Source organism: Dromiciops gliroides, chromosome 4, assembly GCF_019393635.1.
Source record: "Dromiciops gliroides isolate mDroGli1 chromosome 4, mDroGli1.pri, whole genome shotgun sequence".
NCBI classification, from domain to species: domain Eukaryota; kingdom Metazoa; phylum Chordata; class Mammalia; order Microbiotheria; family Microbiotheriidae; genus Dromiciops; species Dromiciops gliroides.
The window spans coordinates 168,694,405-168,766,254 of record NC_057864.1 but is presented as its reverse complement, the minus strand read 5'-3'; the positions used below and the strand labels follow the sequence as shown (position 1 = coordinate 168,766,254).

The window sequence follows — 71,850 nt, the reverse complement described above, 5'->3', positions numbered from 1 at the left end:
TAACAGTAAGAAGGACCTGAGGCCTAGAGCACCCCATGCCTCTGGACTAGAAACTGATTACAATAATAAGATGCTAAAAAATAAAATAAAACAAAACAAAAATAAAAATGAGTAAGCAAATGAAAAAGAACTCAACCATAGACAGCTCCTATAGGGATAGAGAAGATCTGGCTTCATAATCAGATAAAGATAATGAAGTAAAAATAAGCCACTCTGAACCCAAAGAGAAGTCTCAAATGGTCACAAGCCCAAAAAGAGTTCTTGGAAGAACTTTAAAGGACTTTTAAAAATCAAATAAGAGAGATGGAGGAAGAATTAGGGGGAAAAAGAGCAATCAAGAAAATTATGAAAAGAGTCAACCAATTGGAAAAGAGTTCCAAGAATTACAGGAAGAAAATAACTTCCTGAAAAGTAGAATTGGTCAAGGGGAAACTAATGACATCATAAGACACCAAGAAATAATAAAACAAAATCAAAATAATGAAAAAAATTGAAGAGAATATGGAACATCTCATTAGAAAAACAGCTAATCTGGAGAACAGATTGAGGAGAGTGTCAACCAGACAGAATTGCTTCTAACCTATGAATGACCAGAGCTGAACAGAGTAGGCCAGACACAGGTGAGTCAGGAATTATAAGTTTTATTTTCAAAGTCAGGAAACAGACTTCAAGCAAGGAGGATCTATAGATACATGTGCCCAGGACCTGCCCCTAATGGGTGGACCTGAGGCAGTGTGGTGAGATCTCAATACTTATACTACTGGCAGCCCAGTGAGCCCTGACAAGGAGGGAGCAGCAAACATGTGATAAGTTTGATTCATTGCAGGACTTTCTGGGTTTGTCCTATGTTTGTCCAGCTCAGAGAACACCTGGTGAATTATGTGATTTGCCAGAGGGTGAGATGAACCAGAGGGTGATTGCAAAGGATTGTTGTCCTGTCAAGCTCAGGGCACACCTTGATTGCTGAGCCTTAGCTCTGAAAATGGAGTTTCCTAATATTTTGCCAAGAGGCAATATAAGAATTGTTGGACTCCTTAAAATTATGATCAAAAAAGAATCTTCATACAATATTATAAGAAATTATTAAGGAAAATTGTCCTGAAGTTCTAAAATAAGAGAATAGAGTAGAAATAGAAAAAATCTATTTATCACCACCTGAAAGATCCCAGGATGAAAACATACAGGTACATTATAGCCAAGTTTCAAAGCTCCAAGTTGAGGAGGAAAATATTATAAACAAGAAAAAACAATTTAAATACTGTAGAGCTACAATCAGGATTGCACAAGACCCAAGCAGCTTCTACACGAAAAGACTATACATTTTAGAACATTATAGTTTGAAGAGCAAAAGAGCTGGGGTTTAGCTGTGTGACCCTGGGCAAGTCGCTTAACCCCCATAGCCCAGCAAAAAAAAAAAAAAGAGCTGGGGTTGCAACCAAAAATAACTTATCCAGCAAAGTTGAGTATAATCCTGAATGAAAAAAAAAATGGACATTTTCCAAACTAAAAACACTTTCAGGTATTTGTGACAAAAAACAAAACAAAAAACCCAGAACTTAATGGAAAGTTTGACATATAAGATCTAGGAGAAATATAAGGTAAACATTAAAAACCATTTATAAAGGACTCAATGTGGTTAAATTGTTTACTTCTTATATGTGAAAATGTTATGAGTATTTGTAAGACTATCAATTATTACTTGGGTAGTTTGAAAGAAAGTTTGGGGCTGAGCTGAGTATGATGGGGTGATTCTAAAAGACAAAGTTGGGTAGGAAAAGGTAAAAAGGAGCAATTATTTCATACAAATGAGGTATGAAATGATGCACTGATAGAGGAGGAAGCAGGTGGGAATGAAGGGATGGTAGTGCTAGAATCTTATTCTCATTCCCTCATTGAGGGAACAACATATATATCCAGATGGGTATAACAGTCTTCTAAATGTATAAAGTAATAAGAGGGCAAGATGACAGGATAAGAGAAGGACTTTTAGAAGAACATGTAGGGACAGCTAGGTGGCGCAGTGGAAAGAGCACCAGCCCTGGAGTCAGGAGTACCTACCTGAGTTCAAATCCAGCCTCAGACACTTAACACTTACTAGCTGTGTGACCCTGGGCAAGTCACTTAACCCCAATTGCCTCACCAAAAAAAAAAGAAGAAGAAGAACATGTAGATTAAGGTTTAGAAGGGTAGGAAGAGAGGTTAAGGGTAAAATCAGCAGGATTGGTAGAATAAGGAATTGGAGGGAGAGGAAAAGGAGGGATCCTTTAAAAAGGTGTGGATTGAGGAGGTATTGGTTAAAAGTAAACTAGAATGTGAGGAGGGATAGCTAAAAGAGAGGCTGAGGACAATAGTGAGGAAAATAGAATGGAGGGAAATGCACAAATAGTATTTATAACTTTAAATGTGAATGAAATTAATTCACCCTTAAAACAGAAACAGTAGAATGGATTAAAAATTCAGAATCCAGCAATATGTTGTTTACAAGAAACACATTTAAAAATGAGAGATATACACAGAATTAAAATAAGGGACTGCAATAGAATTTATTATGTTTCAGCTCTGAGGTTAAAAAAAAAGCAGAAGTGGCAATCATGATCTCAGACAAACTTAAAACTAAAATAGATTTAATTTAAAGAGATAAATAGGGAAACTACATTATGATAAAAGGTACCATAGATAATGAAAAACATCAATACTAAACCTATATGTACCAAATACTTTAGCATCTAAATTTTTTTTTGGGGGGGGGTTGTTTTTTTTTAGTGAGGCAATTGGGGTTAAGTGACTTGCCTAGGGTCACACAGCTAGTAAGTATTAAGTGTCTGAGGCGGGATTTGAACTCAGGTAGGTACTCCTGACTCCAGGGCCGGTGCTCTATCCACTGCGCCATCTAGCTGCCCCAGCATCTAAATTTTTAAAGTTAAATTAATTAAAGGTGAAAATAGACAGTGGTGCTATAATAGTGGGGTGGACTTTAATCTTCACCTCTCAGAACTAGATAAATCTAACAAAAATAAATTAAAAAGAAGTCAAGAAGTGAAGAAAATTTTAGGATAAGCTATATGTGATAGATATCTGGAGAGAATTATATGGGAATAGAAAGGAATACACCTTTTTTCTTCCTAACTGAAAGAGATCCCAGGACAAAACATACAGGTATATCATAGCCAAGTTTCAAAACTCCCAAGTTAAGAGAAACAACATGAACAAAAAGGAAATATATAAACAACAAGAAAAAAAAACAATTTCAATACTGCAGAGCTGCAATCAGAATTACAGAAAATCTAGCATCTGTGTAGTACCTTTGTAAGATTGACCCTCATATTTGGGCATAAAAAATTTATAGTTAAAAGCAGAAAAGCAGAAATATTAAATGTATCCTTTTCAGATCACAATGCAATAAATTATTTTTAATAAGGGGACTACAGAAACATAGAATAAAAAACTAATTGGAGACTAAGCAACCTAAAAAACTAAGCAACTAATCTTAAGAATGAAGTGAGTTAAAGAACAAATAATAGAAACAATTATTTCATAAAAGAGAATGACAATAATGAGACAAACATACCAAAACCTATGGAATAAAGCCAAAGTAGCAATCAGGGAATTTTATATGTCTAAATGTTTATATCACTAAAATAGAGACAAAATGGACAAATAAACTGGGTATGCAATTTAAAAAAATTTAAAAAAGAACAAACTAAAAATTCCCAAATAAACGCTAAATTGGAAATTCCTAAAAATTAAAGGTGAGATTAATAAAATTGAGTGTAAGAAAACTTGAATTAATAAATAAAACTAGAGATGGTTTTATGAAAAAAAACACAAATAAATTAGAAAAAAAAAATTGGTTAATATGATTTTTTTTAAAAAGAGAGAGGAAAACCAGAAGGGGTCTTGCGTTTATGAGGGTCAGCCAAATGATCATCCTTTTATGAATTATTCACTAGCCATAATTAATAAAATGATTAATTACCCAGAAATTATGTCTCTTGGACTTTTCATTTGTCCACATTATGGAATGCTTGTTTTATTTCTTAAGTTCAGGATTTTTAAAAAATAATAGCTAATGGTGAAAAAAAAAGAGAAAAAGAAAAAGGAAATTGTTACCAATTTTTTAAAAAACAAGTTCACAAATCCAGGTTAAGAACCTCTGGCCTATGGAGGCAGCTAGGTGGCCCAGTGAATAAAGCCACTGGCCCTGGATTCGGAGGACCTGAGTTCAAATGTGGCCTTGGACACGTGATACTAGCTGTGTGACTCTGGGCAAGTCACTTAACCTTCACTGCCCCACCAAAAAAAAAAACAAAAGTACTTGAAGACCTCTGGCCTAGAGAAGCCTGGGACAAGGTGAAGAGAATAGGTATTTGCTGTGATTTGTTGCCTATATCCATATTTGAAGGAAATGCTCAATTTCAGTTAAAGGTAAGTGAAAATAAAGATGTAACTTTTTTCCCATCCAAGTTTATGGACCCTCTGAAATCCATCCACTCACCCCTTGGGTGTCTGTGGACTTTAGGGGTAAGAAACCCTGCTCTAAATCTCTGATTTTTCAACGGTTATCTATCCAAGTGACAATACAGGGTACAGCACTGTATCTCACCCTGGGTAGTCAGTCACATATATCTATTAATTGCCTACTATGTTCTAGGCATTGTGCTAAGACCTAGAGGTACAAAGAAAGACAAAAGACAGTTCCTGTTTTCAAGGAGCTTACAGTCTAATGGTGGAGACAACACACAAACAACTATGTACAAGCTAGTTAGATACAAGATAAACAGGAGATAATCAACAGAGGGAAAGTACTAGAATTAAGGGGGATCAGGACAGTCTTCCTATAGAAGGTAGGATTTTAGCTGGAACTTGAAGCCAGGAAAGGGAGAAAATTACAGTCATGGGGGAACAGCAAAATGAAAATAATTCAGATTTTACAAAGCACGTCAAGGTTGACAAAACAATATCTTACAACAGTCCATGAGATTATATTAGTGGATATGTAAGTATTGTTATTCCCATTTTCTATGGAATGAGAACTATCTCCACCCCTGTGCTGTCTTCCCCTAATAGAGTTTTTAGAAAATATTTTCTGCCTGTTTCCAATAGATCCAGTGGGAACATTGGGGTAGGGGTGGGGACAGGTTCCAAAACTGACCTTATCATTGTGTGAATCCCTATCTCCATCAGATACTTCAGAGCTGATTTGAAGTAGAAGAACCTCATTAAGGCAGAATTGTTGACAATTTGGATCCAAGCTGGGGTGACTTACAATTTTCTAGCGATTTTTGCATAGCACTTTTTCTTTGAAAATATGGTGGTTGTATGTAATTGTTTCTCATTGGGTTAAACTATATACATTCTCACTGTCATCGTTGAGGTCTGGATAAGATCCAGACAGATCCTGCTGCCATTTATCTCAGTGTATACGTACACATATTCATGCTACAATTTTGTTTTTGAGGCATTTCAGTCATGTCTGACTCTTTTTTACCCCATTTGAAGTTTTCTTGGCAAAGATATTGGAGTGGTCTTCCATTTCCTTCTCCAACTCATTTTACAGATGAGGCAAACAGACAAAGTGACTTGCCCAAGGTCTCACAGCTAGTGTCTGAGACCAGATTTGAACTCATGAAGATGAGTCTTCCTGATTCCAAGCCCAGTGCTCTATCTACTGCATCACCTACCTACTATCATACATACACATATATGTATACAACATATATATATGCATATATAAGACATGTCACCAAAATCTCAATGTAGTTTGAAGCTATAATAGCAAAAACACACTAAGACTTTTGAGACACTGTGTACATGTGTGTGTGTGTGTATATATATATATAATATGTGTATATATTTGTGTGTGAGTATATACATATGTATGCATGCACAAATGTTTTAATTTCATTTTAGGAGTCTTGTCTATTTGGGGCTAGCTTATATTGAGACAAATAAAATACTTTTCAAAGTGATTTCACAGCACTGCTCAGCTTAGTTGACATCAAGATGATGTTTTATGGGACAGCTAGTAGTCACTTGACCCCAAATACCTCACTAAAAAAAAAACAAGAAAGAAAAGAATAAGATGATGTTTTTATGATTACATGACATTAGCCCACTCCTTGCAGAGAGTCTTCCTAGTGAGGCAAAATACCCCTAGATAGGTACAGGGCAGCCAGTTAGACAATGACACCCTGGACTTAGCACCTACCATAGAATAACTCCATATTCATGTGGCCTCCTTGCTTTTAATGTGACTGTTAACTATTCTCTGGTCTATGGTTACTCAAGAGATATTTCAGTCTACAGCTTACAAGCCAGTGAATCTCCCCAACCAAGTAAGAATAAAACACATGGTAAAGTAAAATACATTTACCTAAATAGAATACGAGATAAATAACAGGGAATGAAATCAAACAGCAAGAACTCTCACCACCCACTTCCACAATCTTCCACCTCCCCACACAAGACTCCCAGGAAGGGCTCCTTGACTAACCAGGCTATCTCTCCAACACAAACCTGGTCACTTCTGGTGAGGTGTTAGCATCACTGCTGCATGGGTTGCCCTGGGCTGCCCAGCATGACACTGCAGGCTCAAGGCTTGCCTAGTAGAAAAGTGGATTAGAATCTGTATTAGCAGAATTGAGTAGGCATAGGAAGTCAACATTCATGGAAACTCTAGACCATGACTTTCACTATGATCAATGATGCTCCAGCCAGACCCTACTACCATTTTTAATTGTGATCATTGCTGCTCCCTCAATCTCATAGCCTGGGTCTCATTCCTCTCTCATAACCCCTAAAACAGGCACACTGAAAGCATGGATTATCTATATTCTAAATCCATGGTGATGTGATATTGTCATCTACTGAGTTAGCATAGGCTTCTGGGAAATGCAGCTAGGTGGTGCAGAGGATAGAGCACCAGGCCTGGAACAAGAATCTTCTTCCTGAGTTCAAATCTGGCCTCAGACATTTACTAGGTGTATGACCCTGGGCAAGTCACTTTACCCTGTTTGCCTCAGTTTTCTCATCTATAAAATGAGTTAGAAGAAAATGGCAAACCCTTCCAGTATCTTGCCAAGAAAACCCCAAATGGGGTCACAAATTGTTGATATGACCTGAACAATAACAAACTCCCCCAAACTCTGGGTAATGTAGTTCTTTAAAAGAACATGGAGCTAACACATACTCCCTTACACTGGACTTTGTGGGGGAGACTCAGGGGAGAGAGCATACCTGGTCTTTTACCTTCTGGGAGGTAGACATGATCATTGCTTTAGGGGAGCTCTGGCTCTGATGGAGGGAAGCAGGACACTCCCTTTGGACTGTGAGAAAATAATTATTAACAATGAATTTCTAGGAGACTTGTTGGTGTTAGCTGCTCTCTCTCCCCTTCCCTGGAAAATGCAGATTGACTTTTCAGATTAGCTAGGGGAGGAAGCACACTTCTTGGTTGGAGTTAGATCTCTAGACCACCCCGAAAGTCATGTCAATCAATGGAGCTGAATGATGCTAGCCAATTATCTTAGATCAATGTGTGCTCTCTCTCTCTCTCTCTCTCTCTCTCTCTCTCTCTCTCTCTCTCTCTCTCTCCCTTTCCCCCTCTCCCCCTCTCCCTCTCCCCCCCTCTCTCCCTTTCCCCCTCTCCCTCTCCCTCTCCCTCTCCCTCTCCCTCTCTTCCCTCTCCCTCTCCCTCTCCCTCTCCCTCTCCCTCTCCCTCCCTCCCTCTCCCTCTCCCTCTCCCTATCCCTCTTCCTCTTCCTCTCCTCATTAGGTAATGTAGGGCTTGAGGCCATGTAAACCTCTAAATCATGGGGAAGTCAGGCAGACACTGGTCAATACTTTATTAATACGTGATCTTAATTATCTTAATGCTTACTGCTAAAATTGGCAAATAGCCTTTACTTTATAAGTAGCAATGTTTTAGAAACTCCAGCCTAGTCCCATAATATTTTAAATAACACAGGACTAGAAACAAGACCAAAGGTCATAGGCACAAATATGATGAAGCAAGTGCAGATGTTGGATGGATTAACATTTTCCCATTAGGTATTGCCAGAGTGGGGGAGAATCAAAGGAAGGTAGTACCGTTAGAGTAGAAAGCACTGGACTAGGGAGTCACAAGATCAAGGTGTCATGGGGTGCAGAGCACCCCAGAAGTTCTCCGGGGCACATCAAGGAATCTTCTCCTTGAGAAAACCAGAGGACAGATACGCCTAGAGAGATAAGCGGAACCTTCAGAATCTCCACCCTTCATTCTGATCTCCCTTAGCCCTGGGGAGATAAATTTGGGTGTGGCTTTGGCCCCACTCCCTATTAGTCTATCTTCCATTATATCCCCTGGACCTGGCCCCAAATTAACACTGACCCCAGCAGAGCTTGCTGTAGTCAAAAGGACCATGTCCTATCCCTTCCAAGACAGGCAAAAACTAGAAGAGTGTAAAAAGGATAAAAACTCTGGGCTCTGGTATGGGCCAGCTCTTTCCATTGACCTATGATGGAATACCTTCACTCTTACTGGAGTCCTGACAAACTGCTTAGTTTAGTCTGCAAATTTTGGTGGTAAAATTGACATGACCTGCTGTGAGGGAAAAATCCATCCTCTTCTCAATAATTCTCAGGAACTTAGCAGCAAGGTGACAAAGGCTTTATTTTCTTCTCATGAGAAGGAGGCACCCTAGTGTGCAGCTAGTGGGTGCCCAGAAAGGGGGCTCGAAGGCCCTGTTTTATACCCTAGTCCCTAACTCGAATGGACCTTCCCTTTTTTCATCACTGGTCGGGGTTACAATCTACATGCAAAAACTAACTAATCGGAAGGCAGTATTCCCACCCCTCTTCCTTGTATGGGCATGACTCAGGAGTGGACCTTATACTTCCTTATATGGACACAACTCTGGAGAGGACCTTACTGAGACCAGGGCTCCTTGAACCATGTGACCTTGCTAACCTGAGGGGGAGAAGGGGATCTGAGACCTTTGTCCTACAAACAAGTCAGGGGGAGTATGACTGGCTTATATCCACATTGAGAGGAGATAACTACCCATTTCTCACAATTCTCATTCCAAATCTTGTGAGTTACCAGTCTCTTGACTTTGGGCAAGGTCATCCAAACCTCAGTTTCCCTCTCTGTTAAATAATTATATTTGCTCTTACAGGAAAAATAGAATTGTTGAAAGTAACCAGTGAGCCATGGTATGTGAAAGCACACATTATTATTATTATTATTATTATTATTATTATTATTATTATTATTATTATTATTATTATTATTATTATTATTGCTATTATTGCTATTTTTTCTCTCCCAGCTACTTCTCTGGGCTGTTTTGTGATAGGGGTTCCATGTGGCTCTGACAGCCCTGCCCTGCACTAGGCTGGTCTGTTTCCCACCTAGAGACTCTTGGCCCTGCTCCTTCCTCCTTGGCCTTTCTATTCTGTTTTGCAGCTCAGTTAGAAAGTGTTCTGAGCTGGGGCAGCTAGATGGTGTAGTGGATAGAGCACCAGCCCTGGAGTCAGGAGTACCTGAGTTCAAATCCAGCCTCAGACACTTAACACTTACTAGCTGTGTGACCCTGGGCAAGTCACTTAACCCCAATTGGCTCACTTAAAAAAAAAGAAGTGTTCTGAGCTGAGCTAAAGAACTGGAGTGCTAAGGCATCAAGGTCCAGCTGTGCAGGGCTGAGTCACAGTACTGGGCAAGGCCTGTCCCTCTTCACCTATAAAGGGAACTAGAGGATTCCCATCAAGGAAGGGAACCCTTGATCTCCTAAGTCTGTGAAGTAAATGGATGTCCCCACTTTATGGGAGAGGTAACTGAATCCCAGAAAGATTTATCTAAAGTCATAGAATGAATCAGTGCTACAACCAGGAAACAATAAGTACCTAGGGCTTCTGCCCAGGTCTCCACACTGAGGCTCTTTACATCAAATGGGATCTTAGAAGGTAGAAAGTCCAACTATCTCAATTGATGGCTCAGGAAACTGAGACACAGACATTTCTGAGGTAACATAGGTAGCAAGTAGCAAAGCTGGGATTAGCACCCATCCCAAATTCAATGTACGTCATTACACCACAATGTCTGTCTCTTAAATTGGACATGTATCCTTAATTCTAGGGAACAAAGATATGTACAAAGACCTCTTGGCAGGGGCAGCTAAGTGGGGCAGTGGATAAAGCATGGGCCCTGGATTCTGGCCTCAGACACTTGACACTTACTAGTTGTATGACCCTGAGCAAGTCACTTAACCCTCATTGCCCCACAAAAAAAAAAAAAAAAAAAAGACCTTTTGACAGCCAAGAGGGTCCCCTCTGCTTGAGTCAAACTTCTCTTCTGTGGCCCTTATTTTCCCCATCTTTAGATCTCAGCTCCATTCCTAACTCTTCAGACTTTACTACCTCCTCCTCAACAGCCTTGCCCCATCCCCATAACACCTTCCCACCCTACCGACTTTCTTCCTTTTCCCAGCTTTCCTCTATATGTTGTGTTTTTCCATTAGAATGTAAACCCATAGAGCATAGGGACCATCTTTTTTGGCTCATATTTATATTCCCAGAATTTAGGACAGTGTCTGGCACATAGTTAATGCCCCCCCCCATCTATTTTTCTTTCTTTCTTTTCTTTTCTTCCTTCCTTCTTTCCTTCCTTCCTTCCTTCCTTCCTTCCTTCCTTCCTTCCTTCCTTCCTTCCTTCCTTCCTTCCTTTCTTTCTTTCTTTCTTTCTTTCTTTCTTTCATTCTTTCTTTCTTTCTTTCTTTCTTTCTTTCATTCTTTCTTTCTTTCTTTCTTTCTTTCTTTCTATCTAAAGCCAGAGACCCCTCTTGCAACAAAGCACCATGAGAAAAAGACTTTGTTAGGGTCATCTTTTCTGCTCCATTGGCATTTACTGCTGAGCCTTGCCAGTCTGGGTCCATGACTCCCTTCCAGCTCACACTCCCTTCACACCCTACACCCCACTGAGAACCTGGGCCGTTGGCAGTGGGGAGATAAAGAGATTCAATCAGGTCTGTGGCCAGTAGACTGCTCCGTTGGTGACAAATCATTCTTGTGAAAGAGAATTGCAAAAGCTAAAGTTTCCCGATGACTTGGGTTGGTCAGTTGGGGTTCTGTGGGTAAACCAGAAAGAATGGGGAGGACAGGAGGAAAATAGGGAGATTTCGAATTACAAACAGCCTTGTCAATCTCTTTCAAGGTCATAGGATCATTTAGCGTTACAATGGACTTTGAAGGCCTTCTAGCCAAATCTCCTAATTTTACAGATGAGGAAACAGTTACTAAGGGAGATGAAGTGAATTGCTCAAAGTAGAAAATGTCAGAGAGGTAATGGTAGAGGCAGGATTTGAACGCAGGTCTTCTAACTTCAGATCCAGTCCCTTTTCCATTGTATTGTCTTCTATAGGTAAGAGGAGAGAGAGGAGGGATTTTAGAGCTAGGAGACTAAATCAAAAGTATAGAAGAAAGTGAATTGAATATGAAATCAAGCACCATGGCATCAAATTTCAAGCTTCTGCTTTATTACTGTGAGGACTTGGGTAGGTCACTTAACCTCCATAGGCCTCAGTTTCTTCATCTGTAAAATGAGAAAGTTGGGCTAGATGTGATCTAAATTCTTTTAAACTCTATGCTGTAAAATCTTATGTGTCTCCCAAGAGTCCTGGGGGGACATAGTTTTTGGGCACCTTCTTCCCCTTTTAACTTCTTGCTCAGGGAACAATAATTGAATTACTAATTACCATTCACAGGGAAAGGACATGACATCTATTGCCTGTGGCTGCACTCACAATTCTTGTGCCTCTGTTCCCTGTCCTCAATTCTCCACATTTGTATCTCTAGGCCTAGCACGGCTGGTGCATTAGTGTGTTCTTAATAAATGTATTGAAGTGATTGGCTCATCATATCCAATTGAACAAATAGAGGAGAGCCAGGAAGGACTGGTGCTCCAATTGAAGACCTGTTCATGTAGTCTCCACCTCATTGTGCTATGGGAGATGACACAGAAGAAGTTTACATTAACAAAGGTCAGTCAATAAGTATTTATTAAGCACATACTATGGGCTAGGCACTGTGCTCATCACTAGGGATTCAGTAAGAGGTAAATCCAGGCTCTGCCCTAAATTAGGAGCTCACATTCCAAGGGATTCACTGCTGTCATGGGAGATGTCCTTCACAGAGTCCAAAAGGAAGAGAGACTTCCTTCAGACGATGAGGTCTTCTAGAGGCTCCCACTTTCTGATAACTGGATTAATTTCACCAAACCTAGCATCTCTTCATTGAGATGCATCACTAAGGAGAGCAAGCCTAGTAGAAAAGGGGCCTGCCATCCCCACCATCACACCAACTGCTGACCAACTGCCACCAATGGACAGGGTAGGTCCAAGAGATGAAGGAGGAGCCTTGCCCCCAGACCACCAACCCTGCTACCTGTCTGACTCCCACAACCATCATCCAGGGAACAAATCTTGTAAAGGTTCTAGCTGGAAATTTTCTGAGCAGGTGCTGTAGCCCCAGCTCTTCAATAAAAAGACCCCTGAAGATCAGGAGGAGGTAGTTCTCACTGCCAGAGTCCTTTCAAATGGTTATCATCAGAAATAAATATTGCTTTATCGGTGGCAATGGCATTAAAGAAGAAGCATTTGCTGTCATAACCTAAGCGACCATGGGATCTTTCATCTGACTTGTAGCTCAAACTCCCATCTGTCTTGGAATATAAGTTCCTTGAAAGCAAGGATGTCTTACTTTTCTATAGTGTCCCTAATGCTTAGCATAGTGCTTTGCATATAGTAAGTATTTAATAAATACTTCATTCATTTATTAAGTAAGCTTTTAATAAATGCTTGTTATTCATTCAAAAGAGATTGAATCCCCAACCCCAAACAAAAACAAATAGATTGTCCCACTGTCCTGGGCTATGACATAGTTCAATGGACCATTGGATTAGTTGATGGTTCCATTAGTTCACCAATATTTAGATCTTAGAGAGGTGCTGAATATGCTCAACAATGCCAAAGTTGAACAGATGGAAGAAAGTGATTAGATTGAACTTGAGAAATTGTACAGTACTTTGGTGATCTCAAGCTATTCTCAGACCCAAGATTTCCATTTATTAACACCAATATTCTTCTAGTGATGCCGTATGGCTACAAATCATGGCACACTACAATTTCCAAAAAATAAAAATTATGAGTGCTCCAAAGGGCAATGGGAAGACCATAATAGGCATAAGGGAACTGTAGCATATTGCCAAAAATTATGTACCTGTTAGAAATGTCATATAATGAATGAATGAATGAATGAATAAACAAATGAACAAACGAATGAATGAATGAATGAATGAAAAGCATATAGTAAGTGATAATAAAGCGAACAAGCCTCCATATTAGGTATCAACATAAATATGATAAGTCTGTTGGAAGTATAATCACCAAGTATACTGCCATCACCTGATGGACTTAGTGGGCAGAGATGTCTTTTTTTTAGATATGGCTAATATGGGATTTGTTTTTGCTTCATTATGCACATTTGTTAATGGGTGGGGTTTTTTTTCATTTGTCAATGTGGGGGATGGGAGGGAAAGAAAATTAATTTTTTGTTCATTGAAACGAAAATAAAATTTAATTTAAAAAGAAAGTAGAAGCAACTCTGAAGATTCCACTGAGTTCATACATAGCTATATCTGTGAGGCAGGAAAGTTTTAAAAAAATTGTTATTAAAAACCTTAACAATCATTAACAAATACAAACATATTAATATACAAAGACACAATAAGATCATTATCTATGAAATGGATGAATTTTAACCATACAGTTGTTTTGAAGAGCATGTTAAACTGAACAAGGGAGTAACAAATTGCCTGTTTGTGTTTCATGTTGAATGTTTTTTCTTCTATGTATGTTAAAAATGCATCGGGGGCAGCTAGGTGGCACAGTGGATAAAGCACTGACCCTGGATTCAGGAGTACTGAGTTCAAATCTGGCCTCAGACACTTGGACACTTACTAGCTGTGTGACCCTGGGCAAGTCACTTAATCCCCATTGCCCCACTAAAACCAAACAAAAAACAGATTCAAAAAATGCATCATTGATGATCCTTTCTTCCTCTCTTCTCCTCCCTTCCCTTCCCTGCTCCTCTCCATTCCTCTTCTCTCTCCTGTCCTCTCCTCTCCTGTCCTGTCCTCTTCTCTTTTCTTGTCTTGTCTTGTCTTCTCCTCTCTTTTCCATCCCTTTTCTTTCATCTCTATCACTACCTACTAACTCCCCCACCCACCACAATACATCTCTTGTAGAAATAAGTGTAGTAAAGAAAAACAAATCAATATACTGGACATATCTGCAAATGGATGTTCATTCCAGATCATAGGATCATAGACACAGAGCTGGAAGAGACCGCAAAAGTCAGCTAGTCTATCCCCTTATTTTGCAGATGAAAAAACTAAGGACAAGGGAAGTCAAGAGACTTGCCCAAGGTCACTGAGAGCAAGCATTATGGGGCAGGACAGGTGGGATTTTGAATCAGGTCTCTTGACTTGAGAGTTAGTACTCTCTCCACTAAAAAGTCTAATTTTCCTATAAGCAGCAGATGTAGGGCCCTTATAACTTTCAGGTAGTTGGTATGGGGAGGCCCTTCACCCATCCATCTGGACACCACGATTTTATAGCAAGAAAGACTGATCTAACATGACTGTAACAACTGTAACATGTGTTTTGAGGCTACTAATCCAATTCATGTTCACACTGATGAGTCAGGTACCCCAAAGAGTGGCTATTATGTCCCCTCAGGGATCCCAGAATATCCCTGAGGGCTGAAGGGTATCTTTTCGAATGCTGTAGGTTCTCAAATCCCCACTAGTGTGCTTCCCTACCAAGACCATCAGTAGAGAATAATTTCAGTCAGCCAGCCTAAAGTAGGTTTTAGGAAGGAGCCTTTACAGAGGATTTAATAAAGACAATTGCACCAAAATGTCTCCCCAAAAGACACTCTGACAAGAACATACAGAACTCAGGGGAAAGGAGGCTCAAACTAGCAGAGCACATAGGGAAAGTAGACAGGAAGTAAGCATTTATCAAGCACCTACTATGTGCCAGACACAGTGATAAGCACATATAAATATTATCTCATTTGGTCTTCATAACAACCCTTTGACATAGGTGCTATTATGATTCCCCCCCCCCCTTTTGACCATTGAGGAAACTGGGTGAGAGGTGAAGTGATTTGCCCAGGGTCACACAGCTAGTAAGTGCCTGATAGCAGATTTGAACTCAGGTCTTCCTGACTCCAGGCCCAGTGATCTATATCCAGTGTCACCTAGCTGCTGCAGCAAAGTGGCAAAATGGTGACACAACTCCTAGCTCCCAGAAGTCTTTTTCTACCTTTCAAGGAGTACTCAAGAAGTTCCCCTTGGGAATGACAAGTTTCTTTAATGGGTTCTCAGGATCCATTAATCTGTAGCTTGTCTGTCCTTGGATCCTAATATAGACATTGCCATCAGCTGATCTGGGGAGTCCAGGACCCCAAAAGGAAGCACCAAATCCCCATAGCTGTCAAAGCTTGCAAGGGCTCCTCTGAAACAGATGATAGGGGCGAGGGTAGTAGTAGGGAACAAGGGAATGAGAGGAAGAGACAAAAGTCCAAGCCAAAGCTGAGGTCTCTTCCCCTTCCCACAGGTAGTTCCTCCTCAGGGATTTTAATAAAGGCCCCACTCACTCCTTATCTGAAATGATTCAGGGTCCAAACTAGCTTGATACTGATGACCAAGTTTCCTCAGATTATAGATCACATTCCCCAAATAACTCCAGTTCCAAGGAGTTTTTTAAATTGATGCATTGATTAGTTGAAAAGCTTCTCCCCATTATACCTCCTCATCTTTTCACTTTAAGTAATTAATTTCCCTTGGTTAGCTCTATCACCCCACTTTTACACAATCTCATTTATTTCCACTAATGCCATACTCTTTGGAAGAAGTCCCAAAGATTTTGTTTTAATGTCCCGGCCACTTATATGTCACAGATCAGTTTCACCCTTTCCTGAAGATCCCCATGGGCTCAGACACATGGATTTGACCTCAGGTTTTCCTGACTTTGGGGCAGTTAGGCAGTGCAGTGGATAGAGCACTGGACTTGGAATAGGGAAGACTCTCACTTGAGAGTTCAAATCTGGCCTCAGATACTTACTGGGTGTGACCCTGGGCAAGTCACTTAATCCTGTTTGCTTCAATTTCCTCACCCATAAAATGAGCTGAAGAAGGAAATGACAAACCACTTCAATAGCTTTGCCAAGAAAGTGCCAAATTGGGTCACAAAGAGTCGGACACAACTGAACAATATCCTGACTCCAAGTCTGGTGCTCTATCTACTGCCCCACTTCGATACCCCTAGGATCAAATGAGATATTTTTTAAATGTTTTGCAAACCTTAAAGTGTCTTACAAATACTAGCTATTATTACTTACATTCACCTTCTCTTGTTAATAATGCAGGTTGAACCCATATGATGCCACCCATTTCTGGCTGACCTACATCCAACTTAGTATCAGCCAGAATATATTAGTCACTCATTGTCCAAGAATTAAGTTACTGCATATGTGTTCTCAGAGGTTGTCTTTGACAGCCCACTTCAGTTTATGGGTGGGACAGTGAGTGTTACTGCCAGTGAATCCCATTATTGGCAGGTGTAAAAGGCTTCTGGTGGTCATTATTCTCCTTGCATAAAAGAACTCCCGTGCCCTCTAGACTAGCATCAGTGAGCAACATAGAGAGATTGCTAGGCTCTGCAAATGGCAACACTAGCACATGACTATTGCAAGTGATCAGGTTCTTAAAGAACTAATCACATTTCTCATCCCAATGATTTGTCAAATAGTGTCAGAGAATACATTTAAACTTTTTTTTTGACCCTTCTGTTGCTCTTTTTCCCATCAGCCATAAACCCATGAGTGAGACTGCAGAAAGGCTTAGCAATGATGGTGCCATTCTTCACTAATTTCCAATGATAGCTACTAAATCCCAGAAGAGACTGCAGCTCTCAACAATTCTCTGAACACAGTCAGGTGATGAACACTTCTGTCTTCTTGTGGCTGAGATGCAATGTGATCCAACATACTTGGACAGAGCTTCTGCAGATCTGGTACTTGACAATCGACAACTTTGGACCAGAGGCATCCAGTCAATCTAATCTTCTCACTGGCTTTTCCCTTTGCTCCTCTCATGCTTTTCCAAATATGATGAGATCACCCAGACATACCGACACCGCTAAAGTATTCCATCCACAAATTGGACGGTATGGGTCATTGGTATGACCTATGATCCATCTTCATTCCCTTATTCAAAGTCCGATGGTCCAGGGGGCAGCTAGGTGGCACAGTGTATAAAGCACCGGCCTTGGATTCAGGAGGACCTGAGTTCAAATTTGGATTCAGACACTTGACACTTACTAGCTGTGTGACCCTGGGCAAGTCACTTAACCCTCATTGCCCTGCAAAAAAAAAAAGAGTCTGATGATCCCCAAATGTAATGCCACATACACCCCTGACTACAGTTCTGTGCCTTGAGTTGGCCAAGTTAGAATCCAAAGAGAATGAAAGAAGAGCAGGGGTATGATTGTTGTTGAGTTGTTTTTTCAGTTGTATCCCAACTTTTCTTGACTTCATTTGGAGTTTTCTTGGCAAACATACTGCAGTGGTTTGCCATTTACTTCTTCTTTTTTTTTTTTTTTTGTGGGGCAATTGGGGTTAAGCGACTTGCCCAGGGTCACACAGCTAGTGTTAACTGTTTGAAGTCGGATTTGAACTCAGGTCCTCCTGAATCCAGGGCCAGTGCTCTACCCACTGCGCCACCTAGCTGCCCCCATTTACTTCTTTAGTTCATTTTACAGATGACAAATTGAGGCAAACAGGGTTAAGTGACTTGCCCAGTGTCACAGTCAGTAAGTGTCTGAGGTCAGATTTGAATCCAGGCCCAGCACTCTATCCACTGAGCCAACTAGCTGCCTCTAGCTGCCTCCCATTTCCAGTAGCCCAGAGTTAATCACAGCCCTGGAGCAGCTCTGTTTGCCTTAATCCACTGGAGAAGGAAATGGCAAACAACTCCAGTATCTTTGTCAAGAAAACCCCAAATGGGGTCGCAAAGAGTTGGACACGACTAAACAGCAACTGGAAATGGGAATCAAAGGTTAGAGACAAGATCGGGGAATATAAGCTGCAGTTTCTCTTATGTGGCTCCTAAATTTGGATCCATTTCCTTTTCTCCACAAGAAATTGTCATGGGGTGCAGAGCACCCCAGAAGTTCTCTGGGGCACATCAAAGAACCTTCTCCTTGAGAAACTAAACCAGAGGACAGATAAAGCCTAGAGAGATAAAATGAACCAAATTGGACTGAGCTAGTTTCGGATTCCTACCCTTCATTCTGGTCTCCCTAACCCTGGGGAGATAAATTTGGGTGTGGCTGCGGCCTTTGTGTCCTGAAGAGAGGTCTGTAGCCACCCCTCACCTAATTCCTCTAGTCACTACCAGTGGGGGATGGTCCTCCACTCCTCACCCAATTCCCCCAGCTACCACCAGTGGGGGATGGTCCTCCCTTACTAAAGGAACTTTCCATAGTCAAATGGTGACCCCTCCCCCCATCAGTCTTCTATAAAAGTACCTGCCATTCTCCTTTTGGAGGAGATTTGGTACCTCGGAGCCATGTGCTTCATGCCTATTTCCCCATGAGAAGTCCAAGGATTTTTTTCATGGTTTCCCTCCCCCCACCCTTCCCTTCCCTTGCTCCTAAATAAACTACCACCTTATTCTAACTACTTTTGTGTGCAAGAGGGTGTAATTCTTTAAAGAGGAATTCCTAAGAACCCCAACCCCTAACCCAACCCGTACCCCATTTCCCCCCCATATCAAAATGAACTGGGGGGTGGGGGGGGCGGCTAGGTGGTTCAGTGGATAGAGCACCGGCCCTGGATTCAGGAGGACCTGAGTTCAAATCTAGCCTCAGACACTTGACACTTACTAGCTGTATGACCCTGGGCAAGTCACTTAACCCCCATTGCCCCACCAAAAAAAAAAATTAAAAAAAAAAAGAAAGAAATGAACTGGGTGTACTGAGAAGTATTTGACAGCCCCTGCCAACAACATAACGTCAGACAGAAAAAAAACAACCATAAGATCTTCTGTCTTCATCTATGTTCCCATGCTGTAAGGAGAAGCAAAATCCTGGGTGCATCGCTCCTGAGTCCTTCATCTAATTAGGAGCCTTACTAGATAGCATGAGCTGAGCATCAGTGGTGAACTCTGTGTATTTTCTACACCCTTTTACCCATTCACAGGAGGGACAGCCATGGGAGGACTTAACAAATGAACAGTCTTTATTGGAACTTCTGGGTCCAGAGAGTGTCTGTGTATGGTCTTTGTGGGGGGAGGTGTCCTGAGTCTAGGAGAAGCCCAGACCACTATTTCATTCATACCTTGACTCTCCAGACTTCTGGTCTTTCTCCTCTACAACCACTTTATCCTTGTATAGTACTGTCCTATCCCTCCTTTCCAGCTCTCTTTTGTGTATTTCTTCTAAGGGAAGGCAAACTAAAAGTGTATGGGAAGGGGGCATACCGACACCGCTAAAGTAGGGGGAAGGGGGGCGGGATCAGGCAAACTGCCATCAAGCCAAGAACAGTTTTTACATTTGTTTTAATTTGGGGGGGAGGGGCTGCAGGGCAATGAGGGTTAAGTGACTTGCCCAAGGTCACATAGCTAGTGTCAAGTGTCTAAGGCCGGATTTGAACTCAGGTCCTCCTGAATCTAGGGCCGGTGCTTTATCCACTGTGCCACCTAGCTGCCCCATGAAGGAACAAAATTAATGCATCTGGGATAAGAAGGGAAGCCAAAATATATAAATACCTAGAACTTTGATTATATTAAAGCAAAAAGTTTCTGCACAAATGAGTCACATACCCTTGAAAATAGCTTTCATTGTCTATAGCTTGCTCCCTGGCCCTGAGTTGTATATTGTAAATGATATATTTAACAGTCTGAGTCAATGCATATTTAACCCACCCAGGGGTGTTGCTGGCCACTAGCCCAATTCTGTTCAACAAGAAGAAATGAGCATTTGAGAGTCTTATACTTATCCAGGAAACACGCAGTTCCACCTAGGACCATTGGACATTCAAGGTAAACTCCAAGACCCCTTCATTTCTCCAAGAACTGCTATCTCAATCTCCCAGCCCTGTCTTTTTTGTGAATGGCAGTGGTTAGTACAGGGCTTCAATGTATGTGGATTCATCCAATTAAACTTTCAGCTCAAGTTCTACCCATTAAGAAAACTTCATCCTGCTGCCTATTTCAATAGACTCCAATCCCTCAGGGAAAACCAGAATTGATCAAAGAAGCATGGCTTAACTATTTACAGTTTCTGCTCTTGTGACCAAAGAAGTAAAAAAAGGAATAAAATAAAATATATATTAAAATAATTGCTAATAAGGTGATACACTTAAAGTTCCTCTGAGAACTAGGCACCATTTATGAAGCTAAAGGCACACTCCCAAGCCCCAGAGTTAATAATAGATCCACTTCAGATGTATAGGTTCAGCTCCTCTGTAAGCCACACCCACTGGGGAATGGGCAAATATTTCCAATGTTGTAACTAACAAATGTCCTGAATGTTTTCCAACTGAGCACCCTCCATCTATATTTGCAGTAACACACTCCAGCAAATTTAATGTCCTAATCAGTGTGTGGGAGGGAGGGACTCAAGAATCTGCTGCTACTGCTGCTTTCAGACTGGTTCATTGGATGTGCTTTATGAGATCCCCCATAATGCAGTAATGGAGTGGGGTCAAGGTCAGGCCAAATTTAGGGATAAACTCCTCATGGCACCACTCCTCCCTTCCCAACTCAAACAACTTGGGTGTGAATTCCTTGTATGTTTACATAATTTCTCTCATTGGACCAGTCTCCATCATTTTTTGGACTTCCTCAGATGTGTAGGCAGCGCTGACCTGAAACATGGAGCCAATGACTTTTTAGATGGGGTACAGATGTATAACCCCAGTCACAAATGCATTAACATGATACTGCCTGGGGCGGCTAGGTGGCACAGTGGATAGAGCACCTGCCCTGGAGTCAGGAGTACCTGAGTTCAAATTCGGCCTCAGACACTTAACACTTACTAGCTGTGTAACCCTGGGCAAGTCACTTAACCTCAATTGCCTCACTAAAAAACAAAACAAAACAAAACAAAAAAAACCATGATACTGCCCAAAGAGGAGGGCATTGATGCTTTGGTCCTTGGCTAATGAAAAATAACCTCTTTAAGAAGTGTCTCTCCCCCAAAAATAAAAAAGACCAATTAGTACACAAATATTTCTAGCAGCTATTTTTGTGGTGGTTAAGAATTGGAAATCAAGGGAATGCCCATCAATTGGGGAATGGCCAAACAAGCTGTAGTATATGATTGTAATGGAATATTATTGTGCTATAAGAAATGACAAGCAGGATGATTTCAGAAAGCCTGAAAAGACTTGTATGAACTGATGTATAGTGAAGTGAACAGAACCAGGATAATGTTGTGCACAGTGACAGCAATATTGTTTGATGAAGAACTGTGAATGACATAACTATTCTCAGCAATACAATGATCCAAGACAGTGCCAAAGGACTAATGATGAGGCATACTATCCACCTCCAGAGAAAGAACTGATATTGATTGAACACAGACTAAAGCATGCTATTTTCACTTTCATTTTTCTTTTATTCAAGTTTTCTTATACAAAATGACTAACATGGTAATGTTTTACATAATTGCACATATATAACCTACATCTGATTGCTCACCACCTCAGGGAGTGGGGAGGGGAGTGAGGGAAGGAGGGATAGAATTTGATACTCAAAGCTATAAATAAAAATGTTTATTTTTTTAAAAAAGAAATGTCTCAGTGGATAGAGCTCTCGACCTAGAGTCAGGAAGTTCTGAGTTCATGTCCTGCTTCGGACACTTATTAGCTGTGACCCCAGGCAAGTCACAACCTCTGTTTGCCTCAGTTTCCTCAACTGTCAAATAGGGCGTTGTGAGGATCAAATGAGATAATATTTATGAAGGGCTTATAGCACAATATCTGACATAGCAGCTACTTAATGAATACTTTTTTTCCCTCATTCCTTTTCTCTTTTCCATAACAGATACAGATCTAAAAGGCAGCTTCAGAGACTATTCATTTAACAGACAAGGAAGCTAAGGCCCAGGGAAGTTAAATGGCTTGCAGTTTGCCCAGGCAATAGACATGAGAAGCAGGACTTGAACACAGGCCCTCTAACTCCAGAGTCATAGTCCAATCAAATCAATAAACATTAATAAGCATCTATTCTGTACTAGGCACTGTGTTAAGTACTAGAGATACAAAAGAAGCAAAAGACAGTCCCTGCTCTCAAGATCACAATCTAATGCTCTTCCCACAACACCATAACCTTCCCCACAGTGAGCCTTTTACATATTCCCTGGTCTGTCCCAATCTCAGCATAAAAGGTTTTTTTTACTTCTTCTTCTTTTTTTTTTTTTTTGCAAGGCAATTGGGGTTAAGTGACTTGCCCAGGGTCACATAGCTAGTAAGCATTAAGTGTCTGAGGCTGGATTTGAACTCAGGTCCTTCTGAATCCAGGACTGGTGCTTTATCCACTGCACCACCTAGCTGCCCCAGCATAAAGCTTTTAAAGGACCTCAACATGAAGGCATTAAACTCGCCCAGCAACTAACTCCTGATTAGCTCTTGGGTCTTAGGAACTAATTTCTAAGTTTTCCCCTTGTCAATTATTTCTTTGGGAATCTTGGAATGGCCCAGAGTCCTAAGAAATTTGAAGGTATAGTGACTGTACCTTTTACATTCTTCCTTCTTGCATGCATTGCTTGGTACATTATGTCTCCTCAAAAGAGTCCACAATATGAATATATATACATAAATGTGTGTATATATATATATATATATATCTGTGTGTAATATGCACATAACATATATTACTTTTTTTTTCCCCCGGGGCAATGGGGGTTAAGTGACTTGCCCAGGGTCACACAGCTAGTAAGTTGTCAAGTGTCTGAGGCTGGATTTGAACTCAGGTACTCCTGAATCCAGGGCTGGTGTTTTAACCACTGTGCCACCTAGCTGCCCCATATATTACATATTTTAAAATGTAAACCAAATTAAAATTTACTAGATAAATTAAAATTTTAAATTCATAATTTAAACTGGTTTCCATATACTACTTCATTTAAACCTCACAACAATCCTGTGGATTGTGAGAACAGCTAGTATCTTCCTCATTGGACAGAGGCAAAAGCTGAAGCCAAAGTCACAGAAAAAGTCAGTGGCAGATGATGAATGGCTAAACAAATTGTTATTTTGCCATAAGAAACAATGACTTGTGAAGAATCCAGAATAGCATAGAAGACTTATATGAACTGATACAAAGGGAAGTTTGTTGAACCAGGAAAACAATAGATAGATGATAGAGAGATACATACATACATAGATAGAGACATAGATGATAGAGAGATAAAGACAGGTAGAGAGATAGAGAGGTAGATAGATAGATGATAGATAGATAGATAGATAGATAGATAGATAGATAGATAGATAGATAGATAGATAGATAGATAGATGAGAGATAGATAAGATATTAGAGAGAGGTATATACACACACATACACATGAGTAGATATATGTATACACACATGCATACATACATACAATGACTACCACAATGTAGAACAATAAAAGGACAAAAATACAAACAAATAAAATTGAATGTTGTGAGATGACCAAGAAACTTGGTCCCAGAGAAGAGTTGAGAAAATGTACCTTGCTTCTTTCTTTCCAAAGGTGAGAGATTATGGGTATGGAACAATGCATGTACTATTAGACACAGCCGGTAAGCTGGTTACTTTTGTTGAACCACCTTTTCCCCCCTTTTTCTTTTCTATTATTCTTCATTACAAGAAATGGCTCAGTGGGCAGGAAGGGAAGGAGATAGATTCAGAAAATAATGTTAAGGTAAAAACAAATTATGTTAATAAAATGTGAAATGGAAATAAAGAAAATGACAAAAAGAAAAAATGTCTGTGGTGGAGCTGGGATGAGAACCCTGGGTATCTAATTATTCATTGGGGGTTCTTTCCCCTGCATCATGATAGCCCCCAAGTGAGGGAGAACTAGTGCATGCTTCTCCCTTGCTGTAGAACTTCCTTCTGCTGAGCAGGAGCTGAATGTGAGTTTTGAAAGCCCTACAAAGGAAGTCCTGGGCTGGCCATAAGCTGGTCAGTCCATTTTCTGGCCTTCTCCCCTTTGGGGCTGACTGGTTCCCTTAGTTGCATGGACAGTGGGTTAGTATCAGACCTCCTCATCAGTCATTTTCCTGTTCCTATGTGGGGTACTAAGAGGTTACTCCCCCCTCCCAAATCCAAGCCCTCTTATCCAGGGAGATAAGCAGTTAAGATTAGGGTATGCTCTACCCAGTTGGACGTTTCTTGTGAAAGTGGGTTGCAGAAGTGGGTATTTCGAGAGAGAGGCCAAGAAGGCTGGTAGAGTGGGGGGGTGGGATTTGAAGGGGGATAAGCAGATAAAGCTGGTACCTAGGATAAATTCAGTTTGAGAGGGCTCTGGAGGCATAGATTGTGGTCCAGGGGATCCTTTCTTAGCCAACTGTTTAGTCTAAGCACTCTTATCTCTTCTCTCCCTGTGGAACAAGCAAGTCCCTGTCCTTGGAGGTCTAGGACATTTTTCTTCAGGGTCAGTGTACTGCTTACCAGTCTGCCCTTTGTCCCTGGGTTGCTCAGGAGTTCAACTGTCCCTCTGTCCTGGGTCATAACTGGTTTAGAAAAACAGCATCTAGCTCACCAATGGACTCTGTCCTCACCTGTTCCTCATCCTTACTTCTGCCTCAAGGAAAAAGCACTCCTGTGTTAGGGCTCTGGGTCAAAGCCCCAGTGGCCCCTCCTTAGGTTAGGTCTGTTGTCAGAGGTATTCTCCAGGTCACCATGTCAAATGAAGCAGAAACATATGTTCAAGGGGAGGAGGAAGCACAAGGCCAAGTTCCCATCTTCCCCACAATTCTATCCCCTACCTGCCCATGTTTTGTCCCCCCAAGAGCTGACTGCTTCCAGCTATTAGGGGTACCCCTGGAGGGAGCTAAATGAGAAACAGACACAGTGGTTCCTGGCCTGAGTTGGGAGGGAGAGGCAGAGGTAAGTAAGAGCATCATTAACAGGGCTGGGAAATGCAATGGAGGGAGCTTTGTATTTGACCTCAGAGAACATTGTTCCAAATTCAGCTCTACAAACTACTTGGGTGATCTTGAGGAAGTCACTTAAATATCTTTGTGCCTCAGCTTTCACCACTGTAAAAGGAGTTAGGAGAACTGCATGATCTCTGAGGCCCCTTCTAGCTCTAACTGTATGGTCCTATGATCTTAGTGGGCCTGAGAACAGGGGGATGGGGCCAGACAGCAATCCCAGTAAAGCCATGAGAAAGGGAAGACCCAGAGCTCCACCCCCCAAAAAGGAGGGGCTGCCTCACACCCCACCCACAGAATCCCCTCCCCTCCCCCCAATTTAGAGGACTTTAAAATCCCTGCAGGGGCAGGTAGGTGGCACAGTGGATAGAGCACCGGCCCTGAATTCAGGAGGACCTGAGTTCAAATCTAGCATCAGACACTTAACATTTACTAGCTGTGTGACTCTGGGCAAGTCACTTAACCCCAACTGCCTCACCAAAAAAAAAAAAATCCCTGCCAAGAGGCCCTCTCAAGAAGGAGCAGATGGAAGGTGAGTTATGGGGACCTCAGTTCTCTGAAGGGAATTTGGGGTTAGGACAGGAGGGTGGAGGAGATGCCCTCCCTGGGAGGGAAGTGAGGGCCAGGGCTCCTGTCAGGGCCCTTGACATATTGGTGAGAGCCCAGTTGGGAGACCTGGATGTGAGTGTTTGTTCTTTTGACTAGTCATTTGACCCTACCCAGTGAGATCATTTTATCTCATTGAAATCTCAGTTTATTCATCTGTTAAGTGGGGATAATAATATTTGTACTCTGTGTCACAGTGTGAAAGTGAAGAGCAAATAAGATAATGTGTGTGAGGTGTTTTCTAAATCTTAAAGTATATTATGATTGCAAATTGTTCTATTGTTGCTGTTGTTGAGTCATTTCCAACTCTTTGTGATCCCATTTGGGGTTTTCTTGGCAAAGATACTGGAGCAGTTTGCCATTTCCTTCTCCAACTCATTTTACAGATGAGGAAACTAAGGCAAACAAGGTTAAGTCACTTGCCTGGGGTCACACAGCTAGTAAGTGTCTGAGGCTGGATTTGAACTCAGGTCTTCCTGACTCCAGGCCTAGCAATCTATCCACTGCACCACCTAGTTGCCTCATTGTTATTATTGCTAAAGTAATAATATGTAATCATGTAAAAAGTAATATAACAATATGTAATAATATGCAATCATGTAAAATAATATAATATATGAGTAATAAGATAAAATCATATAAACATAATATAACATCACATCATAATATAATATATAATAATATGTAATTGAGTAAAAGGAACCAATGAGCTGTGAGACCTTGGGTGAATCATTTGCCTCTTCAGTCTTATTTTGTTTTTAATGTTTCAAACTCAGAATTCCATCAACATTCAAAGTGTAATGATTGGAATGACGCCACCTGCTGGAGACTTACTGTAGAAAAGCTTCACCATGAAGTGAAGGTCTCTGAGGGCAAGACCATGAGTCTTTTCTCTGGAGTCAGGAAGTGACGTTTGCTTGTGGGAGGAAGAAGGGGGAGGCTGGCACTCTAACTTGCTCTCTTTCCTTAGGACTCCTGTGAAGAAGGTAGCTAGAAATGTGCTCTCCCTTTAATAGATAGATGAATCTAGGCCTTTCCTTCTCTCTTTACCAAATTCTTATTCTCCTTAATAAATGCTTAAAAGTCTAACTCTTGCTAAAGCTTATAATTTATTGGCAACCACTCATTAGATATTTCTTTTTTTTTTTCTTTTTCTTGTAACTTTGCAGAATGGAAGTAGCTCCCAGCTCTTAAAAGGAAACTTACAAGTGTCCAGGTAAGAGGAGAAGCAGCCACGGGGGGTGAGGGGGTGTGGGAGGGTGGCAGGAGGGCTGGATTTGGAATTCGAAGATTAAGGTTAGAGTCCCAGCCCTGCTCTGTGATATTGGCCTACAAATCCACTCCATAAAATAGGCGACTTGCAAGGTTCCTTCCAGCTCTAGAATCTGTGGTCCCTCATTTATAATTTGATACCCTTGGGGCAGCTAGAAGGCGCAGTGGATAGAGCACCGGCCCTGGATTCAGGAGTACCTGAGTTCAAATCCAGCCTCAGACGCTTAACACTTACTAGTTGTGTGACCCTGGGCAAGTCACTTAACCCCAATTGCCTTACTAAAAAAAAAAAAAAAATTTGATACCCTTACATTTCACCTCCAATCTGTGAACGGGGGTGTCTCTTTCAGATATGAAGCTGCTTCTGCCCCTCACGGGGCTGGTGGTGATGCTGACTCTGCCTCAGGGCTCAGAGGGCACTGCCTCCACAGGTAATTGGTCACATGGCCACATGGCCACCAGAACAGGGTGGAAAGGGGGGATGAAAGAGGGCCTGAGGACTTTTCCTAATCGGCTCACATTGTCTTGGGGAAGGAGGGGAGACTGGGTCCCAAGCCAAGATCAGAGAGTCTCAGGGGAACAGGAGCAGTGGTCATCCATGAGACCTGACCTCCTTCTCTGGCTATTTGGACAGCAGTCGCTGGGAAGGTAGAGACCTCAGTGGTAGTGAGCTGCATGGAAGAGGCCAAGCAACTTGTGGACAGCGCCTACAAACAGACCCAGGAAAGGTGAATAACACTGTTGCAGAGTGATTGGAATCAGGAGGGAATTGGAGAGGAAGAGGGTCTGGGGGAAGGATGGAAAGGGGAGGTGGGAGAAAGACAGATGTGGAAATAGCAAGAATTAGTCTGTGGTTCAAGCTGAGGCCATCTCCCTTCCTCTAGACAGGATGATCTTTAACCTGAATAGGTGAGGGCCACTTCTGTTGGGAAAAAGACTCGAACAGGAAGTGCCTGACTTTGCCCATGTGTTTGTCTGTTTATGCACCTGGTCTGTCCATCCTTGTTCCTCCCCTAGTCCAGGAGCGTTGCTCAGGCCCCTGCTGCCTGCTGTCCTACCTCTCTCCCTTCATCCTCTCAGTAGATATAGCACATGGAAAGACCTGAATTCAAATGTGGTCTCAGACACTCACTAGCTGTGTGACCCTGCACTAGTCACTTAAGTTCTGCCTGCCACAGTTTCCTCAACTACAAAATGGGGGTAATAATAGCACCTCCCCCAGCAGTTGTGAGAATCAAATACTATTTGTAAAACGCCTAGCCCAGAGTAGGTGCTTAATAAATGCTTATTCCCTCCCTCTCCCCTTAGCTTCAAGCAGCGTCTTCGGAGTGAAACCGCAAGTCCCATGGACCTCCTGGCTTACTTTAAGCAGCCTGCCGCTGGGACCAGGATGGCCATCCAAGCTGCCGACTACATGCATGTGGCCCTGAATCTGCTAGAGGGGAAGCTTAAGCCCCAGTACCCAGGACCCTTCAACCTTACAGGTTCTGCCCTGATCCAGCCCAGCCTTTCCCCTCCCCTTCCCTCATAGAGCCCCAAAGCCTCTCTCCACACACCACCCGGGGTGACACCTGGAGCCAGAAGCCACAGGAAGTTGAGGCTAGTGAGGAAGGGGCTAGCAGGTGTTGGGAGAGCTAAAGGGAAAGATTGGTTGGGTGGGAAAGAAGGATCTAGCCCCCCAGCCCCTCCTCCCTGCCTTGCCCAGATGTGCTGACCCCATCCCAGCTGGACCTGCTGTCCAGTGCCAGTGGTTGTGCCTCTCAAGAGAAAGAAGTGAAATGTGATAAAAGGAGCAAATACCGCACCATCACAGGGAGATGTAACAACAGGTAAGGGAAAAGAGTGGCAGAAAGCCAAAGGGACCTCCCCATCCCTCCCCCCCCCCCCATGCACTTTTCCAGCTCCTCTTTACAAGCTATCTACATTCAAATAGAAACTCCTTTAGGGCTGGGATGATCTTGATATATTGTATTGTATTATGGAGCAGCTAGGTGGTGCTATCACTGGCCTGGAGTCAGGAAGACCTGAATTCAGATTTGACCTTAGATGCTTCCTAGCTATGTGACCCTAGGCGGGGCACCTAACTTCTTTTTGCCTCAGTTTCCTCCTCTGTAAAATGGGGCTAATAAGAACACCTCCCTCCCAGGGTTTTTTTGAGGACCAAATGAGATGAAAATTGCAAAGCGCCTGGCACATAGTAAACACTTAATGAACGTTCTATCTATTCTTTCCCCACACTGTTGGTAAAAAGGTCCTGACTCTCTTTCTGACCCTTGAGCTTTTCTCTTTCCCTCATTTCCTTCCTGTCCACCTCCCCCATTCATAATATACACACACATAGGGGCAGCTAGGTGGCACAGTGGACAAAGCACCAGCCCTGGATTCAGGAGGACCTGAGTTTAACTACAGCCTCAGACCCTGGGCAAGTCACTTAACCCTCATTGCCCCGCAAAAGATAGATAGATATAGATATACACATACATACATACATACATACATACATACATGCATGCATGCATACATACATGCATACATACATGCATACACTCACACATGCATACAAACATTGTTTCCAGGAGGAAACCTTGGCTGGGAGCATCGAACCGAGCCTTGGCTCGCTGGCTGCCTGCAGAGTATGAGGACAGACTCTCTCTCCCTTATGGATGGACCCCTGGGAGGAAGAGGAATGGATTCTTGCTGCCACTGGTAAGGCTGGAGGGCTGTCAGAGCCTCTTTAGCTCTCTGCAGGACTTCACTTTTCCCAACACCTGGGAGGGCCAGCCCAGCTGATGGATTCGGCCCCATTCATTTCCTCTTCAGAGCCCGGTCTAGCAGTTGATCATAGCCAGCATTTATAGAGGGTCTTAAAGTTTGTAAAATGCTTTCTTTACACATATCATCTCATTGGAGCCTCAGGGAGGTGGTTGGTGTTATCATTCCCATTTTATAGGTGAGACATTTAAGGCTGGGAGAGCTTAAGTGATCTGCCCAGCATGACCCAGCTATAAAGTGTTTGAGCCTGGAGTGGATCAGTCTGGGAATCTCTGGCACCTGTTGGCCTATGGTTTAAAGGATAATCACTAAAAAGGCTTTGTCTCCAGGAGCAAGAGTAGGAGCCCACCCCCTAGAGGGGAGGTAGAGATAGGAAGAAAGTCAAAATGCAGTGAAGGGAAGCTGCTGCTTGCAAGAGGAGAGTGGCAATCACAGCTGATAATTAGGAATTTTTGCACCAATTGCAAGAGGGGAAAAAAGATGTTTTCTCTTTTAGCACAGACCCCTGGGACATGGGGTAGGGAAGGGTTCACCCATGATTCACCTGGTAATTTCCACTCTAATATAATGCAATCTAGTCAAGTTCATTTGAATTCAAAAAGCATTTATTAACTGTCTAGTAGCACTAAGGATATAAAGTAAAAAATGAAAACAGTAATATAGGGGAGAATTATCATCAGTACCATCTAACACATCAGTGGGGTGACCCGTTGGTGATGTCTATCCTGGTGCAGGTCTAGAACTTGGGAGAGGGATTAGAGTTAGATAGGAAGATATGAGTGGCACAGACAAAGAGATGATAAGTGAACCCTCAGGAGGCTGATGAGAATACATTGAGAGAAGGTATAGAGAAAGAAGAGGGCCTAGGAGAGAGCCTTGAGGTGTAGCCAGGATTAGGGGGAGGAACACAGATGATTCAGCAGAGGAGGCTGGAAAGGAGTTGTCAGACATGTAAGAGGGAGACCGGGAGGAAGCCATGTGACAAAAGCTAAGGGAAGAGAGAGGATCCATGAGGAGGGGAGGAGGGCCCACAGTGTTGTCAAGAGCTGCCGAGGGGTCAAAAGAATTTAAGGTTGGTGTTAGTAATTCAGTGATCTCCAGGGAACTGTGGAGAAGAGTTTCAATCAAGGGATGAGGTCAGAAGATGGAATGCAAGGGTTGAGAAATGGATCCAAAGAAGGAGCAAGAAATATAGATTGCTTTTTCTGAGTTCAGCTGTGAAAGGGAAGAGAGGCGGTGGGAACTGTTGTTGGAGTCATTTTCAATCTTGTCCAAATCTTCATGACCCCAGTTGGGGTTTTCTGGCAAAGTACTGGAGTGGTTTTGCCAATTCTTTCTCCAGCTCATTTTACAGATTAGGAAACTGAGGTAAACAGGGTCAAGTGACTTGCCCAGGAACACACAGCTAGTAAGTGTATAAGATGAGTCTTCCCTGACTTCAGGCCAAGTGTTCTATCTACTGTGCCACCTAGTTGTCCTGGGCAATAGTTTACTATTTTATAATACTTACTTCTTGCTAAGAATGGGAGATTAGAGGGATGTCAATATATCTCTTCATTGACCTGTTTCTCTCTCCCACACAACATCCTTCTTCTCCTTAAGGCTTTGGATTGCATGGAGGTACCCAGGCGTGTTGGAGCTGAAGAGGAGAAGCTGGTTCTAATTTTCTCATGCCCCGGGGGTTGCGGTGGGAACAGAAAGGAAGAGAAAAATGCTGGCATTCACTACTGAGCTCTGAGTGGTTGCTGGTCCTAATTATTCCCCATCAGCTTTGGGATCAATTGGGTGCCCTCTAATTCCAGGACTTCACCATACTTGCCTTACCCTGGTTAAAGCTCTGGAGTCAAGGAAAAGATCCATAGATTCATGAACTCAAGATCAAGGAATGCAGTTTTCTCTACTTCACACTCAGGTCCTACCTAAATCTTGGGAGGCTCTGATAAATCGTCCAATTCCATCATCCTAACTTGCTACTTTTCTGTCTAGGTCCGGGCTGTCATCCAACCAGATGTCCGCTTTCCTTGCTGGAAGGGTCAACCTTGGATCTGAATAGGCGCGCTTTATGTTCATGCAATGGGGTCAGTTTCATTGACCATGACACTGGATTTCAGCCCGAGTCTCAAGCCAAGGTGGCTTTCACCAAGGAGATCGACCTGTGAGATGATGCTGTGCCCAGTACCCCTTGTTTCCTATCAAGGTATGGTTCCTGAGGCTGCAGAGATAATACAATGCAAGGACTAGCTATTGAATTCTTCAGTGGTCAGCACTGTGGAAGGCCTTCATGGAGCTGAGGGTGCTGAAGACTACAACACAGTCCTTGCTCTGAGGGAGCTCAGAGTCTAGCTGAGAGGCAAGAGATGTTTATGATCATTCGATCAGTTAATCTAGACACATAGACTCTGTGTCAGGCTCTATGCTAGGCACTGGGAGTATAATAAGAGAGCCATGGAAATGAAAATATCCCTGGCCTCAAGGAGAAATATACATAATACAGAGAGATACAGAGAGATAATTGAGTATATGTAAAATATATAGAAAATAAGATACAAGATAAAAATTGGGGGTGGGGTTGGGGGGTTATAGAAAGGCTTCATAGAGGTGTAGCTTAACCAGAGTTTTTTTTGTAGGAAACAAAAGATTTTAAGAGGCAGAGTCAGATCAAGTCAACAAGCATTTATTAATCACCTACTGTATATGCCAGGTACTGTGCTAAATGCTAGAGAAACAAAGGCAAAGGACACTCCTAACTCTCAAGGAGCTCACAGACTAATGAGGGAGGCAACATGCAAAGCAACTATGTACAAATCGGATGTTTTGTGATTGTCCAGTTGTATTTGAGTCATATCCAACTCTTTGTGACCTCATTTGGGATTTTCTTGGCAGATACTGGCGTAGTCTGCCATTTCCTTCTCCAGATCATTTGACAGATGAGGAAACTGAGGCAAACAGGGTGAAGTGACTTGCCCAGGGTCACACAGTTAATTAAGTGTCTGAGGTCAGATATGAACTCAGGAAGATGAGTCTTTGGGACCAGAGCTCTATCTACTATGCCACCTACCTGCCCCTAAATAGGATACATACAGGACACCAGCTTTAAGGCAAACCCAGAAAAACCTTTTGCAGAAGGTGGGATTCTAGCTAGAACTAGAAGAATCCAGGGAAACCGGGAGGTAAGGATGAGGAAAGAAGAGTATTCCAGACCTGGGGAGCAGCCAGTGAAAATGTTCAGAGAAGAAAAGAAAAGAAAAGAAGATGTTCGGAGTCTGGAGACGGGATGAGGATTGGCAAGGAGGCCAGGGTCACTGGATCACAGAGTATGTGGATGAGGGTAAGGTGTAAGAAGACTGGAAAGCAGGAAGGGGAAAAAACGGCAAAGGGCATTATGAGCCAAACAGAGAATTTTATATTGGATCTTGAAGGAAAAGGAGAGGCAGTTGTTGAGTGGGGGTGGGGCAGGAAGGGAGGCGACACAGTCAGATCTGCACCTGGATAGCTGAGTGGAGGCTGTACTAGAGTGCCAAGAGACTGGAGCTGGCAAGACCAACCAGAAGGGAGTAGCCCAGGTATGAGGGGACGAGGGTCTGTCCCAGGGTGGTGGCAGCAGCACAGGAGGAAAGGGGACATATGTTAGAGAGGCTTCGAGGGTGGAATTGGGCGGGTCTTGGTGACAGATTTGGGAGTGAGAGTGAGGATCTGAGGGTGACATCTATGCTGTGAGTCCGGGGGACCTTGAGAATGGTGGTGCCCTTGAAGGCAGTAGGAAAGTTAGGAAGAAGGCAGGGCTCTGGAGGAAAGAGAATGAGGTCAGGGTTTTAGGCATGTCAAGTTTAAGATGTCTATGGGACATCCAGTTGAAGATGTCCACTGGTCAGAGATGTGAGACTAGAGGTCAGAAAAGAGATTAGAGTTGGAGAAATAGATCTGAGAATCATCTATATAGAGACGATCATTGAACTCATGGGAGCTAAGGAGATTGACAAGTGAAATAGTACAGGGGGAGAAGAGAAGAGGCCAGGAATGGAGCTCTGGGGGATACCCATGATCAGAGGACATGATAACCTGGTTGAAGATCCAGCAAAGGAAACTGAGAATGGATGGTAAGGCAGTTAGGAGGAGAGCCAAGAAAGAGCAGTGTTGCAAAAATCAAGAGGAAAGAGTATCAAGGAGACACAGAGAGAGAGAGAGAGAGAGACACACACACACACACACACACATAGACACACAGAAACAGACACAGAGACAGAGACACAGATGGAGACAGAGAGACAGAGAGAGGTATTATTATTCCAATTTTACATATAAAGAACCTAAGGCTCAGAAAGGAAATTTGCCAAGGGTCACAGCTAAGTGTCAGGCAGGATTTGAACTCAGGACTTTCCTGTCTCCAAGTCCAACAAGCCTTTCCACTGTGCTCTATTGCCTCTTGGGACTCCACTGCTAAATCATTTCATCTCTCTAGCTCTGTGTTTTCTCTAAAATGAAAGGGCTGGGTTGGATTTGGCTTTTAGGTCCTTCTTGATCTATTGTTCTATGAGAAGAGTGAGACTGAGTTAGTAAAGGCAGCTATCCTAAGAGGTGGTGAGTTTTGAGCCAGGTTTTGGTTTTTTGGTTTTTTGGTTTTTTTTGCAGGCAATGGGGGTTAAGTGACTTGCCCAGAGTCACACAGCTAGTAAGTGTCAAGTGTCTGAGGCCGGATTTGAACTCAGGTACTCCTGAATCCAGGGCTGGTGCTTTAACCACTGCGCCACCTAGCTGCCCCTGAGCCAGGTTTTTAAGACAGAAAGAGATGACAGAGAGAATGGAACCTCTGAGGGAGGTGAAGACAGAAGCCAGTCTTATCCACCTTCTTCTTTCTATAGATCCCACCAAGTGATCCTCGGATTTCTAATCAGAAGGACTGTATCCCCTTTTCCCGTTCTGCACCCTCCTGTCCCAGGAAGAACGGTGTCCTCCAACAGCTCAATGCACTCACCTCCTTTGTGGATGCCAGCATGGTGTATGGTAGTGAGGATGCCCTTGCTGCCCGGCTCAGGAACACATCCAACCAACTGGGGCTGTTGGCTGTTAACACACGGGTCCAAGATCATGGAAGGGACCTTCTGCCTTTTGACAAACTCCAAGATGACCCTTGCCGACTGGCCAACCGCAGTGCTAGAATCCGCTGCTTCCTGGCAGGTCAGGCACATGGGCTTGGGAGCATCCTCAGGGGGTTTACCAGGCCTTCAGGGACACTGTGAGAAAGTGAGGAAGCTGCATGCTCTTCATCAGTGTAGTTACCTTACAGGTCCAATCATGTCACTCAAATCTTTGATGCCTTTGAGATGCAGTATGGTCTATAAAAGCAAGTGTGGAATGGTGGAAGGAACACTGGGTGTGGAGTCAGGAGACTTGGAGGTGAATCCTGGCCCTGTTTCTTACTGATCTATAAAATAGAGGGTCAGATGAAATGACTTCTAAGGTCCCTTCACGTTCTTATTTTTTAATTTTTTTAATTTTTTTTTTGGTGAGGCAATTGGGGTTAAGTGACTTGCCCAGGGTCACACAGCTAGTGTTAAGTGTCTGAGGTCGGATTTGAACTCAGGTCCTCCTGAATCCAGGGCCAGTGCTCTACCCACTGCGCCACCTAGCTGCCCCTCCCTTCACATTCTTAATGCCATCTATCTCTTATTTTTGCATATATCAGGGGCTAAAGGTACAGAGGCTAATGCCCCCAGCAAGAGAAAACAAAGAACAGATTTTCTGGAGTGCTATGTTTTTATTTGTTTGCTAAAACTATGACTATTATTACCTCATGTAGAACTTAGTTATAAAAATCAGCCCATTTCACAGCAGAAGTGTAAGGAAATAACTAATACACTAATCTACTATTCATTCCCTTCCCCATCTGTACAAGGAGATAGATGTGTTTTTATTTTTGTCCCTCTCTCTTTGTTTCTTGCCCTGTGTTATTAAAGAGAACACAATGAAGTAGTCTAAAAGCTTGAGAAGAGCATAGACAGCTGAATAGCAATTGCAAGTGGAGGGGCAAATTAGGATTCACTGGGACCTCACAGTTTGAAACCAGGCTTCAGAATTCACCCATGACCATTTCCACCAAAATTTCTCCTAGTTGTGGATCTAACCTCTGGTCATTCTCGCATGTTACATGAGGAGGATTTTTCTTCCAGAATCTAGGCTCCTGGATTTTGCATGAATACTCAGAGCCAAGCTCTCCTCTAATCTCTTAGGACAGGATCCTGAGCACATTAGGTATAGACTTGCCTTCAGAAATATACCCTCTCCTTTCAGACCCCAGGGATGTGATGGAAAGAATCTTTCTGTTCAGGTGGAGAAATAAAGGCTCAGAGAGCCTCCACTTGCCTGAGATCACAGAGTCAGTTTCAGGCCTAAACAAAGAGCCTCTATTAGGCAGTGAATGTTCTTGGAAGAGGTCTGATGGTTATCTGCATTTGGGGTTTTCAAAGGTGACAGTCGAGCAAGCGAAACCCCCCAGCTAACAGCATTGCATACTCTCTTTGTGCGAGAGCACAACCGGCTGGCTAAGGAGCTGAAACAACTAAATCCCCGATGGAGTGGAGAGAAATTGTACCAGGAGGCTCGGAAGATTGTTGGGGCCATGGTCCAGGTAGGTACTGTTGAGAGACCACCATCTTTCTCTGGGGTGAGGAGCCAAAAATGATTCAAAACAGAGGTAATAAGCTCTTTCCTGGCCTGGAAAGGACATACATATACATGTAACCACCTATTGGGTCCAAATGGTAAAGGGGTCAAATGAAGCTATGTCATGCTGGCTTAGTACAAAAATCTTGGGTTAGAAGCCAGGAAACCGGTAGTCCTAGACTCATCTGCCATTAATTTCACCATGGGATCTTTTTCCCATGAAAGATAATAAACTGTTCCCAGGCTTCGAAAAGATGACAAGAAATTGATTATGGGTGTGGAGGTTACTTTAAAAAAAGAAAGTACTATCCAAATGGGAAAAGGAATGGTTCAAATTGTTTTTTTTTTTTTCATCTTTCTCCTAAATTCCACTCTTCTTTCCACCTTCCTTATTTCTACTGTGGGGACCAATTTTTAATTGGGGAGTGTTAGTTAAGTGGCTCACCACAATATTGGGGCAAGGAAGGAGACTGGCAGCCTCCCTCAAAAGAGAACAGGATTTATTTTATTGGTTTTTGTTTTGTTTTTTAGTGAGGCAATTGGGGTTAAGTGACTTGCCCAGGGTCACACAGCTAGTGAGTGTTAAGTGTCTGAGGCCGGATTTGAACTCAGGTACTCCTGACTCCAGGGCCGGTGCTCTATCCACTGCACCATCTAGCTGCCCTAGGATTTATTTTAACAAGAAGGAACTTAAAAAAAAACAACAACACAAACAGGATCAGTAGGATCAAGGGAAAGGAAATAAAATGGGGAAAGGGAAATTATACAACCTGAAAAAATACCACCACCCAGGAATCAGCTGAGAATATATAGTAGAGGTCCTGTCACCTGTCTCCTCCCCATTCCCAGAAAACCCCACACAGCCCCCAGCCAATTGGCTGGCCACTCTGACAGTCACATGACTGCCCTCACTAGGCTTCCAATCATAATTTTGCCAGGCCCATGTAGGCGTTGGTGAATGGTGATGGCGTGAGGTGCCAGCGCCATGGCAACAGCTACAACGAGTGGGTGGAGCACCATGCAGTTTGCGGAGCCCCAGGCCAGTGCACAGCATAAAAACCTCAAATAACAATTAATTCTTTACACTGTCAAGGGCATCACCATCCTCACACTCAGGTTCAAGACCTCAGAGCCATTCATTTTAATGTAACTTTTATTTTACTTTTCAAAAATTAAGAAGCATTAGTTTTCACTCTCATCCCTCCATCCCCCATCATGGAAAAGAAAAAGAAAACCCTTAAAACAAATTTGCACAGTAAAGCAAAACAAATTCCTGCATTGACCATATCTAAAATGTACATCTCATTCTGCTCCCTGAGTCCATCACCTCTCTGTGAGGAGGTGAGTAGCATTCTTCATCATCAGTCTTCTGAAAGTATGGTTGGTGATTGCATTGAAAAGCATTCTTAAATCTCTCCAAGTTGTTTGTCTTCACAGTGTCATTACTGTATAAATTTTTCTCCTGGTTCTGCTCACTTCACTTTGCCTAAGTTCATACGTCTTCTCAGCCTTCTTTGAAACCATTCCTTTTCTCATTTCTTATGGCACAACAGTATTCTGTTACACTCATATACCCCTTTGGTTTCCACTTCCTTACCACCATAAAAGAGCTGCTGTATTTTTAATATGTGGGTTCTTTTCTCTTTTATTTGATCTCCTTGGAGAATGGGCCTAGTAGTGGTATCACTGAGTCAAAGGTAAGTAAGTTTAGTAACTTAGGGAAATGGTTCTGAATTGTTTTCCAGAATGGCTATACCAATTCACAGGATGGACCAAGAGTAGTACATCGGTGTGCCTGTTTTCTCACAGAACCTCCAACATTTGTCATTTTCCTTTTTTGTTATCTTTGATAATCTTGTGGTAGACACTCATCACCTCTCCCTTGGACTATTGCAATAGCCTCTTAATTGGCATCCTTGGCTTTAAGTCTCTCCATTCTCCAATCCATCCTCCACACTATTGCCAAAATAATATTCGTAAAGCATATGTGTGATCATGTCACTTCCCTGCCCAAGAAGTTCTAGTAGCTGCCCATTGCCCCTGGGAATGCTCTCATTCCTCATGTCTGCCTCTTAGCATCCCTACCTCCTTCAAGGCTCTGTTCAAGTGTTTTCCTTCATTGATTCCCCCAGGATACTCTTTGCATTTATTTTGTATATAAATATTTGTCATTTGCTTATCTGTGTACACACTGTTTCCTTCCAAAAGAATATGAGCTCTTTGAAGGCAGGGACATTTTCATTTAGGTCTTTCTATTCCCAGCACAAAGCACAGTGCCCAAGACACACATGGTAGGTACTCGTTGAATGAAAGATTGTGTCAATGAATAAATGAATTCTGGGTACAGGAAATGGGAAATCATTCCCCTGGTTGTCTTCTCTTCTAGATCATCACCTACAGAGACTTCCTGCCCCTTGTTCTGGGTCGGGCCAGAGCCAGAAGAAGTCTGGGTCACTACCGGGGCTACCGACCTCGAGTAGATCCTACTGTCTCTAACGTCTTCACCTTGGCCTTCCGTTTTGGTCACACTATGATCCAGCCTTTCATGTTCCGCTTGGGCCATCAGTACCAGTCCTTGGGATCTAATTCCCGAGTCCCTCTCAGCACTGTCTTTTTTGCTACCTGGAGAGTCGTGAATGAAGGTAACCATGATTACTGGTGATCTCTACTCAAGAGGGCAAGTGGAGATGGGCAAGACTCAGTGGATCATCCAGACCTGTTTGTTCTCTCCAAGAGAACGCAGTTTCCCCCAGCACCAGTGGACATATGCACCATTGCCCTCCACTGGCTAACCACATCCCCTAGTAAAGTTTTTTCTACTATGAAGACTGTTGTTGTTGCTTGTCCTTCATTTTGGAAGAGGACCATGACATCGGGGTAATGTCATGATTTGTACTGAATTGAATTTGAGTGAGGGAGGGCTGTGCAGTCACCAGCCTCACTCTCTCCTCCAGAGACATGTGGAGTGGCAAGATATATATCAGGATGACTAGAGATGGCCCCGGATGTTTAAGGCAATTGGGGTTAAGTGACTTGCCCAAGGTCACACAGCTAGTGAGATTTGAACTCAGGTCTTCCCAACTTCAGGGTCAGTGCTCTATTCCCTGCATCACCTAGCCGCCCTTCCTATGGAAGCTAAGTGGGGCTGGACAGGTGATGAGTAAGGTTTTTTGATTACCATGGCTACAGATTCTAGTGAGGTCCCTTTGAGCATTGCTGCCCCCAGGAGTAAGGTTTTAGAACATCAGTTCCATCCAGTATTTGGTCTCTCCCAGGTGGAATTGATCCCATTCTCCGAGGCCTCATGGCCACTCCAGCCAAACTAAACCGCCAAGATGAGATCCTGGTGGATGAACTCAGGGACAAGCTATTCAGACAAATGCGGCGCATAGGATTGGACTTGGCTGCTCTCAACATGCAACGTAGCCGGGACCATGGTCTCCCAGGTAAGAAAACTGGACCATCCTTACATCCATATTGGGATCCAAAACAATAGGCAACAATAGGATGGAAGGGGCTTTGGCATCTGGGTTAGCTCAGGCTAACCAGTAATGTTCAACCTGACGTACGGGAACTCAGTACTTCCTAACTCAGGCTGCTTAATGAGTCATCATCAAGGGGTCTGATCCATAATTCTTTTCTTTTGTGGTGCAATGAGGGTTAAGTGACTTGCCCAGGGTCACACAGCTAGTAAGTGTCAAGTGTTTGAAGTTGGATTTGAACTCCGGTCCTCCTGAATCCAGGACCAGTGCTTTATCCACTGTGCCACCTAGCTGACCCCCATAATTCTTTCCAAAATGCACAAGGAGGGGTCAATACTAGGTCAGACCTTTAGCCATTAATAAGGTTGGAGCAGTCTACTAGCTCCAGCATCAGTTTTGCCTGGCTTCCAACCTATGAATTGGGAGAGACAGAGACAGACAAAGACAGAGATAGACAATGACAGAGACAGAGATGAGGAGGAGGATGAGAGAGAGAGCGCAAGAGAGCGAGCAAGCTCTCCCACCAAGCTTATTGGTGGCCTGTGTTGAAGAAATGGGAACATGTAGCTGTTTGGGTCCCCTTAAGCTACAGACATAGGAGGGGACCTCAGTTGTTTCCTGCTCCTTCCAGCTTCTCCTTCTCTCCCAGCTGAACCTCAGAAACGCTTTTCTAATCCTCATTCTTGCTGTTTCTCCAGTCCTTCCTTTGGCCAGCCAGGGCCTCATTCTTTTGGGGTTTTTTAGGAGATTTATTGTAGCCCACAGGGTAATGTTGGCCCCAGGTTCATCCATCCTGGCAGTTACCCAAGGTGAACACTGGATTCAAGCCAGGTCTTTCCAACTCCTTACCTGAGTTGGCTCTGCTGGACCTTGAACCTTGGGAGCTGGACTTCTTAGATTCAAGTAATCGGGCTATCATCAGAAATATCCATAGCTTGATACCATAGGGGAAAAGTGATGGATTTTGAGTTAGAGGGCCTACTTTTACAGTTTGGCTCTGCCCATATGTGTGACCATGGGCAAGTCATTTTACTCTGAGCCCATGGTCTCTCAGTAGTAAAATCTAAGGGGGATTGGATCTAATAAATCCCTTGCATCTCTAAGCATGATTCTAAAGTTGCAAAACTGTCTGACTCCTCCAACCTACATTACCTTTATGTCCAGTGACCTTGCAGCATAATGGCCATTAGGCACATGGCTACGGGTCGGGTGAACTTTACTATATGTTGTGATTACACAAGTGGCTGTCCATATTTGTGCATGCTTATTGCATGGAAACATGAATGTTCCCCAGCCTTGTACAAGGTGGCTATGCTTTCCAGAACAGCGAGCTCCATGTGCAGGAAGGCAGGGAGCTCTGTGTTCTAGCCCAGAATTTCCTGTGAGTGAAGCTTGGTGGGAGATGAAGGGATGAGACTAGAACTGCTTCCTTCTTGCCCGTAGGGTACAATGCTTGGAGACGCTTCTGTGGGCTCTCTCAACCCCAAACTTTCTCCCAACTTGCCCGGGTGCTGAAGAACAGCAATCTGGCAAGGAAGTTCATGCGTCTGTATGGGACTCCTAAGAACATCGACATCTGGGTTGGAGCCGTTGCTGAGCCCCTTTTGCCTGGAGCCAGAGTTGGGCCCCTCTTGGCCTGTCTTTTAGGGAAGCAGTTTAGAAGAGCAAGAGATGGAGACAGGTGAGTGCTCTTTGTTTGAAGGAAGGGAAGGAAGAAGAAAGAACACTAAAATTCTCACCTAACAATTAAAGTGAGGAATGAGAGCAAATGTGCCTCATTTCTTTTGAACTAGAAAGACCAGGGCAAGTCCAAACTGAGCTTCTGGCCCTGGGGTGGCCATTCCCCCCAGGAACAAATTTACCATCTCCATCCCTGTTGGCTATTTTGCCTTTGGGGTCTTGTGTGGTTACTCCCTTCCACCCTGCCCTACCACAACCACTTTCTTTGAAGGTTCTGGTGGCGGAATCGGGGCATCTTCACCCAAAGGCAGCGCAAAGCCTTGAGCAGAATCTCCTTATCTCGAATTGTCTGTGACAACACTGGCATCACCACTGTCCCCCGGCACATCTTCAAGGCCAATATTTACCCAAAGGGTTTCGTGAACTGTAGGAGAATTCCCAAGCTGAACCTGTCGGCCTGGAGAGGCAGCTGAGGACCACGTAGGTAAAGGGAGCACCTCCATTCTTAGGGTTTGGAATCTTCTTTCTGAGTACTCAGCCTGCTGAGGGAGGAGGGAAGGACTGAGGTTCACACTCTGTGTGGGGTGGATCTGGAAAGATTCTCCCAGAGGCTTGCTGCTCACCCTATTGTACCCTGGCACTGCTCTTGGTCAGTTCTAAGATCTAGGGCTTTGGCTGAAAGTCCATCTCCCCCTGGCCTTTGTTCCGGGACATTCAGGCTACCTCATCGCCAAATTTACTAATGGCTACATTTTAAGTCACTTCTGCTTGTTCCCACAGAAGTCTGTGCAAGCCTCCTCCCTTGGCGGAAAGGAGTGGTGTGGACAGGACAGTCAGAGGCGTCCAGGAGGAGTACCCCTTTCTCCCTGTAGTCCCACTTCTTGCTGCTGCTTTCACTGGCTTCACTCTCAAAGCCAAGCTTACTGCTTGGGATGGGCTGTATGAGTTCACTGGGTACTGCGTGCCTACCCACCTCAGATGCCTTCTGGTACCAAGCTCTCACCCAGGCTCCCAGAATGCATGGGCCTGGGAAGTCATGTGGACTATCAGCTATGGACCCTCCACCTGCAGAAACCTGGGGGCTCCAGGCCAGAGATGGAGTTGCAGTGGGCTCCCTGGCCCTGGAATACAAAAGTCTCTTTTTCTAGATTTTCAACTCAGACATCTCACAGTCCCAGAGAACCCTGCAAGATCCCTCCTTTGAGGCTAACACAGATTCTTGGCCAGTGGACCAAGTGTTGCATCCTGCTTCTGCCAATAAAGCACTGCTGAAAGCAGAATGGTCGTGTTTGTGTGCTTGGGGAGGGAAATTCTCACAATCCACTCCAGTGGGGAATTGTGGAGGGCAGGGAGAGAAAAAGTTAAGAAGGGAGAAAAGGGGGCAGCTAGGTGGCGCAGTAGAAAAAACACTGGCCCTGGATTCAGGAGGACCTGAGTTCAAATACGGCCTCAGACACTTGACACTTACTAGCTGTGTGACCTTGGGCAAGTCACTTAACCCTCGTTGCCCCACCCACCCAGCCCCCCCAAAACAGAAGGGAAAAAGGGAGGGGGAAAAGAGAGAGGATTTATTAAGTTCTCCCTGTGTGCTAGACACTAGCTAAGCAGAGCCTTCAGTTAAGGTGATATGGACAATCCCTTATCCTTGGGAAAAGCACGGAAATGTTTTACAGAAGTGACAAAAAGGGCTGATTCAGCCAGAGGAAGGTGGTTCAAGGCCAAGAGCATTCTGGGTGGTTGTCGCTGTGGATTTTTTTCTCTCACTGAAAGAGACTTGTACCTTTGTCCTGTATGTCCCCTGAGGAACAAGCCCACACTGGAAGACCCTCTGGAAGAATGTAATAATAAGTAGTGGGTATGAAAGGAGAAAGGAGTTAGAATCTTTTTTGATTTTTTTTTTTTGTTTTTTGGTGAGGCAATTGGGGTTAAGTGACTTGCCCAGGGTCACACAGCTAGTAAGTGTTAAGTGTCTGAGGCCAGATTTGAACTCAGGTACTCCTGACTCCAGGGCCGGTGCTCTATCCACTGTGCCACCTAGCTGCCCGGAGTTAGAATCTTTTAAGCAAGGCTAGCGCATTATTTCATAGTTCTGAAAGAATATGAGTGTGTCAGCAACCTGGGTGGAAAATTAGACAAGAAAACATAAGGAGGTGTAAAAGCAAGTTTTATGATTAGAACCTAAAAGCAAAACCCCCTGCACTCAACTATGCATAAGGGTTAGGTCAGATGGGGCAGATAAGAGACAAACCCATGCATAGCCTCACAGACAAACTCAGGCCACCATCTATGCACATACACAGACCCCCTCCCACCTCCACACACACAATCTGCCTGAGGCAGATGGTTTTGAGAGAGCCAGAACATTTTACCTTTTCTTTCTGGCTTCCCTTGTGAGGTCGTGGAATGACCAAACACCTCATCTGTTGCCCTGCCTGCTGCAGGCAAGTCCGAGGCTCCCTGGAGGGACAAAGTCTGTGACAGTCCCTCTGCCTGTGTGTCCCTCATCCCAGCGAGCACTGGCCTTGCTGGAATCTGCCATAACAGAACCCAGACGTGGATGAAAGGCTGAGCGTGAGCTGAAGGGCAGTCCATAGTCTCAGAGGCTTTGGAGTGGCTATTCTTGATTCTCAAGGAGCAGCTGACCATGGTCCATGGCAGGAAAGGAGGATAGAGGAGAGGCAGCCCTGGCCTTAGGAAGCATCGTGGCTGGGGCTGCTACTGGTGAGGTGGCTACGTCATCGGCGAGGAGCTCACTAGATCCTGAGGGAGGTTTTCCCGGGCCTCCTGCATGCGCCGCCGGGCTCGATGGAAGGCCTCTGAAAAGGCAGCAAATGAGAAGGGGTTAGCCTGCCTGGCCAGGGAAGAACAGGTTTGTGCCAGCAGTCGGCATAAGGGAAAAACCTACCCAGCACATTAAAAATGGTGTTTTCCTGGCCGAATCCTCCCATGCGGTCTAACACATTCTGCATTGTCTTCCAACTGATGCCGGAGTCCAAAAAGGCCCTGTTGGGAAGCAGCAAGAATGGTCAGGAGAGTCCGGACCCTCTATGCAAGTGAGCACCAAGCCATCTAGGCCAAGGCCACTTACCTGGACTGCTGGAGGCAGTGAAAGCGGAAGGTGACGCTGCCTGTTGTCTCCGTGCGGAACCCAAAGCGGCTCAGACGGTCCCCCTAAGGAAAAGGTGCAGAAGAGCATCAGTGAGCTCAGCTACCCTAAATTACCTCTAGCAGCAGCCATCCCCGCCACTGTTCAGCTATCGGTGTGCTCTGAATTCCACGTTTAGGAATAGCTCCGATTTCACGGAAGAACAAGGTGTCTAAAACAGATGGCTGGCTTCCTGTAAATACTCCCTTTTCCTGTCTTAGACCAGCAGCCTCTAGGGAGGAGGGAGGTTTTCTGAGGTTGGCAGCACTTACAGCTTATTTTAGAATGTAGCTGTGGCCTCCTACGGCACCAGAGACAACCTTGGCTATGGGAAGGAAGAGGATCATCCCTGATGCCAGAGCCATGGTCAACTGAATGTGGGACTTGTCCCAAATTTCATTTCACACAGGACACCAGCTCGGAAGTGAAGGGTTCATTTCCTTGGACCTAGCTAGGGAAAACCTCACCTTGAAGGTCCCTGGTATTCGCACATATGACAGGTCTTCCAATTCCAGGGAGCCCCCGATGAAAAACCTCCTCAGTTCTGCCAGAGTCCCTAACTCCACCGGCCTCCACGTTGAGGTTTTCACAGTGTGAGACCCTGTTTTACCAAAAGTACAGTCAGCATCTAACCAGAACACTGAATCAAAGAGAGCAGCTCCGAGATAGGCCTCACCACCAGTGAGGCTGTGACAGAAGCCTGTCAATGACCAGTAATGACCTGGCTTTTAGTGAAGCTTCAAAATAAGAGCCACCTCTGCTCTCAAGGCCCTAAAACCAAGGGAGTTTAGAAGAGACACTAAAGAGTCCCAAGGATGTCCCAAGTAAGCACTATATCCAGTGGTCCTTAATGGAGAAGGAAAATACACTTAGAACTTCGGAGAAACATGAAATGCTTAGAATTCAAATGTCTTCCAAGTCCTAATTACAGCCCCTTGACCCCAAGAAACAAAATCACTCTTTGGCAAACCTCCCGTTCTGTGACCTGCTTCCTGAGGACTTAGTGCATTTCTACAATAGGAAGGGGAAGGGATGGGTGCACTTACCTGGTACTGAGGGCAACACTATGGACCCATAGCCCTCCACTCGGTATCTCTGCCAGAAATCTAGTGAGATGACCTCCAAGTACAGCACAGGCCACTGAGGGAGGTCCTCTGAGGGTACACAAGAAAACAAGAGTGGGACCGAGTTACTGCCCAGGACTGACCCTGGATCAGGAGATAAGGTTGTGTGGAACACTGGGAAGAGCATGGGAGCTGGAGTCAGAGGATTACAATTTAAACCCTGACATTGGTATTTGCAACTTGTGTGAGACACTGGACAAATCATTTCCCTTCTTGGGGCTTCAGTTTTTTCATCTGAAAATAAAGGGCTGATTACCATGGGGGCCCCTTCCAGCTCTAAATGACCAACTTACCAGGAACATTTTTGTCATGGAAGAATGACGCCTCAAACGTGAAAGGGTAAGAGAAATAGGCCACTTCATCCTGGAGGAGGGACAGAAGGATCATCAGAAAGTCTCAGAGCAGAAAAAGCAGCCTCCATGGGAACTTCTCCACTAGAAGCATCTAGAGAGTCCCTTTCATAAGACTGTCGGAGCTCTGGGAGTGCGGCCCAGGGGCCCAGACACAGATACAGAGCAGAAAAGCCTCCCCAGTGCCAAAGCAGGAGTGCCCACCCCATAGCTGGTGCTCAACATATACTTGTTGGTCAGTCGCCTGACTCTTCTAGGAGCAGAGATGATTTCTCCGTGCCAGAGAAACTCGCTCGGGGCTCTGAAGGGGAGCCCATGACTTGGCTCTGGACACGTCCCTTATAGCATGTATGTGTCTGCCTGATGAAGGAAGGGCTTCAACTGCAATGCAGATCTGCAGCTCTGTTCCCCAGACCTTCCCTTCTCTTTCTTCTTACCATTCCTACGGACTTGGTAACACAAGTCTGTGTCACTCCCATGAGCTGGTGATATGATGGACTTGTCCAGTCTAGGAGCCAAAGACCGGAGAAGAGTTAGTTCACTGGCACCTTTGGAGGTTGGATTCAGGTGGCCTAGGGCAAGACAAAGCACCTAGAAGATCCTGACACCTTTCAGCAAAGCCTTGGATAAAGCCAAGGGGCATGGCCGGGTACCAGCTCAGTTTACCTACTATGTTCTGGGCATGGTGCCAGGTACAGGGATGATGATGAGGAGGACGATAGCAACTAGCACTTACATAGTACCTTAAGGTTTGTAAAGCACTTTTCCAATGTTATTGCATTTGGTCCTCACAATAACCTGGGAGGTAGGTGCTATGATTATCCCATTTTACAGCTGAGGAAACTGAGGCACAGAAAGAGTAAATGACTTGCTCAGGGTCACATGGCTAGTAGGTGTCTGAGTCTGGATCTTCATGAACTCTGGACTTCTTGGTTCCAAGTCCGACATTCTATTCACTGTACCCCCTAGCTGCCTAAGGATAAGGTCTTATCCTCAATAAATTTGAGTAGACCATAATTTCTGGCAAAGTCCCTGCTCAGATCTGTGTTAAACAGGCACTATGAGAAAAGGGAAGATGACATCCTACCTGGCCCTTGGAAATGACAGTTCTGTTAGATACTCCATCTGCCTCAAGCCACTGACCCCCGGGGACAGTGGGCTCAACAGTGGGCTCCCCCAGAACCTCTCACCACAGCGAAGGACAAACTGAGGGGAGAGTACACACTAGCACCTACCTGGCCTGTTTTTTTCAATTTCAATGGAAACAGACGTTGTGGCATTACTTACAATCAGGCAACTCCACAAAGAAGTGCACATAGAGATTGTCATATTCATAGCCTTGGGCTGAAACTAAAAAGAAAGGCCACAGTGAGAATGGGCCTCTGCAAATTCTTTCAGCAGGTGACACCCCCACCCAACAGGCTCACCAGCAGTCTGCAATATGGCCCTTCAAGGGCCTATTCTCCAGCAACCCTTGAGGTTAAGCAAAGATGCCCAACAATTTAGGCCAGGGAGAGCATACTCCAGAACTGGAGCACCACTGACCATCAAAACAAGTGCTTCTGACTTCTGAGGGCTTAGTGGATGGCCCCTTTTAGAGGATGATGGCTCATATATCATGTCAAGTGCTGCCTAAGGGATCTGCCTAAGCATGTAGCAACACTATAGCAATCACAGATGATTCATGTAGTGTTTTTTGGTTTTCTTTTGGTTTTGTTTTTGCGGGGCAATGGGGGTTAAGTGACTTGCTCAAGGTCACACAGCTAGTAAGTGTCAAGTGTCTGAGGCTGGATTTGAACTGAGGAACTCCTGAATGCAGGGCCAGTGCTTTATCCACTGCGCCACCTAGCCGCCCCCTCATGTAGTGTTTTAAGACTTGGGAAACCTTAATGCAGAGTATCCTCACAAAAACAATATGCGTTAAATGCCACAGGTGTCACTGTCCCCACTGTAGAGATAAGGCACAGAGGACACAATGACCTCCTCCCATGGTCACAGAACTACCAAGTGATGGGGTTGAGGGTCAAACCCAGGGCTCTCTGGCTCCACATCCAGCAGCCTCTCTACTACATACTAGCAGGACACTTACCTACCTCCCCATTCACAAAGAGCCGAAGGGAGCCAGGAACCGCCTAAGGCAGAAAAAGTGGAGAGGAGATTAGGAGGTCCTAGAAGATGCTGTCCAACATAAATACAAACCATTTAGGCAAAAGGGACTTAGAGCTACTACCTGATCCCAGGTGTCAGGACCTTGGGGGGGTGGGGAGGGGGTTGACTACTACCTCCCACTAATGTACTGTTCTTTTATCTCTTTGTTTTGTTTTGGTTTGGTTTTTGCGGGGCAATGGCAATCAAGTGACTTGCCCAGGGTCACACAGCTAATAAGTGTCAAGTGTCTGAGGCCAGATTTGAACTCAGGTACTCCTGAATCCAGGGCCGGGGCTTTATCCACTGTGCCACCTAGTTGCCCCTCTTTTATCTCTGAAAAGTAGAAAAAGAAAAAGCACAGAAAGCAAGTGAAAGAGATCAAAGTAATGTAGGAGACCAATTAAATCAAGTTGGGAACAGCAATAGCAGCTGCCCACTGAGTTGCAGTGGAGAACCAAGCACCCAAGCATCCTCTTTTGCTTAGACGGTGGAGGGCAGGAAACCAGTAATGGATCCCACCCACAGGAAAACCATTTGTTCCTGTATACTTAGATTTAGGATTCAGAACCAGAAAGGAATTTGGCAATTATGTAGTCCACCTACTTTAATTTTTGTTTTTTTGGTGAGGGAATTGGGGTTAAGTGATTTGCCCAGGGTCACACAGCTAGTAAGTGTCAAGTATCTGAGACCAAATTTGAACTCAGGTCCTCCTGAATCCAGGGCCGGTGCTCTATCCACTGCACCACCTAGCTACCCCCCACCTACTTTATTTTAAAGACACTTTTACTCACTCCCTATGTGTGCCTTTGGTCACTAGGGGCCTCAGTGAAGGAAACTGAGGCCCAGAGTAACCAAAGCCACAAAGATAGAGTGAGTAAAAGCAGTGGGATTTAATCCCAGATCTTTTGACTCAGAACTCAGTGCTCTTTCTACTATCCTGTGCAGCCAGACTTGGAAGCTGGGCTTCTGGGGAGAGGGTGGAAGGAGCCTAGTATAACCAACTTAACCTGTTTTCTGTTAAGAGTCAAGGAGCTATCGATGGATGGTGCTGACATCACTTCCCATTTCCTGGCACTTGAAAGGAAAATGCTCAGGAGGTGTGACAAATTACACTTGTTTAGCCACAGATGCCCTGTTCTGAATTTATGCAATTAATCATACTGCAGGGAAGCAAGGCTACTCACCATCTCAAAATCAGAACCCACAAGGCTGCTGAGGTATTCCTTGTGCCGGCCATAGAGCTGAGGAGACAACCCAAAAAAAGCAGCTTGTCCCCTTTCTTCCCTTTCTCCCTGTGTTTTAGTAAAGGGAGACCAGTCAGGGGGTGAGAAATGATGAAGGGGGAAGGCACGGAAGCCAGCCGGCCACGCAGCTGGTCCTGATTCTCTGGCTCAGTCCTACATTCAAACAAGCTGACAGAGAAGCTGCTGCCCCCATCCTCAGGAACAGTCTTAGCTCCCAATCTCTGAGGCCCACCCTGGAGAGTTGTGGGACAAAGGAGGCCTTACATCCTTGAACACACGCTGTTCCCGCTCTTCTTCCTCTCGCTGTGCAGGTAAGGACGCGTCGCTAATCGTGTACTTCCACAGCTCCTGCTTCTCCCCCTCCATTACAATTCTGCTCAGATCACAACCATGAACCCAAGTCAGAGCAAAGTCATTAACCCTGGGCAAAGCAGATGGGCCTCTAGGCTCTGGTCTAGTGTGTTTGCCTGGGGCAGATTTGGGGGGGGGGCGGAGCTGGGAGCAATAGGGGAAGTGGAAGGATGGCAAGTACTTAGTAGCTTAATTTACACGAGGTTGGCCATCAGGAAGTATATGACAGTTTAGGATGGGGTGGGAACAAGATCTGACCCTCAGCTTCATTTCATCCATTTCTTGAAATAAAACTGCTCCAAGAAAAGAGGTTCAGAAGGAGGACAGACAAGCAGAACAGTTTGTTTTCTATTACTGCGTTAGATATAACACACACTCAGAAAACTGTCAGAGAATTTCCCAGTCCCACATCCGACCTTTCTTTCTATATCGTCTGTTGAGACTTTATGGTCGGTAAATTAATAAAAGAGAAGGTTAAAAAACCCTGTTCGAGCTACTGCCCCAGGCAGGCTATGCCATTCAAAGCAGAGCCTCTAAAATGAACAATGGAAAGGAATCAGATTTTCTTAAAATCTTAGCTTCTGGCATCAAAAAAATTAAGTCAGGAAAAAAGGTCAGTCCACCGTGCTCTCCTCACCTGTAAGGCCCCTTGTTGTCTGTGAAATCTGGTTTTACTGTGATCACTCCATTGCTGTCCACTTTCAGAGTACAGAGGACTTGTTCATATTCCCTCTGACCAAGCCTACAGAGTAGGAAATTAGGACTCAAACATCAGCACCAAGGACAGAGGGGTAGGACATCAAAAGGCCAGGGGACAAGTGAGGGGAAGCTCCCTTTCTAATCTCACTCACAGTACAACTACCATTACAGTGCGTAGTCTTCCAAAACAAAACTGAGAGAGGCAAGGGTTCCTCCCACTCACCCTTACGGTGACAATGATCTTTTTTTCCCCATAGACAAATATTACAGATGAAGGAAAGAGGTCTCACTCACTTTCCATAGGGTCCCAGGTCTGCCATGATGTACATAGTCTGAAGCGGTGTGTTGATGACATGGTTGCTCCTAATGAATTCTTCTGATGGTTCCCAGGTGATAATTCGGGACTTGACTACACTACCTTCCCTGCAGGGAACATCATAGGAATACTGTCCTACCTATCCTCAGAGACTGCTTTGAGCAGAGACATGGGGCAAAATGAACACCAGAAGTACCAGAGAGTGGGAAAGGGGAACCTGCTACCCCGCAAAGCTATCTATTCCAATTTGGGACAACTCTACTTCTTTCTGCCACGAAGCCTAAGCCTGCATCTTTGCTACTTCTACGCTTGTGGGGCCAAACAGAATAAATCTCATCTTTCTTTCATGTGATACTTCCAATTACTTCAAAGACGGCTATCATGTCCCACTCTAAGTCGTTTCTTCTCTAAGTTAAATATTCCCTGTTCCTTTAACCAATTCCATAAGGAAATGACCTCCAGGCCCTTTGTTCCTTGTTCCTGTGTCTGACTTTTTGTGACCCCATTTGAGGTGTTCTTGGCAAAGATACTGGAATGGTCTGCCATTTCCTTCTCATTTTACAGATGAGGAAACGTAGGCCAACGGGGTCACATAGCTAGGAAGTGTCTGAATTCCTGGCTGCCCCATGGCTAAAGGAACACCTTCCTGAAATGTGGTACCCAGGAGTGAATATACTAGTCTAGATTTGGTCTACTCCGGGAAGCAGGATGATCACCTCCCTATTTCATTAGACCCATGAGGACAAAGGAGACCGCAGGGGGCAAAAAGCCCAGGCCAACCTCACCAAGTTAGCCCATGTCCCTCTGGCACCTGCTTGTACTCACAGCCCTCGTCGGTCCTGACGTCGACGCCTGACATTTGCCATCCGCTCTACCAGGAATGAGGGGACCTCAGTCTCTGAGTTGGTCATTTTCTGACAGTGCTGGGAAAAGAGGATAGCCATAAGTCACCCATCTACTCATGATACCCTGAGGCTAAGCAACAGAGGGAATACTCTTGCTTTCTGTTCCCAATCCCAGGATCTAGGCCTAGTAAGGCTACCTTGTCCTTCATTTCTCAGAGGACTGTGACAGATGTCATGACTTGCAGTGAATTGGATTTAAGTGAGGGAGGGCTGTGCAAGGTCACTAACTTTACTCTCTCTTCCAGAGCCATCTGGGTCCAGTAGCAAGAAATATATCAGGAGGACTGGAGGTGGCCCTGGATGTTTGAGGCATTTGGGGTTAAGTGACTTGTCCAGGGTCACACAGCTAGTAAGTATATGAAGGAATATTTGAACTTAAGTCTTCCCAACATCAGGGCCAGTGCTCTATCCAATGAGCCACCTAGCTGCCCCACACAATTACCTGGTAATGAGGAAAGACACCACATAGGTGATCCACAAATGATCTCCCCTAGGCTTTATTTTGCATCATAATGTAGGTAACACAGCAGCCTTCTTAACTAAGCTTGGATTATGCTAATATTATAATCAGTTTGCATTCCCTGAGCACATGCCAAGCAAAGGCAGAGTGAGGTTACCCAGTAAAGTGCTATTTCAATAGGGAGTGGGGAAAGCCATCTTAGGATATAATAATACATTGTTAGATAAATAAATAGTAAATTGAGCATTGACCATATTTTAATTAGATTTTCATGAAAAAAATACCCAGGACCCAAACCAGAAAGTTCATGCCCTGTTTCATCGCTATCCTGAAAGCATCTGATTCAACACCTACTGTGTACAGAGCAACACACCCAACATTCCAAAGCAGTATGGCTGACTAGAAAGAGCTGTGGGTTTGGGTCAGACTTGAAAAAAGTCACTTAATCTCACTGAGCCTCGATTTCCTCTCTTGTAACATAAGAATAACTCCCTGCCTCCCTGGGTGAGAAAAAGGCTTTGTGAATTAAGAACAACATAATTGGGGGCAGCTAGGTGGTACAGTGGATAAAGCACTGGCCTTGGATTCAGGAGGACCTGAGTTCAAATCCAGCCTCGGACACTTGACACTTGCTAGCTGTGTGACCCTGGGCAAGTCACTTGACCCTCATTGCCCTACCAAAAAAAAAAAAAAGAATAACATAATTATTATTCAAGATAATAAAAGAAAAAGCAAAAGATGTGTTCCCTGTGCTGGAGTTCACAGTCTCAATGTAGATAAAGTTGCGTGCATGTACACACAGATACATACACAATGAATGAAAGACATGTTAATGAGTACAGATCTACACAGTACAAACTCAGTGAACTGAGAGAATCTATGAACTGTGGGCTAGACAGAGCCTCATAGCTACTCTGGATTTCTCTCTTAAAATGACTAAACAGAATCTTGGTTTAACTTCTTTCTTTCTTTCTTTTTTTGGCTTAACTTCTGAGAGAGTTCCACATTCTACCATGGAGAAATCCTAGGAGACATTTCTCCCCTTTTGCAATCCACATGCCTATCCTGGTTCCCCCAAGCCCTCTAAACATGGGATCAGCATTAATAGAGAAGAGAAGCAGTAGCCACGGCCACTGCAAACTGGGATCACTTTACCCCAAGCTGGGGGCTAGCCCAGAGCAGGAGATGCCAGGCTCTAGTCAAGGAAATCCCCATGGCTAGAATAGGTGCCCATCACATCCCTACAGGTTTGGGATCTCCACATAGGCAGCTGGAAGGGGAGGCAAGTTCAGAGATAGCAAAATGAAGACTATACCTCCTCCAAGTTGGTGTAGCGATCAGAATCAGTGTAGGTGAAGATCCGGCGATTCTTCCTGCCCCCAGAAGCCTCCAGCTTCAAGATCTCCTGGCGATATTGGTGGTCCAGTGGGCTTTGACAGGCTGTCTCATTCTGGAACAGGTCCACCTCAAACTTCCAGCACAGGGGATAGAGAACAGATGTCCCTTGAGAAAGCCCTCAAATGAAGTTCATGTTGTTTCTTAACCAAATTGATCCCACAGAATTTTTTCTTCTTGGCACATTTATATAGTCAATTTTCAGTTATTCAGGCTCAAGAATATGAATATGACAGAAATAATGCTGGAAAAGCTGCTGAAACATAGGCACATTGGTACTCTGCAGGTGGAGCAACTGCGAATTGGTCCAGGCATGAAAGCAATTTAGATCTATGCTTACAAAGGTTACTAAGATACCTATAACTTTTGATGCAAAAGACCTGATGCTTGGTAAAAACTCCAGGGAAGACCAAGACAGGAAGGTCTTATTTATGCCAAGATATTTTAATAAAGCAGTACTTTTCAGGGGAGCGCAGAGATGGAAACAAAGTGGGTGAGGGAATGGCTAAACAAACTGAGCTACGTGAATGCAATGTAATGTGCAACATGAATGTTATTTTGACATATGAAGCAAAGAATATGGAAAATTCAGAAAAATAGGAGATTTACATGCAGAGTAAATTAAATTGAACCAAGAGAGTAATATATACAATGTCTACAATTATGTAAACAGAAATACCAAAAGTACACACTATATAATCACTACATAAACACTTATATGACTAAGCATGGCCACTGAGAAGAGTTGAAAATAAATAAATCTCCCTCCTTGTAGAGGTAGGTGACTATGGCTGTGAAATAGTGCATACACTGTCTTTTTCATTTTCTTTCTTTTTTTTTTTTTTCAGGGCAATGAGGGTTAAGTGACTTGCCCAGGGTCACACAGCTAGTAAGTGTCAAGTGTCTGAGACTGGATTTGAACTCAGGTCCTCCTGAATCCAGGGCTGGTGCTTTATCCACTGCGTCATCTAGCTGCCCCGTGCATACACTGTCAAACACGACTTATGTGTTGATCAGTTTTGCTGCAGTGCTTTTCTTTTCTTTCTTTTTCAATCTTTGTCACATTGGGGCACTCTGCTGGGAAAGGGAGGTGGATAAATTATATTTGGAAATAATGGGACTAAATTCCTGGATAAGGGAACTCCCTACATTAATGCTAGTCAGCACCTTCTCTGAACTAGTCTTTGACAGATGCCTAGAGCTCTGAGAGGTTGAGTGAGTTGCCCAGGGACACACAGCTAGGATTCGTCAGAGGTAGGACTTGAACCCAGGTCTTTCTGCCTCTGGGGCCAGCTCTCTATCCACTACACCATGCTGCCTCTTACTGGGAGATAAATGGGGTAAAAACAAAAGGCATCTATAAAACTTAGACATATTTTTGTTAAAAATAAAAAAGAACATAGGACAGGGCATAGATGAGTAAAATCTCAAATCATCCCCAAACTTCATTTGAGTGAAGACCTTTAAGCTTCTTCTTCTACCTGTTCTACCCCTGGAGTTGCTCATTAGAAGTAACAGGGAGGGGTGGGATCCAAGTTTCCCTCCTTTTCGCTCTCTCTCCTATGGGGAATGACTCAAAAGTGAACAGTGAGAAAGAAAAGGAAGAGGAGAAACAAGGATCCTTGTGTCATATGAGGGTAAGCTGAAGGAATTGGGACTAGCCTGAAGAAGAGAGGACTCAGGGCATTCTCAAGCATTTGAAGGTCTGTCCTGTGGAGAAAGGACCAGACTTGTTCTCACTGGGCAGAACCCGGAGCAGTGGGGGGAAGTTAGGACAAAGCATACTTGGACAGGATGTCAGGAAAAACTTCCTTTCAACGACAGCTGTCCCAAAGTGGAAGCAGCTGCCTAGGGAGGTCTCCAAGTAGAGGCTGGCCGACCACTTGTTGGTAGGTCATAGTGAGTATTCCCTTTGTGTATGGGCTGGACTAGAGGCCAATGAGGTGCCTGAGATTCAGTGACATTGTGTGGGGACTTGGAGCTGGCTCATCGAGTCACATAGTAGTTCACTCTGTGTGTATCTGTTGACACCCTCCCTTGATGCACCTCTCTAGACAGTCAGCAGTCAGGTCTGTGAAGAGGGAGAGGGGCAGGGGGAAATAGAAGCCAATGACTCACCTGACTAAATAATTTCTCCTGCCAACTAATCACCGCCTCTTCTTCATCCTCTTCATCTCTCCGGTGCCCACCTACAAGACAGCAGGAGTCAGCTGCCCCCTCCCTTCTACCTCTATATAGGGCAACAAAGCACTTGCTTTCATTCACCTGCCAAACATCATGAGATTCTCAACGGACCGACATTTACTATTACCCTTTCAGCAGAGGCCTCCCACATCCTTCTCCTCACTCCCCAAGTCTCAGTTCCAATTTGGCAGCAGGAGATAAACTTCAGTGATGTGTCACAACACCATCTTGGCCCTCCACTAACTGCACGTTTTTGATGGAGGAGAACCCTAGCCCCTTGAACTTACCAGATCATGCCTAAAGCTGAAGCACCTAGAGAAAAAACACAGTACCCACAGAAAGACGGGGCTGAAAGGGAGCTGAGGGAGGGCAAAGTGATTACTTCCAAGGAGAATCCAATCCAGTCTCCTCTCACCTTTTTCAAGGAGAAAAGTCTCCTCAAAGACAAATGCTCAATAATGTCCAAGTCACTTATAATCTGAGGGAGAAAGGTTAGGAGGAGAGATACAGTAAGGGAGACAAGAGAAGATGAAACTTAGAATCACACATTTAGAGCTGAAGAACCCTTTAGAGATCATCTAGTCGAGGGGTTCTTAACCTTTTCTGTGTCATGGACCCCTTGAGCAATCTAGTGAAATCTATGGCCCAATTAGAATATTTTTAAATGCCTCAAATAAAATACAAAGGATCACAAGGGAAACAAATTTAATTGAAGTAATTATCAAAACAGTTTTTTTTAAAGTTCATGGAGTTCAGGTTTAAAATCCCTAATCTAGCCCGATCCCTTCATGTAACAGATAAGGAAACTAAAGGCCAAGAGAGGGAAAGATACTTGACTAAGGCCAGGTAGTAAATAGTGTCCCAGGCACAGGAGTTAGGACCTCTAAATGCAATGTTCTTTCCACTTTACCATTTGTTCTTCCTCCTCCCCTGGGGGATTTTTACAAGAAAAATAAGAAAGGAAGGGTCTAGTTCCTTCTGCATCCCTTAGCCAATGAAAATTTCAGGCCTATACCTGACACAAAAGGGTGAATTATATAAGCAGCCCCCAACTGCCAAAAATTTAGAAGTCAATATTTAGAAATAGGAACTCACTTTCCTATAGAAAAGTTAAAAGTGGCAGTTATGATTCTCTTCATGCCACAAAATCCATTTAACCAATAATATAACCACACTTAACCATCATTCTATACAGTTTCCATGGGAAAATTTATCATAAGTTCCAACTTGAGACAAAAAGAAACAACCTCCATTTCCAGCATGGTGCCTTTCCTAAGTCCCCAAAAACCCTGCTGCAGAGTAAGCATGTTGAAGTTGTATGGTAAGGTTCAAAGGACCAGAGATTCAGAACTAGAAGGGACAATGAGAAAACTGAGGCCTAGAGAGGATAAATGATTGGATCAAGTTCACAGAGTCAATAAGGAGCAGAGCCATGATTTAAATCCAACTTCTCTGACTTTGGAGCATACTTTCCAAGGTTTTTGAACCCTGAAATTTACCCAAAGTCACATACGTGAGAAAGCGTAAGAATTTCTTACTTTTGTATAACAAATACATTATTTCATTTGGTTCTAACTGCTCTATAAGGCAGATATTTTACAGAAAAGAAGACTGATTCTCAGAAATGGGCAACACATCATTATAGAATAGGGACCAGAAAGGGTAGAACTGTGTGGTGGCATGTATTCTGATAGTCAAGTTCTAGAGCTGTGATGTGTAAGATCCTCTGGTGTTCAAATCTCTTTATAACTCACCCCCCTCTCCCATCTTTCCCATCATCTCACACCTCACATCTCAACCTCCTCTCTCCCTAGAGACTCTTCAATCCAGTAACACTGGCCTCCTTGCAGTTCCTCTAACAAGATACTCCACCTCCTAACTCTAGGCATAGTCACTGCCTGAATTCTCTGCCTCCTCATCTCTGTCTCCTGGCTTCATTCAAGTCTCCACAAAAATCCCACCTCCTACAGGAAGCCTTTCCCAAGCCCCCTTAATTCTAGTGCCCTCCCCCTGTTGATTATCTCCAACTTATCCTGTTTGTATGAAGTTGTTTGCATGTTGTCTTCCATTAGACTGTGAGCTCCTTGACAGCAGGGGCTATCTTTTGCTTTTCTTTGGATCCCCCACGTTTAGCACAATGCCTGGCACAGAGTAGCTGATGCTTAATAAATGTTTACTGACTGACTGACTGAGTCATGGTGTAAGTGGCTAAGCCACAACTAGACTCATTCAAAACTCTTTTGGAAAACAATGTACTTCCCCTCTCCTCTCCCCGCTCAAACCCTTTTTGAGGAAGCTGAGCAGGTCAACCTCCTCAAAGGTATAAAGTCCCCAGGAGTCCAGGACAAGAGCAGAGAATACAAGAAATCAGGTCACTACTGCTTCCTGGGAGACAGGAGGAAGGTGAACAGGGATGGTTACCTTCAGACCTCAAACACTACTTATTCCCAGCACCCTCCCCAAATCCCCAACCAATTAAATAATATTAATACATACTGGCTGATGTTTGTGGGTCAAAGGTGGCCAAGTCAATAAGGTCATTTGACAGTAGGGAAGCAGACTGGCTGAGGAGGAGGCTGCTTGAGGTGATTCTCTGGAGATGAACTCTGATAGAGAGAGAGAAAAGGGAAAAAAAACCTAGTCCAGACAACACAGTGATGGGGTGGCCATATCACAGAGTGGGAAGAGAGTATCAGAAATGGGAGTGAGCAGTTAGGGAAGGCAAGGCTTTGCAGGAATGTGTATGTGGGGGGAGAGAACAGGAGGAGTTCAAGCAAAGTCTGTGATTGAGGGGAAGTGGGTAACAGCATACTCAGGAATTGTGGTAGAAACAGACAGGCCTGAGGGAAGTTATGTCTGTGAGAGGACAGTGTGCTTGTGCTAAGGTAAGAAGGAGAATGACTCAGGTCTCAGAGAAGGAATGCCTTTATGTTGGGCCCCAAAGAACATGAGATGGGAACCTTGTAACTATAGAAGGTTAGAACTGGAAGAGGGGGCTTAGAAATCCAGACCAACCATCTCATCTCACAAAGAAAACAGATGCCCAAAGGAGCAGAATGCTTTAAGTTCCTACAGCAGAACTCCATTAGAGCCTAGGGCTCCAGACTGCAGAACGTTCCAGTGCAGCTCACTAATTCCACAGAGACAAATTCTAAACTCTGCCTGACTTCTGGGGCCTTTGGGTTGCTCCTATCCCCCAGGCCTGCCCCCCACCCCCAAATAAAGGAGATGGACTTTATTTTAGGGCTTAAAGCTGGAAGGAATCTTACATTCAATTCAATAAGCACTTTATCAAATGCTCCTTTGTACCAGGTGCAAGATGCTAAGAAGACAAACTGAAAATAGGCCTTGTTCTCCAAGGGCTTCCCTAAAGATCCTCTGTACCAACCTCCTTGTTTCACTAATGTACAATGATTAAGACCAGGGTCAGACTGGGAGACTCCATTCAGTCTTACCTAAGTTCAAATCCAGCCTCAGAAACTCGCTGGCCGTTTGACCTTGGGCAAGTCACTTAAAAAAAAAAATTATAAAAAACCAAAACACCTCTACCTCGGTTTCCCCATTTGTAAAATAGGGATAACAGTACCTACCTCCCAGGGTTGTTTTGAGGATCAAATAAAATAAAACTTGTCAAATGCTTAGCACGGTACCTGGCACATAGTAAGTGCTACTATATAAATGTTAGCAATTATTATCATTTTGATTGTTGATGATAATGATGATGATGGCTTGTAAATTACTAGGCGCAGTTCCTGGACTCAAAGAGTTTGAGCTAAGGACACTGAGGCTGAAGGACAAGTTACTTGCCCAAAGACACACAGGTAGAGAGCACAGGGCTCGAACCCTGAGCTTGATGCCGCGCGCCTTCTACTCCCCCTACGTGGCCCATCTCTGAGGCTCCAGGGATGCTACGGAAATGGGGGCGGGGGAAGGACCGGGAGAGGGTAGGCCGCCCTTGAGGCACATATTAAGCGGAGGCGAAGGCGAGGGGAGGGAGAGGGGCAGGGCTGGTCGGGGACGAGGGGAAGCCGGTACCGGAGCCGAAAGTTGCGCACGGGGTCCCGGGAACGATACACGGCCTCCCCAGTGTCAGTACTCCAACCCGGATCCGCCATGGCCACCGTTTTGTTGCGCCTGCGTGGGGAAAACGAGCGACGGCGCGCCCTCAGTTCCCCTGGCAACGGGGCACGCCGGGAAGGGCCCGGGGCGGGGCGGGGCGGGGCGATGGCGTAATCCTAGCGCTGGGAGGACTTTCTGACTCTATGCGAAGAATGGCTTACGAGGCAAGCTCCTGCTTACAGAGGAGCACCCCTGAATGGCCAGGCCCCTCTCCAACTGGGGATTGCTATCTAGAATCTAGAGAAGGGTTGTCTGTAAGACTCTTGATAGATGTCAAGGGACCCAGATTTGTTTTCACTAACCTCAAAAGGAAATTTAGCGATTCATGACGTTGGGAAGGGGTTTTTAGGGTTATCAGGCTTCACAAGGCTATTCGAGGGGTCCAAGACACAAAAAGAGTTAAGCATCCCTTAGCTAGAGCCTGTGATCCACCCGCATCATCTTACAGAACAGGAAATTGATAGAAATTAAATGATTTTTCCTTAGGATGCATGTTATAGGCAATCGATCAATAAACATTCATAAGCTAACGTGAAGCAGCTGGGGCACTGGACCTGGAATTGAAATAGACCTGAATTGAAATGCTGCCTCACATACTGTGTGACCCTGGACGAATCATTTAACCCTGTGTGCCATAGTCTTCTCATCTATAGAAATAGGGATAATGAAAACACCTGTTTCTCAGGGTGGTTGTGAAAATAAAATGAGAAAATATTTGTGAAGTATCTTATAAACCTTAAAGTCCTAATTGTTAGTTATTATTATTATTATTATTATTATTATGTGCCACATGCTGGCACTTTGCTAATCTTTGGTATGGATATGACTATGGATAAATAAAAAAGCCCTGCCCTCAAGTACCTCATCTTTTTAAAAATGTTTAATTTGTATCAATAGCTTTCATTTGTGTGTGTGTGTGTGTCAATTGGGGTTAAGTGACTTGCCCAGGGTCACACAGCTAGTAAGTGTCGAGTGTCTGAGGCTATATTTGAACTCAGATCCTCCTGACTCCAGGGCCGGTGCTCTATCCACTGTGCCACCTAGCTGCCCCAAATAGCTTTCATTTTTACATTACCTTCATTTCATAACAATTAAAGAGAAAAACAAAACAAAAAATAAATAAATAAAAAAGAGAGGGGGAAAAAGAGTTCAGCAAAAATAACCAAACCACCAACATAAGTACTTTCATACCCATTGTCCCACCAGCCTCCGAAAAGAAGGCAGGGAGATGTGTTTTCTTATCTCAATTCTTGGGAACAAGGCTGGTCATTACTCACACATAGCATTCCGTTTCCTTTTTCTTTATTTTTTTCTTTAAAATATTTTTTTCAAGTAAATATTTTTCAAAATTAATCTGTGGCTCCCACTGATTCCCAAATGAGAAAATTAAGAACAAAAATAAAGCCTTCATATGTAGCTGCCTACTTTGGCAAAACGAATTTTCTTGTTAGCTACCTCCTCAAAGGTATGTCTCTTTCTGCATTTATGCTCACCACCTTTTTTTCAGGAGGTGAGCATACTGCATTTTGTTCTCATTCTTTTGGAACTGCAGCTTCTCAATGCATTGATCAGAATTCTCAAGTCTTTCAAAGTTCTTTTTCTCTATAATGCTGTTATCATTGAGAACAATAATTTGTTCTTCTTTTTATGCTCAGTTCCCTCTATATCAGTTCATGGATGTTTGCCCAATTTCCTCCAAAAATTAGTTTTATAATTCTGTATGGGACTTCTTCTTCTTCTTCTTCTTCTTCTTCTTCTTATTATTATTATTATTGGTGAGGCAATTGGGGTTAAGTGACTTGCCCAGGGTCACACAGCTAGTAAGTGTCAAGGGTCTGAGGTCAGATTTGAACTCAGGTCCTCCTGAATTCAGGGTCGGTGCTCTATCCACTGTGCCACCTAGCTGCTCCCACAATATTATTCTATTACATTCATATACCACAGTTTGTTAAGCTATTCCTCAATACAATACTCCCTTAGTTTCCAATATTTGGCTACCATGAGAAGAGCTACTATGAATATTCTTGTACATATAGATCCTTTTTCTCTTTCTTTGATTTCTTTGGGGTATAGACCTAGTAGTAGTATAGCTGGATCAAAGGGTATGCACAGTTTGAAAACTTTCTGGGATAGTTTCATGTTGCTTTTCAAAATGGCTGCAATAATTCATAATACCATCAACAGTTCATTATTGTGCCTATTGAGGGCAACTAAGTGTCACAGTGAATAGAATTCTGGGCCTGCTGTCAGGAAGAAGTTTAAATCCTGCCTCAGACACTTATAAGCTGTGTGACCCTGAGCAAGTCAGTTTCTGTTTGCCTCAATTTCCTCATCCTATTTTCCAATTCGTTGTGACTCTCAAAAAAAGATAATAATTGTAAAGCACTTAGCACAGGACCTCGAATAAAGCAAGTAATTTTTAATGTTTAGCTCTGTTGTACAGTTTGAAACTTGGTACTGCTAGATATCCTTCTTTCTCACTTCTTTTCATGATTATCCTCCAGAATATTGACCTTTTGTTCCTTCACATGAATTTCATTATTTTTTTTCTAGGTCTATAAATTATTTTCTTGAGACTGGCCCGATGCTGAATAAATAAATTAACTTAGGCAGCATTATCATTTTTATTATATTGGCTTGACCCACCCATGGACAATTAACATTTCTCCAATTACAGAAGAAAATAAATCTGTCTTTATTTTGTTTTTAAGGAACTTAAATGCTGGGGGGGGGGGGGGGAGGGATGTCCACAAATAAGTAAATACAACTTATATACAAAATAAGTTCAAAGTAATTAGGGTGAGGAAAAAGAGGGGAACAATAATAAGGGAAAGTTTTAGGTATGTAATTTGTGAACAAAACAAAGTTTAACAGGTCAGTATGGAAATTACCAAATGAGGGGTTTAGAATTGCATTCAGGTCCTTTGATTCTAATCCAGTACTCTTCCAAGATATATTATAATTGAGAAGGAAGACAGAACCAGGGCTAGACTTTAGGTCTCAAAAACTGAATGTGTTTCTCTTTGCACTTTACCTGCTGTTACCAGTGAACGTTAATATATATGGCTGAAACATTTTGTGATGAGCGGTGAGTTTGGAAAAAACCCAGGATGAGGAAGACAATATAGAAGAGTAAAGTGAATACTCAGTGTAGAGGCAGAGACTCTCTGGTTCAAACTCCAGCTCTGCCACCCATCTGACCTTGGACAAATCAATCAACTCCTCTGGGTCCCAATTTCCTCATCTATGAAAAAATACTGGGGTTGAACTAGATGGCCTCTAAGGTTCTTTCCAGCTCTAACTCTTATGTAAACAAAGTACAAATAGGAGGGGTGCCAAAGGTGGTTTGCCCGAAGGCCTATTCAACCCATTGAATGAAAGAAAGGTTTTTGTCTTCCTGGTCCTGGGACTCCCTTTTATCCAGAATATTCTAGTTGCCCAAATAAGGGCTAAGTCACCTGTCTTAGAAGGATTAGTATAGGATACAGGCTGCCCTGTGATTTGAAATCTTATGTATTACTACTGTTGGAACAATTTTGAAATTCTCAGTCTGCTTTTCCATGCACTTGACTCCTTGAACAAATGAGGCATTCTTCCCAAGAGGGCCAGGGCAAAGGGATGACATGCACCACGACAGGGGAATAGGTTCTTGGAAAATTTAGCAAGAGGCTCACTGAGCAATGTTGTATATTTATTCACCATGAAAGGAAGGAAAAACAAGGAAGTTATCAGGAAGGCTTTAGAGGAAGTGAAAGGTTCATGAGATTGTGTTCTTTTAAAAACAGATTCTTTCAGGGTCTAAGTTAGTTCTTGGTGATTGAGCTACCAAGTCTGGAAGCTCTGATTTATTAAAGGCCAGCAAAATATTATTCAATGTTAGTGTTTCAGCGAACTGGAACACACCCCCTACTGAAAAAACAAACATCCAATTTGATAGGAACATTTTTTAGAGAAATGCACAGCTTCAGTAACAATGGAAAAATACACATTAAAACATATTTTTTACTACCTTTATATTCCTTTTAAGCTACCACAAGGCCCATATTAAGTGAGTTAAGAAGGGGGACAGCTTGGTGGAGTCATTAGAGAGCTGGTCTTAGAGTGATGACCAAGGGTCAAGTAATGCCTCTGGCACATACACGCTATGTACAAACTGGCAAAATCCTCAATCAGTCTCTCAGCCTACCACATGACTACCATTGTTGAGTACTCATACAATTATCTAGGCCCAGATTTTTAAAAATCACCAATAAACATAAATAAATGATAAAATCCAATTTTGTCAAGGATGTAGGTAAACAAACATATGCATATATATGTATGTATGTATAAACACTTTAAAAAATACACAGGTATACACACATGCATACATACATACATACATACATACATACATACATACATACATACATACATACATACAGTTAGTTTTAGTTAGTGGCAATGTAAATTAGTTCAATCTCTCTACACACAACAATCTGGCAAAATAATGCACAAGCTATAAAATTGTTCATGCCCTGTGACCTAAATGACTTTGGGGGAAAATGTTCAATGGTGATTTTTCAATCCTCACCTTCTCTGACTTTCCTATAGTATATGACATTATTCTGAATATTCTCTGTTGCTGCCCTAGCTTCTAAGACACTATTTCTTCCTGGTTTTTCTCTTACTTCTTTTATGGCTCCTTTTCAGTTGATTTTATTTTATTTCTACCCTTTCCTCTTCATCTTCTTGCTTTCAAGGGGGTTCATTCCCTGATACTCTGTCCTCAGTCCTCTTCTCTCTGTATAATCGGGCCCTTGGCAATCTCATCTACTCCCAATGTTTTTTTTTAAAGTACAATGTTTTGTTTTTACATCATTTGGTTTGTGTATATGTTTATTCCCCTAACCAGGGAGCTTTCTTTTATAGCAAATAATAAGAAAGAGAGGGGAAAAAGCAATTCAGGAAAATTGACTACAGCAGGGACCCATATCCTTCCTCTCTTCACCTACCCCCATGGGGTTCTTCTGGCTATGTAGTGATTCAGTGCTAAACGTGTTTTAGTATGATGTGGTCAACCCTGGGTGTTCCTTTGGGGCCTCCTCTCCCTGTGACAGTGGCAGGGGGTGGGGTGCTGCATCGATTAGAAGAAATAGCTTTTCCCTCACTCTCTTAACTGCAACTCTCTCATATTATAAGTAGTTCTCTCTTTGCTTTCATTTTCCAGTGCAAAGAGTTGGGGGGAGGGAGACAGAGAGGCCATGCTTTTCCTCCAACCTGACTCTGCTCCCACATAAAGCATGGACTCAACTAGGCATGTAAACCTGGCCATTAATTACCCTTTCCTATTTTGTGCTTGTTTTCCTCAGTATGTGACCAAACAGGCTTCTCCAGGCTCAGAGGTACCCTTGTGAATTTGGAAGGGTTAGAAATTCTGGGTCCAATGAGAGGAACATTGACTTGTAGCAATTGAAGGGGTAAGTTAGCAGAAAGGAATGTTTCTTCATCAAAGAGAACAGCTACCAATAGAAGGACTGGCATTATATCAGTAAATATGTTCCAGAAGTTGTTTAGACAATGCAGAAATAAGGTGAAATTTAAAATGCATAATTAGCACTCCTGCAATCTGGTACTCAGGAAGAAGAGAGAGACTGAAGATTTTGTTCAACCTTGCCTCATTTAAATCAACTTCACTCACAAGTCAAGATGTCATTGGTCCTCTTAGAAAATGAAGGATAAACAACAATAACCTAGCCCCCAGCCCCCTCCTACCCCTTTCCAATCTTCTTCTTCTGTGTGTGTGGCAATGGGGGTTAAGTGACTTGCTCAGGGTCACACAACTAGTAAGTGTCAAGTGTCTGAGGCCGGATTTGAACTGAGGTCCTCCTGAATCCAGGGCCGGTGCTTTATCCACTGCGCCACCTAGCTGCTCCCCCCCCTTTTCCAATCTTCTTACACCTTACTCTCTAAGACATCTTCGATTCAGTGACACTGACCTCCAGGCTCTTCCACGAACAAGATGCTCCATCTCTTGGGTCTGGGCATTTTCTTTGATTGTCCTCCATGTCTGGAACACTTTCCTTATCTCTGACCACTTACTTCCCTGGCTTCCTTTAAGTCTCAACTAAAATCTCAACTTCTCTAGGGCGCCTTCCCCAATTCCTCCTAATTATACTAACTTCTCTCATTAATAATTTTCTATTTATCCTATAAATTATTTATTTGCTTGTTGTCAACCCCTCAGCCTATGAGCTCCTTAAGGGCAGGGACTGTCTTTTGTTTCTTTTTGTGTCCCTAGCACTTAGCACAGTTATAGGCATATAGTAGGCACCAAATAAATGTTTATTGATTGATTGATTGAATAATTAAGAGAGACTAGAGAACAATGGTCTGAAACTGTCAAGTTACAAGGTATCAGATTAGCTTTATTGTATATTTTACGTAGTATAATAGTATAAGTGTATTAGTCTAACAACAAACTCTATGTAGCTTATTTTCATTATTTATTGCTATAAGGAAGCACCTTAAGAGGGAATAAACATTACCCAAGGGGGTATGGGTCTCTAAGAATAAAGCCTTTTGGAGAGTAATTGATAGGCTTTCTTCCCTAATGGTACACTCTACATTTTTTCAACTGAATGCTGGAATTAGCACCTTTATTTATTAGCTAGAAGAACCTGTTCCTCTGGGCTCCTACTTTGACTTATCCAGTTTCACAAAAACAATTCATCATGGAGGTTGACATATCCAGCACTTAGCATCCCCTCACGGTCACACTGTCCATCTCTATTCTCTAGCCCTGTGTGTGTTTTTCCCCAAAATTGATGGAGCCAAGAATTATTTGAGATGAGAGAAGGAATGACTCAGGGGTCAAAGCCACCATTCAGGTATGGAGGTACATCTAAGGCAGCACAGTATCCTCATCATCATCCATATGGATCATAAGAATAAGGACCCTCCCCTCTCTGGATCATACAACATTCCAGTCAATCATTCATTCATTCAATCAGTCAATAAACATTTATTAGGTACCTACTATGTGCCAGGCACTATGTTAAGCAGTGTCTGTCCTACTAGGTATTTTTCTTTTCAGTAAGTTCAATTCTACTATTTTTTAGGATGCCAGACCTAAGGTGCATGTGTTGTTGCAATAACCTGAATTTGGGGCACTTGGTATTCTCTGACAGGCCTGTTTACAGATTATAGACTCCGTAGTCACTAAAACACAGACTATTTGTGTTTATTTACCAACAGCAGATACAGAATTCCTGTTCCCAGGACCCATTGTTCCCTCTCATGATACCCGAGAGTCAGTCCGAGGTAGACTTGGGCTTGTACGACTCTCCTGGTGAGGCTGGAAGAGCAGTGCCCCATCTGCCATGACAGCCTGGAATTCATACAAGGTGCCTTAATACTTTTGATGGATGTGACTACATCACCTCTTCTCAGTCTGTCAACAATCATTTGTTAAGCACCTACTATGTGCCAAGTGTTGTGCTGAGCATGAAACAAAGAAAGGGAAAAAGACAGTCCCTGTCCTCAAGGAGCTCTTATTCTAATAAGTGACACAACATGTAAATAACTATACACACACACATATACATACAAGGTATATACAGTATAAATAGAAAGGAACCTCAGAGGGAAGACACTGGCAGTAGTGGGGACTGAGAAAGGTTTCCTGCAGGAGGTCAGATTTGACCTGAATCTTTTTTTTTTTTTTTTGCAGGGCAGTGGGGGTTAAATGACTTGCCCAGGGTCACACAGCTAGTAAGTGTCAAGTGTCTGAGGTCGAATTTGAACTCAGGTACTCCTGAATCCAGGGCCGGTGCTTTATCCACTGCACCACCTAGCTGCCCCTTGACCTGAATCTTAAAGGAAATCAGAGAAATCAGGAGGCAGAGGTGAGGAGGGAGGGCATTCCAGACATGGTGGACAGCCCGGTACAAAGGAAAAGAGGCAGAAGATGGAGGGTCTTGTCTAAGGAACAGCAGAAAGGCTGGTCTGGCTGTATCATGTGGTGTGAAGATGGAGAGAAGTAAACCATCAGACAGGCAGGAAGGGACCAAATGATGAAGGGCTTCCCATGCCAAACAGAGGTGGTGGCTATGGGATTAGAGAGGAGAGAAACTTGAGAGATAGAGTAGAGATAGAAGCAGTAAGATTCGGCACTCGATTGCTGTATATTGGGGAGACAGAATGGAGGAGTGGACAATGAGGTTGTAAACCTGGGGGACTGGAAGCATAGTGGTGCCCTCTAAGTAACAAGGAAGTTTGGAAGGAAGAAAAGATAATATAATGAGCTATTTGATGAAGGTCATGAACCAACCATGCCTCCTCACCCTATCCAACCCAGCCTGTTCTGCCAAAAATGAAAAAAAAAAGGGGGAAGCAAGGCCCTTCCCCACTGGTCACTGCCCTCAGATTGCAGAACTTGCCCTCTGACTGAGGTGATCTGGGAGGAGAGGAGGTGGATACCTATGTGAAAGGATGGGATTTTGACAATAGTACCTTTGTAGATGCTGTTGTGGATGCTCTGGTGGCTGTTAGGGGTCAATGTTCAGCCTGGAAGCAGGAGAGGTGGGGGGGGGGGAGGGAGTTGAGGGTTTACCCAGCAGAGGGAGGCAGCATCATTAGGGAGTATGTTTGGGGATAATGTCCACATTAGATTGGAGACAAAGCTCCACTGTCAGCTGTTGCTGGAAGATTAGGCTCAACTCATCTTTCCAACCTTAGATTGGTTGATCACACACTGTTTGCTTTGGTTTTTTGTTTTTCAATTCAAGAAATGTTTACTAAACTCCTGCTATGAGACACAAAGTCAAAAACATAGCAGTCTTTGTCTTTGAGGAGCTTAGGTCCTCTGCTTACATGCAAATAATACCATCCATGTTACCTCAAAGAGTATTCAACCTTATGGAAGTCCATACCAACCTGATGACATTCTTTTAAAAAATTATTTAATTATTTATTTGGGGGGCAGCTAGGTGGCGCAGTGGATAGAGCACCAGCCCTGGAATCAGGGATACCTGAGTTCAAATCCGGCCTCAGACAGTTAACACTTACTAGCTGTGTGACCCTGGGCAAGTCACTTAACCCCAATTGCCTCACTTAAAAAAAAATTTATTTATTCACTTAACAAAAATCAATCTTCGGGGCAGCTAGGTCCAGCCCTGGAGTTAGGAGGACCTGAGTTCAAATCCAGCCTCAGACACTTGACACTCACTAGCTGTGTGACCCTGGGCAAGTCACTTAATCCCAATTGCCTCACCACCCCCAAAAACAACAACAACCAAAAAACAAAAATCAATCTCTCTTCTACCTCCATTCTCCCTATTCCCCACTGGGAGGGGCAGTAAAGAAAAACAGAACCCTTATAACAAATATGCATAATCAAGCAAAACAAATTGGGGCCACAGTCCTCATTTTGGAGACTGCTGTTCTAGCTGATACAACTTTCACCAGTAGACAACATCTGAGAAGAAGCATGGTGTAATGAATGGATAGTGCTAACATTGAAGTTTGGAGATTTAGATCCAAATCTCACCTAAGATGCTTACTTGTTCTGTGGCCTTGGATGGTCATTTAACTTCTTCAGGCCCCGGTTCCCTCATCTATAACATGAGGGGGTTAGATTGCATGACTTGTAATGTCCCTTTTAGCTCTAAATCTATGATTTCCATGAATTATGTCTGGTAATTCATGTACACAAGAAGACTGAATGGTAGACCTCAGTTTGAGCTTGTTAATAATCATGATATATCCCCATGTCTTTTATAGCCTTTTTCATTGATCTTATCATGACATTACCTTTACACCTATAACCTACTGACAGGATGAAGAGACTTCTTTATGTCTTTATTCTATTTGCAATTAAAACTTCTTAAAACTTCAGCCTCTATTTTCTTCTATTATGACTTGAATTTTTAAACTAATAAATAAGAAAAAAAGTAAATAGCCAAATAATACATGAAACAGATAAAAACAATGGAATATAGGTGCAAATAATTACCACCACAAAGCAGCAGACACAGAATCATGTACAGGAGCAAGAGCTGCACAATATATGCAAAAAATGAGCATATGAATAAGAAAGCAATATCCAGTATGTCAGCACCATGGGCAAAGGAGCAACAGCCCTATCATTAATGCATAGTTTAGCACATTAATAATCTAGAGTAGTTGTAAGTAAAATGCATTTGTATCCTCTGGAATATAGTAGGTAGATTATGAATGAGGAAATTTCCATGGTGAAAGAAGATTAAAATTCATGATTAAAAATATTTTTAAAAATCTGGGTGGGAGGGGCAGCTAGGTGGCGCAGCAGATAGAGCACCGGCCTTGGAGTCAAGAGTACCTGAGTTCAAATCTGGCCTCAGACACTTAACACTTACTAGCTGTGTGACCCTAGGCAAGTCACTTAACCCCAATTGCCTCACTAAAAAAACAAACAAACAAACAACAAAAAAAATCTGGGTGGGAGAAAGCAATTGCAGTGGAGAAAAAATTATAAATTAGAATCAGGAATTTTTTTTATTAAAACAGCAAAATAATTTAGCTAGAAAGGAAATATTCTTCTATTCCAAAATAGCTCACACAAAAATTCCACAATGAGCATCCTTTCCCCCATATCTCTCCTATGTGTCATTTAGGCAAATATTCAGAAGCAAGTAAACAAAGATAGGAAAAAACAAATCATAATAGCCCCCAAGAGTCCTGACGTGTGATAGACTTGGTGTAAGCTGGGGATGTTTTGAGCAAGTATCCCAGTTAATATGAGACACTGCCTTGTTTATGCTGCCCAGACCCTCCTTGGGTCCTGTTTGCTGTAAGCTCACGGGAAAGTGTATTATTACTTTGCTACTTAATTAAACAGGGAGGGAAACTTTTCCATGGGCTTTCACAAATGAACTTTTCTAGTGCAACGCTGCCTTCCACTCACCCTGGCAAGCTGACACTTTAGATTTCTGGGCAAGGAGGAAACCTTTTCTGACCCCGGTTCAATATCAATCTAGGTTCTAGATTCTAGGGGCAATATAAATATGACTCTGAATTATTGGACAACTATAGGAAACTCATGGTCTCTGTTCCTACCTTGTATCTAGGAAATTTCCTAGTTCCATCTGACCCTCTGTAACAAAGGCAATATAGGACTTTCTGTGATCTCATAGTTTGTTGTACAGAGGAAGATAAAACTCCGAAGAAGCTATTAATCACTCCACTTCTTTGAGGTATTTGGGGGATAGTCCAGGAATAGACCAGAAATCCCCCCCCCCCCATCATGGAAAGGAAAGAAGAATAAAGGGGAAAGTTTGTGCTTATCTCTGTTTGTTTGTTTGTTTTTTAGTGAGGCAATTGGGGTTAAGTGACTTGCCTAGGGTCACACAGCTAGTGAGTGTTAAGTGTCTGAGGCTGGATTTGAACTCAGGTACTCCTGACTCCAGGGCCAGTGCTCTATCCACTGCGCCATCTAGCTGCCCCTGTGCTTATCTCTGTATGTGTCCATTGCCTCAGTTCTGAACCTCAGAGTTCATGGAAAGATGGAAATGGCAATGTGGAAAGAGAGGTCAGTCATTCTGGCCCTGGTTCATCTCTCTGTTGTTTGTGGTAGCTGACAGGCTCCTGGATTCTAGGCTCCTTCTTAATCTAGCTCCCTATGACATACAGGTAGCTCCTGTAGGATGTACAGGTAGATCCTAAATGCTGCA

At 43.5% G+C, this 71,850-nt stretch overlaps 2 protein-coding genes across 2 annotated transcripts; one reads left to right on the top strand and one right to left on the bottom strand.

Annotated features, from left to right (window-relative positions):
• Positions 1–25,624: 25,624 nt before the first annotated feature.
• EPX (eosinophil peroxidase) lies at positions 25,625–42,997 on the top strand. The gene is given in 18 exon segments (XM_043963763.1): positions 25,625–25,780; positions 27,024–27,070; positions 27,477–27,557; positions 27,761–27,854; positions 28,435–28,610; positions 28,832–28,955; positions 29,703–29,832; positions 31,885–31,926; positions 31,928–31,981; positions 31,983–32,052; positions 32,055–32,095; positions 34,758–35,073; positions 36,363–36,523; positions 38,945–39,200; positions 39,834–40,004; positions 41,484–41,721; positions 41,992–42,200; positions 42,501–42,997. Coding segments are annotated over 15 exon segments (2,154 nt in total). The 5' UTR covers positions 25,625–25,780; positions 27,024–27,070; positions 27,477–27,478; the 3' UTR covers positions 42,194–42,200; positions 42,501–42,997.
• Positions 42,998–43,867: 870 nt separating this feature from the next.
• Positions 43,868–60,209, bottom strand: MKS1 (MKS transition zone complex subunit 1). Its single transcript, XM_043962976.1, has 18 exons — positions 60,077–60,209; positions 58,538–58,647; positions 55,976–56,046; positions 53,778–53,933; positions 51,923–52,020; positions 51,076–51,204; positions 50,720–50,824; positions 49,996–50,104; positions 49,672–49,728; positions 48,429–48,471; positions 47,627–47,689; positions 46,777–46,847; positions 46,283–46,352; positions 45,912–46,019; positions 45,333–45,466; positions 44,809–44,891; positions 44,626–44,723; positions 43,868–44,536 (listed from the first exon to the last, which is right to left on the bottom strand). The coding sequence occupies exons 1-18, from the start codon at positions 60,154–60,156 to the stop codon at positions 44,451–44,453; spliced, it is 1,671 nt and encodes a 556-aa protein (XP_043818911.1). The 5' UTR covers positions 60,157–60,209; the 3' UTR covers positions 43,868–44,450.
• Between the last annotated feature and the right edge of the window lie 11,641 nt (positions 60,210–71,850).

Excerpts from the sequence above, each read along its gene's own strand:
- MKS1 (XM_043962976.1), bottom strand. The coding sequence starts at position 60,156 with ATGGCGGATCCGGGTTGGAGTACTGACACTGGGGAGGCCGTGTATCGT. Across the intron at positions 51,205-51,922 it reads CGTCAGGACCGACGAGGGCT|GGAAGGTAGTGTAGTCAAGT; the intron begins GTGAGTACAAGC and ends TGTTCCCTGCAG. Across the intron at positions 46,353-46,776 it reads TTACCAAGTCCGTAGGAATG|GATGAAGTGGCCTATTTCTC; the intron begins GTAAGAAGAAAG and ends TCCCTCCTCCAG.